The sequence below is a fragment of the Brienomyrus brachyistius genome, chromosome 12 (assembly GCF_023856365.1).
Source record: "Brienomyrus brachyistius isolate T26 chromosome 12, BBRACH_0.4, whole genome shotgun sequence".
NCBI classification, from domain to species: Eukaryota; Metazoa; Chordata; class Actinopteri; order Osteoglossiformes; family Mormyridae; genus Brienomyrus; species Brienomyrus brachyistius.
This window is the reverse complement of record NC_064544.1, coordinates 6124318-6186521: the sequence shown is the minus strand read 5'-3', so window position 1 is coordinate 6186521 and position 62204 is coordinate 6124318. Positions and strand designations below refer to the sequence as shown.

General features: G+C 48.4%; 1 protein-coding gene and 2 long non-coding RNA genes across 5 annotated transcripts; 1 reads left to right on the top strand and 2 right to left on the bottom strand.

The window, feature by feature from the left end:
* Positions 1 to 8223: 8223 nt before the first annotated feature.
* Positions 8224 to 61517, top strand: LOC125705316 (mineralocorticoid receptor-like). Of its 3 annotated transcripts, none has more exons than XM_048971816.1 (9): positions 8224 to 8363; positions 10095 to 11834; positions 43627 to 43757; positions 49487 to 49603; positions 53114 to 53416; positions 53753 to 53897; positions 55804 to 55934; positions 59001 to 59158; positions 59492 to 61517. In XM_048971816.1, exons 1-9 carry the CDS (start codon positions 8350 to 8352, stop codon positions 59645 to 59647), a joined length of 2895 nt encoding a protein of 964 aa, XP_048827773.1. In that variant the 5' UTR covers positions 8224 to 8349; the 3' UTR covers positions 59648 to 61517. The 3 variants fall into 3 exon arrangements, with proteins under 3 accessions (XP_048827773.1, XP_048827772.1, XP_048827774.1); XM_048971815.1 differs by having other exon boundaries at positions 53111 to 53416; XM_048971817.1 differs by lacking the exon at positions 8224 to 8363 and adding an exon at positions 9202 to 9747 and having other exon boundaries at positions 53111 to 53416.
* Positions 35758 to 36634, bottom strand: LOC125705320 (uncharacterized). Its single transcript, XR_007381470.1, has 3 exons — positions 36519 to 36634; positions 36345 to 36431; positions 35758 to 35803 (listed from the first exon to the last, which is right to left on the bottom strand). It is a non-coding gene; the product is annotated as an uncharacterized LOC125705320 (long non-coding RNA).
* On the bottom strand, positions 48599 to 49038 carry LOC125705319 (uncharacterized). The gene is made up of 3 exons (XR_007381469.1): positions 48946 to 49038; positions 48730 to 48837; positions 48599 to 48657 (listed from the first exon to the last, which is right to left on the bottom strand). It is a non-coding gene; the product is annotated as an uncharacterized LOC125705319 (long non-coding RNA).
* Positions 61518 to 62204: the final 687 nt, after the last annotated feature.

Here is a 62204-nt window from a genome sequence, read left to right as displayed (position 1 = left end):
TCCAGTCTGCTAAAGTAGGCAGCGTCTTCTTCATGACATTCATGCTTTGAACCTCCTTTGCTGCTCTGGGCTGCCTAGTCAGTGACTCAGTGTCTCTTTCAGAATCTGCCCCTACTGCCTTCCAGGTCTTTTCACCTTGTGATTTCCAGGTATCTTCTCTAATAGAAGCTCATATGGTGGTTGCAGTCCCACATGTTTCTTACCACCATTCATACCTGGAAGACGCAGGAGAACGTTGAAAGTCACCTCTGTTCCCCGTGTTACACCACACTGCAGGTTCTGCATACTGCATCCTGGGATTGTAATTAAATGTGGTAAAAGTCATGGACACCCATCAACTGAAAAGCTGAAACATATTTTCTCCTAAGAGTCATCCACATTCAGATCACCTAGCGTGGCACTTTAACTGTTTGTGACCCGGAAGGCAGCTCAGCGGGTGACACAGCAGGGCCTGCTGTGATTCAAGACAAACCACGACGTAAATGTGTAAAACACAATCAGGGATCTGAGTGAGTAACAAACGGAACGTTTGTTTACACGCTGATGTGTAAGAAAGGCCAGAGAAAATGAAGAAATCATCCATGGAAACATTACTGCAAAAAAACTAAACGAAAGATAACTGCTCGTTTAGCACAGGGAACAGATTTAATTTATAACAGCAGTTCTTAAGGGTTCATCAGTGGCTCATGAAATGAAAAAAAAAGAGTAATTGATTTCTTCAAGGTTTGGTCTTTAAAGAAAGTAAGTTTAATTTAATCTGAACTGGTGACGCTTTTGCATTTGCTCCTTTGGCAAAATCTTCCTGAATTTATTGAATTATACCAAACCCAAGACAGCAGGCATTCTTCATCTGAAATGGCCCCCGAGCACATTTGAGTTTGGCAAGTTTTGGGATGAACTTTAACTCCAAGATAGTTCTGATTCGTAGTCTCAGTTCTTGGCTTTTATTTGCGTGATGTTATGTAGCGGACGAGTTGAAACCTGCAGAGGAGCCAAACACTTACCAAAAACTGCCGAGATGCTCCGGGCATCTGCTCAGGCACAGAGTCTTGCAGCGTAGCAGCAACAGCACAGGGGGGAGGAACCGTGGCTTTCCATACAGCGCTGGGGGGGGGCTGCCAGGCAGTATAACCATGAGGTACTCAGCCCCCAAACCTGCTGCAGATGCATTGGACAAATGACCGGTCCTGCACTCTTATTGGGAAGCAAGAAGCAAAAAGCAAAGAACGCCAACGTACCTGTCCTTCACAAATAAAGCGACGTCTCGTACTTGGAATGTGAATGCAGTGGTGAGCCTTTGACCTCTGATGTGAACATACTGACACACTGGATCGTGAACAAGAACTTAATGTTCCAGCAAAGCGGGCACCAGTGACCCCCCCCCCCACCCCCAAGAGAGGATGTGTTTAATGAAGTCCACTAACAAAGCTGATCAGTGGAAAGTCCTGTAAGAACAAAGAGACCATCTGCAGCCCCAGGAATCAACTCCAAAGTTCGGGCAGAAATTTCGAATGGGTAGCTCTGAAATATTTCCTAACGTAGCAGCTTTTGAATGATGACTTGCGCTGTGATGCCTTTCGGATGCGGTGAATAGGATGGTCTTTTTTACATAATGACCGCGTTTGGCCGTTGGAGCATTTTCTGTCCTGGGCTTGACCCCCGGTTAACCGCTAATGGCACAAATCGATGGGCGCCCCCATTTCAGAACCATCGATTTCCCTCCCCGCCTAAAAACTGTTTTCTGAGGACCACAACCCGGGCAAGCGAGGGAGCAGCAGCTCCTGGGGCTCACATTTAAAAATATCTATTCCCTGCCTTGAGTAGGGGCCAGGATACAGAGTCACGGGGGGAGGGTCTGATGGAGGAGGGGCCAGCCCGTGAGAGGCCACGCCTCCGTTGGACATGCGCTTCCTAGCGCCTCCTGATGGACCTCATGTGTTCCTGCCGCATCTCCGTCGGCCGGCCTGTTTTCTGGCCAATTCTCCCTTCTTTCGTCGCCCCCCCACGGCACGGTCAGCGGACACCCCTGCAGCCTGTCTGTGGGATCCCGCCGGCCTCCGCCATGCTCACTGCTCCAACGTGGCCACATGTGCAGCGGTGGCTCTCCGGAGCGCCGTAACCGCGCCATTACCATGGAGAACAGGAACGGATGATTAGCTCACTTATGCTAATGCGAGGAATAATGAAAATGGCAAAGAGTCTGTGTGCAAGCTAGGGGAAGAGAGCTGGTGCCTCTGTGCCGGGCCGTACCGGGCCGCACCGTTCCCACATGATGCGGCTAATGCCGGTCCGTACCTCAGGATTACATCACAGGCTAACCGACCCTCTGGTCTGACTGTGCTTCACACAAAAGGAGTTCAACTCAGGACATGGGGATCGGGGCAGATCAGCTGCATCTGTGTGTGTGTGTGTGTGTGTGTGTGTGTGTGCACGCACGCACGTACGTATGGGTGTGTCTGCCATCACAATGATCTGTTTTCATATCTGCGCCTACATGTGAAAATGAAGGCATTGGTGGGGCGGGGGGCAGGCGGGACTACAAAGACAGACCTCTGTGCTGTGCCTCAGAGCCAAAGTGCCATGAATATACCCTAATATACTCTAATATACTCTAATTTAAATACCAGTTTCCAGTGTTCATGTTTCAGGATTTCGTTACGCATGCATATTCCAGCTTGGTATTGCGGTATCTGCATTATACGATGTTGCATGCAGCTAACAACATGTAATGTGTGTGTATATTAAAATAATACTATTAGCCTAGAATTTTTACTCTCAAACATAAAATGCCTATTACAGTATCTCCTAAACTGTACCGATCACTGTGTTGAGCTGCAGGTTAACATTTCAAATGAAAACAAAACCCCTTTTTTTTTTTACAGACATCCAAAGTGAGCTACAGGGGTATTAGCATGACAGAGATAAAGGGAATAGCAGATTATACCCTGCAGCTGGCCAGCGTTTATGTGACGTACAGATCTCTGTTTGTGTCCCGTAAACTCGAGCCCAGGGGAAGTGAGAGAGCAGGCCGGACTGGAGCGGCAGCGTCACGGGGAAATCGGTGCCGATGTGGAGAACTCATCTGGGGGGGGCTGTGGGGGGGGGCTGTGGGGGGCGCTGTGGTGGCTGAGGACCAAGTAAGAGTTTGCAACAAACCAGTCAAACTGAAAAACATTTCGCTGCCACTGGTTGGAGGGGCGTTCCCCCCCCCCCCCCCCAAATCTCAGTTTGCTTAGTATTGAGTTTTAAAGCATATAATGTGTTTCAGTGTCCCATCCACTTCAGATTTTTGCTAAATATCTATAATCTGTGCATAGCTAAAAATGAATAAACATATTCAAAACATATAATACACCCAACAGCTCCCAGTGTGCAGAATTATCCGTATTAACAGTGTTCAAAATATTTCTCAAGACACCTCGATCATTCCATAACAAATATGATTATTGAAGGAACCTGTTTAAGCAAATAAGTGGACCATGACATAAATAATGAATATGCATCACAGACGTAATACATTTTTGAATTATTGCTACCATTTTACCATAAACAAATCTCTAAGGAAAGATCAATATAGGCCATGAGTCCTAACCCATGATCAAGTTAATCTGTCATTTAATTGTATTCCCACCATAAAATGTAATCCTCCAGGCTGGACACCTCGGTGCTGAGCGAAACGTTTATACACATTTTTCTTGTTTTGTTTTTTGATGGTTAGGCTTAGGCGTGTTACTGGTTTACCCCATAATTTGTGTTATTGGGTAATCGCCGCAGCTAAAGATCTTTTGGAATTGCTGAAGTTCAGTTATTGAAACTTCCGCCTTGGTGAATTTTAATGTTACTTCAGAAACAAGAATGTTCATTAGTGCTCATTAGTTATATCCGTCTGCAAGAGGTACAATGGTGCGTATACTCCACGGTTACGTTTAAGTGAACAAAATATAATCGACTGTATTTTTTTATTTAATTTACTGGAAAAATCAAGCCGCCTAATCATTTGGCTTCTTAACTGCACGGAATGTCGGGCTCATTCTTAAGGGGAGTAAATCATTTCAGAAAAAAAACAGAAGGCATGCGAGACAACATACACTCCCTTTAAATCATATAATCACGGAAATTAATGCAGATAAGGATATTTTTACATTCCTGGCTGTTGGAAAGAAATAAATGACATTTCTCTATTAATCACATACTTTGAAATAGTATTACATTACATATATATATATATATAAATTACACACACACACACACACACACACACACACACACACACACAATATGAATTCCACGATCACCAGAACTCGGCGGCTTTCTGCTCGGATAATATCAACCCCACCAAAAACTAATATTTATACACTTAAACCGGCATGTTCGCCTGAAGCTCTGCTTATTTCTCCAGTCACTGCACACCTGCCGTGCCTCGGACAGGTTAACGACCCCTCTGTCGGGAGTCAGCGCTTTGTCTAGCCTAAGGCGGCACATAAGGACCGTTTGTCTTCACACCCGGACAGATCCTGGAGAAGGGAATTAGGGAACCGACTAGTACCACATAATAAAAGATACCACCACTACTGCTGCTAATAATAATAATAATTATTATTATTATAAAAATAATAATCAATAAATAAATAATTGCTTGATTTTCCCATGGTATTCCTTGACATTTCAGAAAATCTGTTTTAAATTAAAAAAAAAAATAAAATCCGTCTGAGCAAAAGCGTGGGAATGTACTTGTGAGCACATAGCGCCGCAGCGCTGTAATGTTCACACAGGAGGTGAAAAAGGAAGCGATATCATGTTATCCTGCCATTATACTCCGATGGTGTCTGTGTGTCAGCCGAGATCACAATTACACAGCAGGAGGAGCAGGGGCCGCGACTTAAAAGGCCTTATAATTTCAGCCCGATAATACTGCACTCTGTAACAGCTGGCCGCGGATTATGTAAACTTGGAAATATTTGGTGAATGACATAAAAAGGTCTTTTGTCTCTGGAGTAATTTTACAAAAATGTATTTTGAATAAGAATGAATCTGGCCTGGAACGCAGTAGTGGAGGCTGAGAGAGGCCAGGTTCACGGAGCGGAGTGACCGTTGCTGAAGGAAGAAGGAGCGGCAGGAGTCCTGCAGAGACGGCTTGATGGCTGTCCCTCAGGTGTCTGGGTGACGATGCTTGACGGCATCGCTCAAAATCTGGAGACGGCTGTCCCACAGCAATAAAACCGGAGCAAGATTACAGATTCCTAAGACAACATTTCTGGACAGGCGTATATGCTGCTGAATTGGTTATGACGCACACCGGGGAAAATATCTTATTTAAAAAATATATAATAAACGATTAACGCATGCAATCCATGCAAATGCACGCGAGTTTAAATTTGAATTACTATGCAGCATATTAACCCGGCAACACGGTGCAGCTCCGACTGTGGACAGATTTCATCACCTACTCCTGCAGTTACCAAGCAACTCATAAGGCAGCCCAGGAGAACAGAATGGTCAATCAAAAACGCATTTTTAATCTCTATTAATGAAATCAAAACCCCGGGCTATATTTTCACAGAAATACAGTGGCCGAGATGTCCATAGTTAATTCAATATACAGCGACGTAATTCGGTTGTTTAAAGTAGGCCACCAACAAAGGCAATTTAACGGTTATCGGAAAACAAAATAAGAAAATACAAAGATGATACTTAGAAATCTCCCAAACCGACGTCACAAACTAAAAGACTTTTACATTATTGTGCATGTAAAGGGAGCTGAGAACATGCGTTTGGTTCACACCTGAATCTGCACGTAAGGATGCGCTTCATTCTGCGCGCTAAGAAGCGGGAGTCACCGCTACAGGCGGGGAGGCTGCAGCAGCTACGCTTCCTGTTTTGCATGAACTGAACCGTTTTCATGTTCTCGCCCTGACCCACTTGCTTCACAGGAGTAATCTTTACACATGAGTAATCTGACAGACGTGTGAGTCTTGCCTTGAAAAGATCAAGGGCTAAGTCAAGTTAACCTGGGCCTTTTTCTGAAGGAAGATTGGCATCAGGACTGAAATACACGGAGTTTATCCCCGAGTGATCGGACCTAAGGACGCCCATGGGCTAAACCTACTTTCAACTCAAGTTGATCCCCCAAAATAAACTTTCCGATGCATCAATTCTCCTGACAATAAAGTATAATGGGTCCTGTGTAATGATTTTTCAAGAATGACTGAGCTGAAACACACTAATAATGGAAAAATAACACTCTGAAAACAAAATGCAGAAAGCTGTCAGCCTGCTATAATGGTATTTTCAGAACAGGACACTTCGCTGCAGTCCAGCAGATTTAAATGCACGCATTTCCACTTCATCTAGGGATCTTTGCGTGCATGTATGAAATGACGATAAAGTTAACCAACATTAAAATTGCTCTGTCATTACGATCCAGCTACAGAATGAGCCTAACGGTAATGTGCAGAAGTCGAAAACGTCACATGCATGTTACCCTGTATTTTTTATGTTCTGTGACAAATTCATTTTGATGACAACGTGCGTGTAACAAAACATGTTTGTTTATGTGGGCTTAAGAAAAGCTTTACGCTTGGAGGTCCAGGCTTCAGCAGACGTATATTGCGCACGTCCTCATAAGTCTGTTCAATTTGTAAAAATAAATTAACTATATATTACAGATCTAAACAAGACGTGTTGCAAATAAGAATAGTTCGTAATTATAAAATATCAATGATGCAATTAAGTTTAGGTTACCCCTCCTCCATCGAAAAATCAGCGTCACAAATATTATCACCTACTTCCTCTTTTAGCTGAAAGGTGACTGACTTCGCCGACGGAGCTTAACTTTAAAGTTAAAGTGATGCCGCGCAGAAAGCCGAGGGTGCGGCCGCACTAATCTCCCACAGCCACTTCTGTAGTTCACTAAAACATCTGGGAATGTCAAAATAGACGTGGCATTCGTGTCATGGGACTTCAGAGGTAAAGTTACATGGTCGCTTCGGTTCACACGACATTAAAACATTTAACATAAAGTTAATATTCGCTGGGAATTAAGGCATCAAACCTGAATAAACTCGCAAACTACACACAGTCTCAGAGTCTGATTTCATATGCCAGGATCAGCATAAGATCGGCGCACGATTCGCGTCTTTTATCCAAAGTACAGTGTAGAACGTACGTTTGGTTATTGTTTATAAGCAGTTATGTCAAAATCTTACAAGACATATTAATATGGCACTTTAAACATAAACGACGGCTCCCATACTTGCAAAAACCCTCATGGAACAAGTGACACTTATCTTTTGTTTAATATGCAAACCTTCCCGTATTACTAGTTCAGTCGCTTTTTTATTATAGAGCAGAATAAACCGGTCCTTCGGTTATCTAAATCGCATAACCTATACAAGTTTTCCTTAAGGCAAGCGACGGGTTCAGTCAGTGCCCAACATTTGAGAGTCACATAAGGACAGCGCAGAAGCCGCCACCGATAATGAAAGATAAACATATATTACACCTTATGTTTAGGTGCCTATAGCATTAGCAGTTAGCCGAAGTGCTCCCACTGTCAATTAATACGTTTACAGCCCTATGAAACACATGCATGAACAAAACAAAATTGCAAAGAGAGCAGCTGCGAATGTAGTTCGAAGTATCCAAACGTGTTGGGTTAAATCCAACATGGCAAAGCAGCTAAAGTACTTCAGAGTCTAACCGCTGAAGTCGCGCACTTTATTGTAAATGAGCAGCGTGGGCTGAGCTGCACAGAAGGGCGATTGCTCTCTGCTGCCGACTTGACAGTATGTAGTGACAGTCCTCCAGTGTCACTTTAAAGGGCACCGCGCTTTCCGGCCAGCCGGGCTTTCCTGTCCCCGAGTTTGCTGCGCTTTCCCCCCTTTTACTGCATGCAGCCCAGGGGGTTAATCTGTGTCCCACCCGGAGGACTCCGCGGCGCGTCTCTGGAGCCTCGGCTCAACGACTTCATTTCCCCGGGTTTGTAGGGTTCCCGTCGCAGTAGGAGGATCCGTGTGCGCGGCATGACGTCGCCGGGCGAGTCGGCTCACTCCTCCGCCGTTTAGGCGACTTTCCCTTCGGGGGTTTTCAAAGGCATCGACAGTCATTCGCACTAGGGCGAAATGGAAAACAGCCGAGGAAGTCGCTCTGGTCTGTGGGGTCATTGGCGCTGGTAGGTCGGCGTGCATAGCTAGGTGTCCGGCCGACTGTGCGCTCCGAGCTGTCACAAGGCAAACTGCTGTGTGCATGGTGAGGCTAGACAGCGCTGGAAAAACTGCAAGGCAAGAGAATTAAAATCACTTATTCCTGGCTTATCGCTTTCCCGGCAAGACAGACACCTGACGAAGTTGGATGTCGGTAATAAGGTAAGGATGCAAAATACTAAACTAAGGTTAACAGTTTTTTTTTATTTTTTACTTTAAACTGTGACTAAAGGAGGTTTGAGTTGCCTGCAAACTGAAATGCATCGATCTGCCTTCAAAATTACTGTTCTTTTACAGTAATCTTTTATTATTTTTACTTTGAGTAGAAACGGCGTAACCTATATGGAAGTGAGAAATTGTTGGCATTTCGCATAAACCATCGTTATCTCAAAATTTTGCATTATTTCTCAGGGATGATAAGTGGAGTTTAAATTACAGCGAAAGAAAGAAAACACGAATGCTTGTTTTGTATTTGTAATCCTTTTTATGTTTTCGACGCACCTTTTCTGGTTCATATTCATAAAAAATGTAGTGGCTTCATTTAACGCTGATGTCGTGCTCTCGATCCCGTCTGTGCGTTTGAAATTAAAACACCGTATATATACCCTCCCGTTTTAGGTCAGTAGTCCTACATTTCCAGCGGACTAACTCATACCAAGTGTATTCAATGTTGCGATGTCCAACAACTTAGTTTTCTGTTTCCCTCCTGACAGCAATCGACGCCGAAAAAAAGCTCGTCTTCGACTTATGTCTGTAAATACAGTAAATACACTTCTAGTTCACCGACACTGATTTACTCACACTGCTCCCTAATTCCCTCACTTGTTTTCATGTTACATTTGTGGAAAACGATCATTTCTGTTCGAGTTATATTGATTTTTGCTAAGTTGGGGCATAAGCATAGGTTCCGAAAGAGACGGAAAGTTTGCGATCATTTAACATATTTATTATCATATAGTTGCTGTTTCTCTATGTAGATTGCAAAAGAGATTGTGATTTTAAAATGCTAGTGAGCCAAATTACGCAAATGTCCACGTCAATTATATATAGACGCTACGCTCATACTTAAAATAACCTACACTAATTATAAAATTCAAGTGTGTAATATGATTATTAAAATACTAATAAGAAGATATCTCATAATACGAATGATTGTGTCAAATCGATCGTGCTTGTTGTGGTACTCGGGTTTTAAAAAACTTAACTCTTCTGTCCCGTATCGCCTTAAAAACGTAAGAATTTTCTAGGCAATGTCGCAGCAATGTTGTGGCTCTAAAGACGGTTGATTGACAGACTGCTACAACCAATCCGCGTCCGGAATGACTGTTTTCTTCGCGCAAGATTCATCTCTTGTCCAATGGTTGTGCACTAAAGGCGTGGCTGGGAAGGAACGGTACAAAAACACGTGATGAGCTTTAAGGCTACAGCGCCGTTTTAGGCAAGGCTTTACATAATGAGAGCGAAAGCAAGTGTTGCGCATTTATTAATGTAAAATGACCGGCGATCGCACAGCCTGAATTAACTAAAACAAAAACTAATCAAAGATGTAAGTTTTTTTCAGAAATCGAGTCTAGGTGGAAAACCGCATTGTTTTCACACTACTGATGATCTCATACATAGTCATTAATCGCTACTAATCAGTCTGGGGCCCAGTTTTGCAGCACCGTTTTGGTGTAGGTTTGTTATTAATTTCTGCTTAGAATTCCCGCATTCTCACTTCTGTTAGAGAGTATATCATTTTTTTTTATCATGTAAGGAATATATAAATTGTACATCTCTACAGTCTTGAGAAGTCTGTGGTATCCTTGAATTATGCGTTGTTTAATATAGCGGGCTGTTAATAGTTCAGGGTTTTGGTTTCCTTTAACAATTGCAGTCTCTGTCTTTCGTTAGGCGTATCACTGATCTAGCCATGGAGACCAAAAGATACCAAGGATTCTTTGAAGGAGCCGACAGCGCAAACAGATGGGATCGGAGGTCTAGTGCAGCTGAGTACTGCTGCGCCGTGCAGGAGGAGATCGGGACCAGCGGCGCTTTACTTATGGATGTGGTGAACATCAGCCCTGCTCCCAGCTCATTGGCAGCTGGCTACCTGGAGAACGAGGAGGAAAAGAGGGACCTGTCCTCTCTCTGTCTGGATCAGCAGCACTGTGCTTACCCACAGTCAGACAGCACGTCCAGCAGTGTGAAGCTGGAGATGGATGCTAAAGAACTTTCCAGAACTGTCGCGGACTCTATGGGCTTGTATATGGATGTGGCAAGGGAGCTAGACTATGGCTTTGGTCAGCAGGGTCCGCAGGGGGGTGGGGTCGATGGTGCAGGGAAGCTGTTTTCCAGCAGCCGTCAAAGCCCAGCAGGAAGCCAGGGGAGTCCAAAGCTGAAGGCCGCAGATTTGTTGTGTTCCACATCCTACCCCTCTGCATCACACCCCTGTAGCATGCTGACTGCAGTTGACTGTTCCTCCGATGAGGCTTTGGCCTCAACCCTCGGTGGCAGCCCACAAACCTTTAACAGTTCCATTTCTAGTCCTACCAATAACAGCTTAATGTCTTCAAATGCTAGCTGTACTACTTCAGCAAATCCTGCCTCAGCTCTCAGTAGTCCCATACGCCAAGCCTCGTCAACACCCAGTCTTGCCCTCATTAATCGGCAGAGAATTTCCACATCTGGCAGCCCTGCTAGTACGATAAATATGGGATCCCCCCTTGGAAGTCCTGGTAGCCTAATGAGGTCGCCTCTTTCCAGTCCGCAAAGCATGAGATCTTCTGTTTCGAGCCCGATTGGTGGCAGCAGCAATATGCAGACCTCGATCTCGAGCCCGAAAAGCATCGGTACTGCAGCTGTTTCAAGCCCTCCCATCTCTACAGGGTTCTCCATTGCGGGCTCTGCCAGCGGGTGCCCGCTAATACAGACTGACATTCACAGCCCGGGAAGGACAGACCAAGACTTCAAAGGTTTTGATTTCCCAAAAGTGGAACCGGTTGATGGAGAACAATACAGTGTTGCCCTGGATCAGCTAGGTATGGTGAAGTATATAAAGAATGAGCCGAACACTGACTCAAGGGCAATTTGTCAGAGGGGCAACACAATAAACATGGCTAGCCCGCCTTTTTCCATGCAAATAAAGACTGAACTGAAGAGAGACGCCTCTGTGACTCCTAACTACAATGGGCATCACCATTCTTCAGGTGGTTTCCCAGCCTCAGATACCACTTATTTGTCGTTGAGGGATAATATTGATGCATATAGCCTTTCTGGAATATTAGGACCACCTGTTCCCTCACTCAACAGCGACTATGAAGCTGAAGTGTTTTCTAATGACATGTTGCCCAAGGGAATTAAACAGGAGTCTAAGGAGGACAGCTACCTCCAGGGGAATAGCGACTCACAGACGGCGGCCGTCGTTGGTGTTAATTCAGGTGGACATTCATTTCATTACCAGATCGGAGCGCAAGGAACAATGTCGTTTCCTGGACACGACGCGGGGGACCAGACAGGTCCCCTGCTGAATCTCATTTCTCCTGTTGCTGCGTTGATGGAGAGCTGGAAATCTCGTTCCATCATGGCCCAGGACTCTCTGTCGTCCCGAGGAGAGATTTTCCTGGGTCAGCAGTGCATCACAGACGTGTCGAGGTAAGTGTGATTTGTGCATGCAGATTTCCGAAGGCTCTGCCTTGATTTGTTCTGACTCTCACTGATGGGCCACTGGTCCCGTGGAGTTGCATGGGTAATTGTGTGCGGAGGTTGACCAATGTATAAATGAATAAGTACGTACTGTACATGTATTTACTTATATGCACATGTGTAAATATAGAGATGAGTTACTGAATGTAATTTGAATGTAAAATATCACATAACTAAACTGAGCAGCTCTTGCTCAGCTATAAATGATTTTCAGATGCCAGCCTTATCATTTTTCAGATATCAAATAAACATGCTGTAAGAAAGACCCTTAAGGCCTTTTCAGTGTCCCGACATTTCAGTAAAAGCCGCTCAGGCATCATGTGATTTGCCCAGATGGTGTTTTTTGTCAGCGTGTTGCAGAGTGTCCAGGGGGTTTCGAATAGGGGTCCACATCGAAATGTCGATATTATGATCCAGTTTACACCCAAGTTCGGCACAAAAAATATTAGATGGGGAACCCCCTCCCCCTGGAAGAGAGAATTATTAAAAACATTAGCGGTGGGGCCCTAGCTCTGATCTGTTTTCATTTGGGGGTCTCCCGTTAGTAAGGTTGAAATCCCTCGTTGTAGACCACGGAAATGTAACCATGGCAAAACATAAACGCAAATGTACATTGTGAGCCTGTTTCCTTCTGACAATGGCTGAAGCGGTGAAGTAGCAGACAGAAGGTCTGGATTGTTTCTTTGTTTAGCGGAGTGAGCGCACAACAAACAAATAGGAAGCAGAAACTCTCTGCTGTGCCTTCTTTTGAACCCGGACAGTAGTGATTGATCTCTGATTCGTGAACGAATCGTTCATTCGAATCAGATCTTTTCAGTGAATTGGTCGAGCCGTTTTTCAGATTTAAAAGAATCAAACTTCTTGTTGATCTTTTACAGGTACAGGTCTTAGAATCTAAAAATCTGAATCATGTTTGACAAATTGACATAGAAAAAAAGTAGACGGCAACCTTTTTAAATTCACATGCATTTATTTTCCTTAGACTCTCCGTAGCCGTGTTGCATTCAGTGCCCCTCCACATACTGTTATCGTTTGTCTTTGTATCGTGTTGGTGTCCGGCCGCATGGTGGCTGCGGCTCACTGACTCCTGACTCGGCAGTCGACACGTTATGGGGTTCGGCACGTTCGGCGATTCACTTTGACTCTGTGTAGTTCGGCATTTTGGCGATTTCGGTTCAAGGGATTTCTCAGCAAATCTCATGAGACCGAAAACTCACCGAGCGACCTGTTCTGATTGTGTCGGAAGGTTGCTTGAGAGTTAAGAGTTTCGGTTAGTTAATGTGCTGACCCCAATAGCTCTTGCCAACAGCGTTTGTTGTTTTCTGTATGCTGTGTGTCTGTATATTTTAATAAAATGAGAGATTTTAATAAACATGCAGTTTCAATAAAAGTAATTTAAGAAAGTGCAGCAGCATGTACTACACCCCACCACCCGATTCTTTGAATCAAACGTTAGATTCGTTTAAACGAGCGTTTTGGTGGAATCGGCTCTGTTGATCGAACCAAATTTCTCATCACTGCTGGGCAGGGACATGCCTGAGGAATGAGGGAATCCTGTCTCGAATCAAGTGTTCAGACAATAAATAGCCTTTCTGAATGAAAAAAATGGCTTCGGCTGCATTTCCAAGGTTTGGCAGCGTGAATGCGGATTAACTTCCTTTTTGATTCAGTTTTGGCACAAGTGTAACCCTTTACCAAGATTGTTAACGTGTATAAGAATATAACCCTTTTGCAGAACCAGTACCTAACTTAAAAACAACATCATGTTTTGTTTTAGGGGCATATGAGTCCACTTACAACTTTATTGTCGATTCACATGTATCACAGTCTCAAGAAGAAACATCATCGATTTGAGAAAAAAATTCTCAGTTTATTGTATTTTTTTGCTGCTTTGTCTGTGCACTGGCGTCATTAAGCTCTTCTCTCTTCAGATTAGCAGGATGCTGGATCAGGTAACAATGCTGTAGGCTATTAGCTGCCTCCTATGTGTTGCTTTCTCATTAATTTGGGCTCAGTGCTGTCCTGCAGACCTTTTGTGTGCCGAAACGGTTTCCCTGATCATTCTCAGATCGACACGGACCCTCCTGGAACTTTTTAGCATTTAGTTTTTAATTTGCTCTATGATTTTCACTATCGTTCTTTCACTAACATTAATAACATTTGAAATCTCAATGAAAGCAAATGAATGTGTGTTTATTTGACATACTGGTTAAATTGCTTTCCATCCCTTTATCAGGTGTTCTGCCCTTATCAACCCGCCAAAAATTTCTTCCAGACACTGCAGCGAATGCGTCAATCAACATTACATCACGCGGCTACAGTGTCTGAAAATGCTTGCATGTTAACGTGGTTTATCATAAACGTTATTTATATTTTGTTGATATTTGTGTTTATTAAAAGCAACTGAGATGTTAATATATTGTCTGTATTCTGACAGACTGCAAACTCCAAAATATGGCACCAGATTTTACCATTAAACTCTATGGTGCACGTGTATTTGATTTCCATTTTGAGACTACTGTAAATTGTAGTCTTTATTTTAATTAAAGTAAAATATTTAATTTACATAATAACTAATATGATTTATGTTTGTTTTACCTGGAACTAAACTTGTTTGACATTACATTCTGGTATTACAAGTACAAGTACAAGATGGTTATTTTGATATCATAAATCTTAAAAACTATGGGTAAGATATTCATGCAAAATAGCAGAAACCGACAGATAAAACTGAAAATTTCTACTACGGTAGCAAATTCTTGCAAAGGCAGCGAAAAATGGCAGAACACTGGCTGTGCTGCTGAAGCTCAGTATACATGCGTGTGTATTTGTGGTGGGGTTTTTTACTGGGATTGCTTGTAGGAATGGCTGTGCTGAACGCCTGGAGCAGGCGCCGCGTTAGGGCTGCCGGTTACTCTGGAGCGGCCGTGCTGAACGCCTGGAGCAGGCGGCGCGTTAGGGCTGCCGGTTACTCTGGAGCGGCCGTGCTGAACGCCCCGAGCAGGCGGCGCGTTAGGGCTGCCGGTTACTGTGGAGCGACCGCGCTGAACGTCCCGAGCTGGCGGCGCGTTAGGGCTGCCGGTTACTCTGGAGCGGCCGCGCTGAACGTCCCGAGCGGGCGGCGCGTTAGGGCTGCCGGTTACTCTGGAGCGGCCGCGCTGAACGCCTCGAGCGGGCGGCGCGTTAGGGCTGCCGGTTACTCTGGAGCGGCCGCGCTGAACGCCCCGAGCTGGCGGCGCGTTAGGGCTGCCGGTTACTCTGGAGCGGCCGCGCTGAACGCCCCGAGCGGGCGGCGCGTTAGGGCTGCCGGTTACTCTGGAGCGGCCGCGCTGAACGCCCCGAGCTGGCGGCGCGTTAGGGCTGCCGGTTACTCTGGAGCGGCCGCGCTGAACGCCCCGAGCTGGCGCCGCGTTAGGGCTGCCGGTTACTCTGGAGCGGCCGCGCTGAACGCCCCGAGCGGGCGGCGCGTTAGGGCTGCCGGTTACTCTGGAGCGGCCGCGCTGAACGCCCCGAGCGGGCGGCGCGTTAGGGCTGCCGGTTACTCTGGAGCGGCCGCGCTGAACGCCCCGAGCTGGCGGCGCGTTAGGGCTGCCGGTTACTCTGGAGCGGCCGAGCTGAACGCCCCGAGCTGGCGGCGCGTTAGGGCTGCCGGTTACTCTGGAGCGGCCGCGCTGAACGCCCCGAGCGGGCGGCGCGTTAGGGCTGCCGGTTACTCTGGAGCGGCCGCGCTGAACGCCCCGAGCGGGCGGCGCGTTAGGGCTGCCGGTTACTCTGGAGCGGCCGCGCTGAACGCCCCGAGCGGGCGGCGCGTTAGGGCTGCCGGTTACTCTGGAGCGGCCGCGCTGAACGCCCCGAGCGGGCGGCGCGTTAGGGCTGCCGGTTACTGTGGAGCGGCCGCGCTGAACGCCCCGAGCGGGCGGCGCGTTAGGGCTGCCGGTTACTGTGGAGCGGCCGCGCTGAACGCCCCGAGCGGGCGGCGCGTTAGGGCTGCCGGTTACTCTGGAGCGGCCGCGCTGAACGCCCCGAGCGGGCGGCGCGTTAGGGCTGCCGGTTACTCTGGAGCGGCCGCGCTGAACGCCCCGAGCGGGCGGCGCGTTAGGGCTGCCGGTTACTCTGGAGCGGCCGCGCTGAACGCCCCGAGCGGGCGGCGCGTTAGGGCTGCCGGTTACTCTGGAGCGGCCGCGCTGAACGCCCCGAGCAGGCGGCGCGTTAGGGCTGAATAATGGAGCGGCGCCATAAATAAATGAAGTTGAACATTTATGTATATTACTGAAATATTCATGCTGTGCTTCAAGCCCGCTGCCTCGTTTACCCGCACGCAGATACAATAGCTGATAAAGTGACCCATATATATCTTAATTGTCTGAAAAGCCTTGATTTTATATTTAAAATCTGGCTTGTGGGCTGATATGTAACTCATAGTCTGTTACTCGTAGGTTATAATAGGCCACGAACAGATTTTCATAGCATTATAATTAGCACATGGCACAGTGGCTCAGTGGGTAGCACTGTTGCTTCACACCCCCAGGGTTGGGGGTTCAGATCTCAGCCCTGCTCTGTGTCTCTGTGTCCCTGCATGTGTGTGTGTGGACTTTACTCTCTCCATACTGGGTTCCTCCTCAGGTCTGAAACCATACTGCTAGGTGAATTAGCATCCACACACTGCCTTCTGGGCTCGCCTCAACCCCGTCCTGGAAATGGATATAATTAGTACACGATCAGCTGATATCGTTAAGGTTGGTACGTGGGTGTGTCGGATGGAGGTGGGGGTGGGGGCTCCGTGTGGCACCTGTAGGTCCGGCTGCTGAGTCACGCGGCTGGACCATGCGCCGGATTCGTACATACTCTCAGTTACATGCGCTGGCTCCAGGCCCGTTGCTCTGGTGATGAACTATAATTACTGAGGGAAGAAAACACCAACCAGCTTAACCTGGAGCAGCGCTCCGGGCCTTCTGCACCTCGCGGGAGTCAACCTGCCCTATCGGGAGGTGCTGGAGGTTTGACAGGGAGCTCCAGGCCTTCTGCACCTCGCGGGAGTCAACCTGCCCTATCGGGAGGTGCTGGAGGTTTGACAGGGAGCTCCAGGCCTTTTGCATCTTGCAGGAGTCAACCTGCCCTATCGGGAGGTGCTGGAGGTTTGACAGGGAGCTCCGGGCCTTTTGCACCTCCTGGGAGTCAACCTGCCCTATCGGGAGGTGCTGGAGGTTTGACAGGGAGCTCCGGGCCTTCTGCACCTTGCAGGAGTCAAGCTGCCCTATCGGGAGGTGCTAGAGGTTTGACAGGGAGCTCCGGGCCTTTTGCACCTCCTGGGAGTCAGCGTGCCCTATCGGGAGGTGCTGGAGGTTTGACAGGGAGCTCCGGGCCTTTTGCACCTCCTGGGAGTCAACGTGCCCTATCGGGAGGTGCTGGAGGTTTGACAGGGAGCTCCGGGCCTTCTGTACCTCACTGGAGTCAGACTGCCCTATCGGGAGGTGCTGGAGGTCTGACACAGAGTTCCAAGCCTTCTGCACCTCATGGGAGTCGGCCTGCCCTATCAGGAGGCGCTGGAGATCTGACGGGGCGCTCTGGGTCTTCTGTGCCTTACGGCAGTCTCGCTAGTCAGCCTGGACACCTGCCAGGGCGCTCTGGGCCCTCTGTGTCTCATAGCAGTCATGGCAGTCGGCCCAGAGGCCTGCCAGGGAATTTTCGGCCTTCTGCGCCTCATGGGAATCAACCTGGAGGCCTGCTGTGGCGCTCTGGCCTTCTATGCCTCATGGGAGTCAGCCCGGAGGCCTGCCGGCACCTTACAGCAATCATGGAAGCCGGCCCAGAGGCCTGCCTGGAGACCTGCTGGGACGCTCTGGCCTTCTGCGCCTAATGGGAGTAAGCCCGGAGGCCTGCCGGCACCTTACAGCAATCATGGAAGCCGGCCCAGAGGCCTGCCTGGAGACCTGCTGAGGCGTCCTGTGCTTCATAGCAGTCACGGCAGTCGGCCCAGGGGTCTGCCAGGGCAAGAGCAGAATGCTCTCAGTTCTCAGCTACAGCTTCGCCATTTGAACCACAATGTATAAGCAAGCAGTGAGCGAGGAGATCATCCTGCAGGAGATTAGCAGTTAGCATCAGAAACACACTTCTGGCTTCTGGTTGGGCAGATCCAGGGGCCGCTTGCTGCCTCTCGTCTCTAGGTTCCTGAAGGGTCACACAGAACTATCGGTGGTTCCTCTAGGTGCCACAGAGCAACTGCCTCAGCATGTGTGCTTTTCTGTGGCTGTAATGCCAGGTGGGGTTGGCCTCCTTATGAACAATAGCTGAAGTTATGAGATATGGTGCTGTGAGACCAGCATGGTTTGAGTCCCTCGCCCCCCAAGGCCCGACGTTGTGTCATTATCCACGCTGTCTCTAACATCCCGACGCTGCTAACCCTGTCGTACCTCGTGTCGGGTTCTGGGTGCTGACTTGGTGTTGGGTTCTGTGTAACAGGCATCCCCTGAATGTGTGAAATGATCTCTGGCGGGGAGCATTTACACTGCTGCCTAAATCTCAGAAGTGCATTTTGTTTGATTGGTTTGTGTTATAAATCATGTCCTCTTACCTACTTTGGATGGTTTCCTCAAGAATGATACTGGATCCGTTCATGAAAACACGCCCCTTCCCCCCGTCCCAGATCCCGTTCCTCTTCCTGTTCGCCTCGCGTATGTCCTCCTTTGCCTTCGCCGTCCTCGAGTCTGCAGGCTGTTTCCCGCAGGTTGACAGTATCCAGACCCCCTGCAGCTCTCTGGCAGTGATCCTGCCCATCTGGACATGTCACGTGCGGATGACACGGATCCAAGAGCTGGGACCGCAGGACAGCTCAAACCGATGGGGGGAGGGCTGTTATTTAAATAAGACCAGGGGCGGGGAGTAGACGCCGCCTGGAAGCGGCCCGGGGGCCTCGGGCCCTGAACTCGGCGCAGGGACCCGTGTTTCCTGTTGACAGAGCTGCTTACTGTACATGTGGCCCTCAGCCAGGCAGGCTGTGTTAGGGTGCCCAGCCACGTGTGCGAGGCAGCAGCCTCGCTCTCCTGTTCAGTGCCTCCTTACAGGTCGCTCTTTCCGTGTCCCGAGGCCCCTCCCTGCATTTTTGCCTTTGTTGAGATAAAAGTGGAGAAGTTATTCACCTCAGGGAGCGATTGCAGAAGGACCATGCTGGGTCCCTTATGGTAATCATGGGTAACAAAGTGAGAGACATACATATTAATCAATAAATTGCAAAATATGTACAGTAAATCTATTATTATTAACATAAAAAGTATATATTTTATCTCTTTTCTCAACAGATTACACAGATGAATGTGAACAAAACTCAAATAGGGTGTTTTTGTTTTTGAGTGATTAATCGCAGAGCGATTTCCTCGCCTCCCACAAGTCTCTCAATCGTATATCTGAACGGACATCAGCCACTGAAGCTTGGGGTCGGTGAGGCGGAGCGAGGGGCCATTTCAGTGTGTGTTTATATTCGAAGACCCCTGGATCTGTCTGAACGGCTTTGTGTAAGTGTGTCACATCCGCTGCAAAAGGGCCTCAGAGCTGTTTCGGCCGGAGCAATCACCGGAGTAATTCCCCGCTACGCCGCATCCACGCGGGAGCGGCCCGCTGCCAGATCACTGCCTATATTTAGATGCACTTCCTGTGAGGGAGCAGGAGAGATGCTACTGCACGTGGAGATGGGAAGCGGCACAGCGAGCCAGGCAAGCTGTTCTCGGCGTCGCCACTCAGCCGTACTGTGCCCTTTTCAGCACCCAGTCCCGGGCTGGAATGTACTCTGGGCCTGCAGACTGCTGTTTGCCAGTCTTTAGGCATGTTGATATATTAGAAAAATATCCATCAATAAGGGGTGAAGCGCACAAGGCTCTGAAAACAGCCTTTAATTTAACAGGTCAGGGAGTTTGTATTTTTTTGCGTCTTTATTGACACAAAGTCTTTATTGATTTTCTTTGGAAGGCCTGGTACATGACATACATCCAAAAAAATATACATGTATGTATATATGCCCTCTTATTCTCATATATACATTATAGGCATGAATGTCAAATTAATTATTGGGGGGGAACCTACACAGCACAAGCTGTTGTTTTCATACGAGTCCAACATCTAACCGATAGCGAGGCTGTAGCATCTTCATTTTTATCTCCTTTCAATCCAAAGAGCTTCACTCAGAAGACAGTGTCTCCACCACAGCCCTCATCCAGTGTCCCACATCTGGGACCCTGGTTGTTTTCCAGTGCCTCAGAATCATTGGGGATGCAGTAAGGCAGTAATAATAGGTGAGGCAGTTTCATTATGGACAGCCTCTCTGTGCATCTGAGTATGTTAATCAGCGTGCAGTGACATCAGAGATTTTACACGACCTCGTAGGGCGCTGTAGTATTTGTAACGAAAAACTACTAAGTCGCTGTGGCATTTCAACTGGAGTGAAACCGCATCAGCCAAAATGATGTGGAATTTGCCGCGATGGTTGGACTGGAAACTGTACTGAAGGAAGTGAAAATCAGTCATATTTTTTGGAATTGCATTCCGTTAGAAGCACAAAACCGTTTCTCTTAAGATTTCTCACTGTGTTCGCAACTGCTGCATTGCGCTTTTGGTGGAAGGGCTGCGGTGTAAATCTTTGTGTGTTTAGCTGGTGCATTGATTTGAATAAAAAGAAAAAAAATAGACCTTTGTTACATTGTACTTCTCATTTTTTGAGAAAGCAGCGGCAGCCATTAGGGTTAAGGGCCCCGCTCAGGGGCCCGAAGGTCACTCACTGGGATTTGATCTGGGGACCCTCTCATCCTCAACCACTGAACTGCACGGCGCCTCCCTGTGGTTGATTGGTAGTTGGGTTTGTGACTGTGTCTCACTTGCTTAAGGCCTGACAACAGCAGTCAGATGCCACAGCGCCGCTCAGAGACGCTGCTGCACAGAGACGCTGTCGCACAGAGACGCCGCCGCACAGAGAAGCTTCTGCACAGAGACGCTGCCGCACAGAGACGCTGCCGCACAGAGAAGCTTCTGCACAGAGACGCACAGAGATGCCGCCGCTCAGAGACGCCGCTGCACAGAGACGCCGCCGCACAGAGACGCTTCTGCACAGAGACGCACAGAGATGCCGCCGCACAGAGACGCCGCTGCACAGAGACGCCGCCACACAGAGACGCTTCTGCACAGAGACGCCGCCGCTCAGAGACGCCGCCGCACAGAGACGCCGCCGCACAGAGACGCCGCTGCACAGAGACGCCGCCGCACAGAGACGCTTCTGCACAGAGACGCACAGAAATGCCGCCGCACAGAGACGCCGCTGCACAGAGACGCCGCCACACAGAGACGCTTCTGCACAGAGACGCCGCCGCTCAGAGACGCCGCCGCACAGAGACGCTTCTGCACAGAGACGCCGCCGCTCAGAGACGCCGCCGCTCAGAGACGCCGCCACACAGAGACGCTTCTGCACAGAGACGCCGCCGCTCAGAGACGCCGCCACACAGAGACGCTTCTGCACAGAGACGCCGCCGCTCAGAGACGCCGCCGCACAGAGACGCCGCCGCACAGAGACGCCGCCGCACAGAGATGCTTCTGCACAGAGACGCTGCCGCACAGAGACGTTGCCGCACAGAGATGCTGCCGCTCAGAGACGCTGCCGCACAGAGACGCTGCCGCTCAGAGGCCCCCCAGCAGGACGGCTCCTTGCCTTGTTTTCCAGCCATTCTCACTACTACTTTACTTTCACTCCTGTTTTTTTTTCCACCTCCTTTGGCTACAGAGGAAATCCACCCCCCCCCCCCCGTCAGGATTCCACGTGAGGCATGATGTCAGCTGTGACTCTGCCCTCTGCTTGTCATGCCTGCTTCGTGGTGCAGTGGCGGGTGTTTGCCCGCTCCTGCTTCTCCTCTGGTGATTCTTGGGAACCCCTTTTCTCAGTAGCAGACGATCGAACTCAGCGGATGTCCTGGTCGAGACAGTTAGCTCGCTCTGCCTTAGGGCCACAAGCACTTGGTCAAGTGTGCCTGTACACTTTAAATTCTTTATAATATGTATTTGCGCGATTCAGAGGTCATTAGCATCTGTGCTTTGCTGTAATTTGCATTGGTTTCATTTAGCTATTTTAAATTATGTTTCAAAAGGAACTAAACACAAAATGGGAGCCTAGAGTTAGTGCAATATTGACTGAAAAACTCCTTCGCACAAAACTACACGGACATTTACAGTAAATGCAGCCTCCGTATTTGGTCACCTGTCAGACCGTCGTGATTTCTGCAATCTGCATGTATCTGCAGTATTTCTGGTACAGCAGATTAACCCTAAGACATCCTGTGTGAGCTGCGGGGCTCTGTGATGGGTCTCGAGATTCGGCAAGCTGGAGTCAGAGCTCCAGCCAACTGTAAATACGGCCGAAACAGTGCGCTCATTTTTTTATCCAACACAAACATTTAACAATCTGCTTTTTGAGGTATCTCCAGAGTTCAGTGGAGGATTCAGTGGATTGTTCACTTCAAAGACGTCGGTTGCGCTGCGCTGACCAGCGTGTGACAGGGTCATTTCTTACGGAGCTTGCGGCGTGTCCGAATTTTAGCCACTGCCTGTATCTTCCGGTTGACAGTTAAGGTGATTACAGCAAGGGCACGCAGTCATGTTTACTCTGCAAATAACAGGCAGGAGGCAGGCCAGCTACGCCAGCACTAAAGCCTCAATTCCACATGCATGGTAGGTCCCCTCCTCAGCTTCTCCATATGGCCGAAGCATCAGAGGGTGGATTCATAGATGGAGGTTTATCACCGAAGCAGAGTCTGGCTGGGTTTTAACAAGAACCGTTTCCCAAAAGTGACTTACCTGAAAGAGATGTTTATATCGTGTGGTTGACATACTAACGGCAGAAAATAGGTCTTTAATTTGTACTCCAGTTTCCATCTCCCAGTTGCTACTGGCAGCACTAGACCCGCTATGCTTCAGTACCCAGTGCAAACCAAGATTTCATAACATTTCAACCAGTCTCTCCTCTCATGAATGTCTCAACTTATCCGAGCTTAAGCAACAAGTTTCCAGTGACTCTTGTGTTTCTCCCCTGCCAGGATTTCGGACCTTAAGGAGACACCGTATGCACTGTTATTTAATAAGCTCGGTGCTCTGCATGCGTGCCACGGGTTGAAATGCATTTCTGAGGATTCCACTGCATGCTGGAGCATCGTGTGCTGGAGGAGATGGGCTGCACCCTGCAGATGTGATGCACTGCAGATTACCGTCATTTTCCATGCGCTTGCAGTCCTCCTCCTCCTCCTCCTGCGTGGCTGAGAAACGGCCACAGATAGCGGGTATTTATAGAGGTGCTTAATGGGGCTCGAAGAGTGACCTGTCGTCAGTCAATGAGGATTCAACATGCTTTTGCACACCGGGCGTCATTAGGTGCCATTGTCATCTGATGGATTAGCTCTCCGCTAAGGCTAATCTGGGGTAACTAATAGTAGCTAAAAGGGGTCGTCGGGGATTGTGGTTACGTGCTTATTCAGACAGAGTGGAACCACCGGAGAGATGACCGTCGACAGGCTCTGGAGCCAATCGGAACCCTGCTGATGCTGTGACGTAACTGCAGAGAAGCTAAGGCTTTATCGGATGTCCCGTAAACCTGTTCAGCCATATTGACGTAGACGACAGTGAGTATGGCCTGCAAGTCAGAGCTAAGTATCACTGACAGAGCAGGAGTTACAGGAAACGGAGCCCTGAGCCACCTCACACAGCTGGGCACGTCAGCTTCACCGGACCACGAGGTTCTGATGGGAAACTGAGAAACGCAGTAGAATTAGGATCATGGAGGTAGAGGGCGCCCTGCTGTGGGGGTCACCATGTTGACATGTTCCCCGGTTCTGGATTAGACCGCATTGAAATCGAGGACCTTTTTCCCTCCCTTGCTTTGGTTGGCTGCCCCATGAGCCCCCCCTGCAGGCCGGATCAGGCGGGTATCCAGTTGCTTATAGTGTTTCTCCAGCTGGTGTTGCTTTACTTCTTCAGTCTGCGTGACATGAAAGGCAGAGGGAAGGTGTGTGGGCTGGCAGGGGTGCGAACTGGAGACATTCAGCCACTTGCCTTCTGCTGGGTCTGGGGGGTGGGAGGACTCTGTCCATCTGTAGCTCAGGGGAACAACTGGAGAAATTAATGCAAATAGCAGGGCGTCCATGCTATTGATAAAGTGCACAGAACAACTGCATTTCACAAGATTCATGAGCTAATTAGATACAGAACTAGAGTTCTGCAACTCATTTTTAAGTACGGATTTCACCTAAAGACGGTCCATTCATCACCATTCAGATTCACGTAGATACTTCAAATTCCTGGTGTTATTCTCCTCTAGCTTAAGACTGCAAGGCTTCTCTAGATCAATGTGCTCTTCCTTTTGAAGCAACATTCTTATATCCTGATACTTTCCGTGCACCAGTAAATCAGGTTCTGGTGCCAAGAGGCATCTGCATGTTGGGGAAATGTTCATCTGTAACGTGCAGCCTGCCACCCACATTCCAGGAAACCAAGTGGAAAACGTGCCTTTTATTAATTAAGACGACTAAATCTATATTTGGTGAACAGTTTTGCTGCAGTAAACATGAGGAACAACAAATGTAAATGCCAAATTCACGGACTTTAAAGGCAGAATACTAAGGGTGCCAACTGAAACATCTGCATCATCGATCATAGCATTTTTCCTTTTCATTATCCATGAAATGTTGCTTTTTAAGTTGTTGACATTATTCAGAACAAAGTAGCACAGTTAAAACTTCAGAGAAGCCAGTAATTGATATATAACAGCATGTCATCTGTGAGTCACTATTGGCAGATGTAAGTTAAAGCCTGTCTGGTTTGACGTTGTACTTGTCGTGGTTTTGCCACCAGCTGTGTACATGCAGGAGCTGAGTCATGTTAATGCGCTCTGGCATGTCCACTGTACATCTGCTGGAGCTGCATGCATCCAGTGGCCTCCACTGAGCTCTAAGGAGATTCGCATTGTTTTGTCGGCCGACTGTCAAACTCTTCAGCTCACCTCCTTAACTGCGTACTGAAAAGCAGCCGCTGTTTGCCCAAAAAAGTCTGCCAGCTGTTTGTTTCGGACTATAGCGGAATTTGGGTTTTTCGGAGATGTCTCTCAGCACATTGACAGGGTGGGGAGAGATAGATGAGTAGAGGTGGACTCCATAACCTCAGGTCTGTCATTTCTAAGCACTGGAATTGGTGAACGTGTCTGTTTATCCTGGGATGTCAGTTAATAGCAGAACATGAATCGCCTCGGAAGCATGTGTCCCGCATCCCTTTGATGCGTTGACACTTCTTCGCGATCTCTCTTGCGACCTGCTTTCAGCCACCGTCCCGCTTACAGCCCGTGTTTGACCTTCTTTTGGTGTCTGTGGCAGCGGAGGAGGTGTAGAGTTACGGTGGTCCAGATTGACTTCCCTCGACACAGTGAATACATGGAGGCTAGCCATGAGTCAGAACTGTAGCGTGGGCTGAGACGACATGAACACCATGCTGACCCAGTTCTAGTAGACGGGAAAGAAAGAGGGAGGGAGTGCCAGAGAACATGCCCCAGGCCACCCACGCTAGCATCCAGGTTAGTGTTCGTGGTAGCATTTGGGTTAGCAACCCTAACAGCATTTGGGTTAGCATCACTGTTAGCATTTTGGTTAGCATCTATGTTAGCATCCGGGTTAGCAACCCGTAATAGCATTTGGGTTAGCATCAGTGTTAGCATTTTGGTTAGCATCTATGTTAGCATCCGGGTTAGCAACCGTAATAGCATTTGGGTTAGCATCAGTGTTAGCATTTTGGTTAGCATCTATGGTAGTATCTGGGTTTGCAACCCTAATAGCATTTGGCTTAGCATCAGCGTTAGCATTTGGATTAGCCTCCATGTTAGCATTTAAGTTAGCATCTGTGTTAGCATTTGGCTTAGCATCAGCGTTAGCATTCTGGCTAGCATTTTGGTTAACATCCGGGTTAGCGTCCACTCCTGCAATCTGACGGCTTCTCTCTCTACTTATAATTCCCCTTCGCATGAAATAACTGTCCAGTGTCATTTTGTTTTTGGGACCCTACTCAAAAAGCAATTTTGGGACCTCCTAGTGTAGTAACTTTTGTGGAATCTGTACTAACAGGGCGCTCCCAGACCTCAGGGACCCCATGCGAGTGTGTGGTTTCAGAATCAGCATCAGAATCAGAAAAAACTTTATTGATCCCAAGAGGGAAATTGCTTTTGATGATGGTAAACACTGGTACTGTGTGCCAGTGTGCAAACACTGCGTACTTTCCCGTCAAGGCAGCGAAAAATATCTATAGCGTCATAAACAGGCGTGTATTGGCCTGGGATCAACAAGCCTTGGGGCTGTTTGGTTTTGTTTGGCATCCGCTTGGTCTGCAAACACTGTTGAGAAAATGCTGAGCTCCCGGCTGCCAGCCTGCGTATGGTAAGGTACCCGACTGCCTGGCACTGCCCACAGCACCGCTCATATCTCCTCTGCGGAAAAACGTTGCAAGCTTTGCCCTAATTATTATGATGCATGTCGAGATCTTCTCGGGTTTCTCGTGTCCTGCTCTGATACAGCTGCATCGGCGAGTGGAGGGTTCAGACAGGTTCAGTGGTGACCTTGAGCCTTTCCACGGCTTCTTCTTATAACAGCCTGGGTTGCAGTGGTTGTTTACCAGCGTGCTGAAAAGGTTAAACTGATAGTGCTGGTCACCGTGGTGAGGGAAATAACCTCGGCTGCGCTCTGCAGAGGAACAGCGCTGTCACATGTGCTCGCTTCGATCCTGTCTCAGATACCGGCTGCGGGAATGCAAAGCAGTCTAGACATCTGCAGGGGTCCTCCTTTATGAGCATCCAGAGGTCACTTTAGCAAGGCAGAAGGTTGGCTCTTAAAGGGATTTCTAATGCTGCTTTGAGAAATCACCATTAAGCAAGTCCTCAGGCAGGATCCCTGGACAGGGTCCTCAGGCAGAGTCCTCGGGCAGAGTCCTCAGGCAGGGTCCTCGGGCAGGATCCCTGGACAGGGTCCTCAGGCAGAGTCCTCGGGCAGAGTCCTCAGGCAGGGTCCTCAGGCAGGATCCCTGGACAGGGTCCTTAGGCAGGGTCCTCGGGCAGGATCCCTGGACAGGGTCCTCAGGCAGGGTCCTCAGGCAGGGTCCTCAGGCAGGATCCCTGGACAGGGTCCTCGGGCAGAGTCCTCAGGCAGGGTCCTCGGGCAGAGTCCTCAGCTAGGATCCTTGGGCAAGAGTCCTCAGGTAGGGTACTCAGGCAGAGTCTGACTCTACATGTTACTTACAGCAAATTGTCATTCAGGAGTTTACAGTTCTCTGCTGCTGATCTTGGGTCTTAGAAAAAAAAAAAAAATAAAAAATATATATCCATCCATCCATCCATTTTCCAAACCGCTTATCCTACTGGGTCGCGGGGGGTCCGGAGCCTATCCCGGAAGCAATGGGCACGAGGCAGGGAACAACCCAGGATGGGGGGCCAGCCCATCGCAGGGCACATATATATATATATAATATTATAATAATATATTATATAATATATAATAATATTAATATAGTGCGGCTTTTGATGTAACTGACGCAGACATGAAGCTTACAGATCTCTTGTTTTTCAACAAATCTTTTTTAAAAGTATAATTTACCAAGTATGTGAAGGAAAAAAACGAGAAAAAAGTACCTTGCAGGCCTCCCTGATCATTTGATTACCGGTGATGGTGTTTCTGCCCCACGGGGGGCACAGTCATCCTGGCACTTTTATGGATGAGGCGGGATTATGGGGGCTTTCTGGGCATCGCAACTGCATGTTTAAAGGCACGTGAGAGTGTGAGACACACAAACACAGGAAGTCTTTCAGAATGAGCTCGTGATTCAGCCACACCTGCCTGTCAGCCTGCGGTTTTATGGTCTTTATGTTGTAATGCTGTAGTGCTGTAGTCAGTGTTAGTAGAGTAAACTTCCAGATCTGGGATTCGGGCGGTCGCCTCAAGGATGCTGCTAGCTGCCACCGGACTCACTTTTTCAGTTGTGCTGCCCAAACATCATACTGCCATCACATCCACACACTGATGTCCCCTTACTGGCCGCTTCCCTAAGCCGTCATTTTGTGTGGGGTGTGATTTATTCCTGAGTGGCCTGGAACTGCAACGGTAATAGAAAAGAATGACGTAGCGAATGTCTGCATTTACTGTGAATCATATCTAAATGCAGTTGTTCACGCGGTGATTTCTGAAGCTCCTTGCCATTTATTACTAGGTCTGTACAAGTCTGGCAGTGCGTTGAAATTTCTGTGTAAGTTGCCATTTTCCGCTCATGATATGCTCAGGCCACGTTCTGTTTATTTTCCTTCCCTCTCCCCACCTGATCCTTGGTACCCCATGGTCTGATGCTCAGCTCAGCCCCTGTCATGTTCCTTTTTACGAGCCGTCGCTCTAAGCCTAATCCTAAACCTAACCTAAGCCTAACCCTAAGCCTAATCCTAAACCTAACCTAAGCCTAACCCTAAGCCTAATCCTAAACCTAACCTAAGCCTAACCCTAAGCCTAATCCTAAACCTAACCTAAGCCTAACCCTAAGCCTAATCCTAAACCTAACCTAAGCCTAACCCTAAGCCTAATCCTAAACCTAACCTAAGCCTAACCCTAAGCCTAGCCCAAACCTTAGCCCTAAATATTCTGGCTTTTGTGCATCTCTTTCCCCCCCCATAAAGGAGTCTTTCGCTTTCATTTCTTTTTGCTACTTCCGTCAAACCCAACTTCACATCAATCCTGGTACCTACCTGCCATCCCGTTTCCTGTCCAGACAGGAAGTCCCAGGTACCTGTCGCACTGCACTGGAATGTGGAATGGCTTTGCAGTGTGGCTGCCAGCCTTGTGGGGGACCTGCTTAGGGGTGGGACACATTTCGGCCTTTATGATACAGGGTTTCTGCTGGGTTTAAGACAGCACGGACTGTAGGAGCTTTTAGGGGATATGCTTTGTGAGTGTGGATGGTGGGGTGGCTGGGATACAGTATCTGTCCTTCCTTTGCCAGATCAGGGCCCCCAGCGACCATGTTCACCTTTAGTCACGTTTGACACGCTCAGACCGGCTTGGCGGCAGCAGCAGCCTTTGGTAAACATGTTTATCACCTCATCACAGGTCGCAGTTAGATTAGCTGTTTCCAAGCCTACAGTAGATTAAGGCTATTTTTAGCCAGAATACATAGCATTCTCACCACTATCTAAAGGAAACCTTTTTAGTACTGTAATCATGAATTCATTAACAAATGCAGTTAGAATAACGATTCTGGGTTGTCCTCTGAATGGATTTCTGTTATATTTTGCTGCACTCTGTAAATTGACATTTATTTGACTGTAAATACCTAACCTGGTGTGTGGTCCAGAGGTGGGCACTGCTGAAACAGTTGGTATATTATGGCGTATATCAAGTTACATGATTATGAGGGATTGTTGTGTTATGTTAATGAGCTGGAGGGAGTGTTGTGTTAATGAGCAGGAGGGAGTGTTGATTTCTGTTAATGAGCACAAAGGAGAGTTGTATTATGTTAATGAGCTGGAGGGAGTGTTGTGTTAATGAGCTGGAGGGAGCATTGTGTTATGTTAATGAGCTGGAGGGAGCATTGTGTTATGTTAATGAGCTGGAGGGAGCATTGTGTTATGTTAATGAGCTGGAGGGAGCGTTATATCATCTTAATGAGTCTGAGGCAGTGCTGTATTATATTACTGCATACAGAGGATTTAGCATTATGTGTTTGGGTGTCATACGATGTTAAATGTGTTGAGTGTACTATTTGTATGGAGGCCCTTTAGTGTGAATAAGGAGATCTTGTCATGTTTATGGAGGACGTTTAGTGTGTATGGAGACTCTTTAGTGTATATGGAGGCCCTTTAGTGTGTATGGAGGACCTTTAATGTGTATGGGGGTCCTTTAGTGTGTATGGAGGACCTTTAATGTGTATGGGGGTCCTTTAGTGTGTATGGAGGACCTTTAATGTGTATGGGGGTCCTTTAGTGTGTATGGAGGACCTTTAATGTGTATGGGGGTCCTTTAGTGAGTATGGAGGACCTTTGGTGTATATGGAGGCCCTTTAGTATGAATGGGTGAGCACCCATCATGCCTGACTCCTGATATGTACAGGCCTACTTGCTGTATTTCCTAATGCCTCTGAAGGCTGAGCTAAGGGTAATTGCAGACGCTGGCTGTGTAATAAAAGTGTATGTCTTTAGGAAGGTGTGCAGGAGCGTTCATGGCTGCTGTGTGATCAGACTCGGCTGGCTGACGCGCGCTGGCATCTTCTTTCCGGCCTTTCGTCTGCTGACGGCGACAGGATGAAACCGTGACTGTGCTGCCACTTCCTGTGGAAACCGCAGACAAGCACCGGGGCATTTCCACGCCGCGCCCGCGCCCCGCCCCATCGCGCAGTGCCCGCCCCGCAGCGCCGCCCCGCAGCGCCGCCCCGCAGCACCACCCCCGCCCCACCATGGCACGCCCTACCCAGGGACTTGATCACCTTGCTTTCTACAAAGTACATTACTGGAGCTTCTGCTATATTGAATAAAAATGTGGCTATACAATATACTTGGGCAGGATATGTCCCTGTATGTACAAAGTTATTACTCTATGCACTGGGAACTCAACTTTGGACAAATGATTAAAAATATTAAATTACCAGCACTGGAAAGTTTAAAAGTTACTGCAAGAAATGTGAGAATGTACATTCACAGAGACGGCTAACACTTGAAGCGAAGCTGGTTTCCATTAAAAAGATTTGTGGGGTTCCTAAGCCAGGGCTTTTAATATTAATAATATATCATACACTCATATGCTAAATATCACAAATTTTGATATATGAATCTATGTGATACAAATCATTTTCAGTATTGTTTTTGGTTTATGCCCCATCTGCAAGTTTCTGTGATCTTTTGGCATACTTCAAAAATATACCTTTTTAACAACTAATTCACGAAAACTGAAACCATGAATCTCAAGTCCACGAACATGAAGGGGTTACTGCACAGTATATGCATACACAGAAAGCTTCTTCATACTGTTTCATTCCAAACCTTAGCGCTGAAACCGAAGATGGCGTATTTGTTGATGCTGGCTTGAGAGAGAGAGAAAAGACAAGCCTGTTGTTTACATAGATAGACAGAACTGACGGCAGATTTGCAGGACTCACCTTTGACGGCAGTTTGCCTGCTTGGTAGGAGTGACATGTTCTTCACGCCTCCTTTTTGTGTCCCGTCTGCTAACGTTGCATTCAGATTTAGGTCATTTTTTCGCAGATCTGCTAAATATTTTTATGGTTGCTTCCTGTTTCCTATTTCCACCTTAACATGACAGCAATGGTGTGATGTGACAGTAACACAGTACCTTTAACTGCTTAAACGTGCCTTTTCAGTTGCCTGTTATCGAAAAAGGCTGCAAACTCTCTGGAACTTTGAACATGTATTTGAAAGCAGCCAACTTTCCCTGCTGTAAAAAAAAAAATCTTCTGTGTCTTTCAAGCAAACAGAAGAAATGAGCTGCAGCGTCATTATTATTCCTGTGAGAAACGGAAGATTCCCAAGGAGAGCAAAGGCAGGCGAAGCCGAGCAGGTAGCGCTCAGCTTCTCATTGGGGTCAGGCTGGGCGCGCGGTGCTATTTTATTAAAACAGCCCGTGTCTCGGGCAGAGGGGGGTTCAGCCCTAATCAGACTTACTGCGGTATGAAATCCGTGGTCTCTGCTGGTGATTTTTACCATTTTAATGCGGTAAGCATGGGCATGAGTATCCCGTATGGGCATCGGTATCCTGTGAGGGCTTGGGTATCCCGTACGGGCATGGGTATCCCGTAGGGGCATGGGTATCCCGTAGGGGCATGGGTATCCCGTACAGGCATGGGTATCCCGTAGAGACATGGGTATCCCGTAGGGGCATCGGTATCCTGTAGGGGCATCAGTATCCTGTAGGGGCATCAGTATTTAGCTTCAAGTGTGCTTTTTGCTGGCAAGGGGCTGTGTTGTTGCCATCTGACAGGTGGGGTCTCGCTCATTCGACAGCCATACGGCCGAATCCGCAGATACACTCAGAACAAAATGAAGCAAAGGTCAGCAGTAAGGACGCCTCTAGACGGGAGGTGTGTCCTGTAAGCCTGTGCTCCACACTGCCCTTTAAGCTTTAAGTAAATGAACCCCCCCACCACTGGTGCCATGGTTACGCCCTGTGTGTGGAGGGAATAAGTACGAGTTTGATGATGGTGGGGGGGGGGGGGGGTGCTGCTGCACAACAGGGGTTCCCACAGTACACCAGCGTTCACTGTGTAACTACCGGGCTGCGGGGGCCCTCAAGTGAGTGCTGCCAGGCTACCCCTAGGAGGCACTGTGCTCCACTTCCAGACCCCCCCCCCCCCCCCATCCCACCACTTCCTTTGGTTGCGGTTTCAGCCAGTGACGTTTCACAGCCTTACTTCACTGCACACAGTAAATATGCGTGCATTGTAATCTATTCGTACACATAATTCATACACCTGTCATACGTCCTATCAGTGCGGCAGGGGGAGCCTTAAATGTGCTGTATTTAAGCAAACTCCCCTTCCAAAGGGCAACATAGTCAGAGAATTCAAGACGTTTTATCTGTCGTGTGCAACTAGAGAACTGGGATGTTTCATCACGGTGTACGGAAGATTAACTAACTGTAGATAGATGTGCAATAATGCAGTGAAAACAGACACTGCATAGAGGATTTTATGGTTAATTTACATGATTGCGGATGGCAATTACAGTGGGTTACAGTTTTAGATTAATGTCGTTAAAGGAACTTGTTATTAGTATGTTTTTTTCGAGTCATCCATCCGTAACTTTTCATCGCTGAACAGTTTATTCCCCCCCCACCCCAGAAACATCACAATGGCCCTCATTACTAACTGTGATTTTTCAGCTGGGTAAATGCAGCAACACGTACAAATATATCCCCTGTGTTTGACTATTTAATTTCATCTTCTTACTTAAATGACTCACAGACCCTATTTTTCTGAGATACTTATGTACATTTTGTTTTGCTGTGAAAATGATGTATATGTTTTGAAAGCAATTTGTTAGCAGTAAAATACTAATAATGTTATTTTAGTCAAAGAAAATGACACAGTAGACGTAATATTTACAAAATGTCATAATTTCCCCGAGATCTGCGTGTCCCTCGCATTTGCCGACTATTTATGTTCCCTTTATTGGGCCCCATGTTTTCATCCAGCAAATGATTCACAGTAACGCATCTATGCATTGGAAGAAAGTAAAGCTGCTTGACTTTTTGATGAGAATACGAACCCAACAATCCATCCATCCATTTTCCAAACCGCTTGTCAACTGGGTCGCGGGGGGTCCGGAGCCTATCCCGGAAGCAATGGGCACGAGGCAGGGAACAACCCAGGATGGGGGGCCAGCCCATCGCAGGGCACACTCACACACCAGTCACTCACACATTCACACCTATGGGCAATTTAGCAACTCCAATTAGCCTCAGCATGTTTTTGGACTGTGGGGGGAAACCGGAGTACCCGGAGGAAACCCCACGACGACATGGGGAGAACATGCAAACTCCACACACGTGACCCAGGCGGAGACTCGAACCCGGGTCCCAGAGGTGTGAGGCAACAGTGCTAACCACTGCACCACCATGCCGCCCCCGAACCCAACAATCATCAATCAAAATTCTTTACTAGGGATTAAATAAACTGTCTGAGAAGCTCTAGAAGAATCTGATTTGATGTGAAGCATGAACCGCCTTCAGCACACGATACAGGGTCCTGCTGGAACGTTTGCTCAGGCCTTGTTCCCCCCTCTCCCCGAACGCTTGCCTCTTATTTGTGTGTGTGTGTGTGTGTGTGGGGATTAGGGTTACATTACATTGTTGGGACCAACTGTCTCCCACAGTGTAATTACAACCCGTTTAGCTATGGTTTTGACGATGTGGGGACCATTTTCCTGGTCCCCACAAACATTTATCAATGCAATCAAAACACTAAAATAGGCTCATATTTAGCTTGGTTACTTATGGTTAAGGTTAGGGCTGAGTCTCACTGCCCGCAAGCTGGTGACAAAAAAACGCGTGAGATGTACTGAGAAAGCACTAGTACGTTTCCAGTGAAGGGATTCAAGTGGGTGGAGAATGGTGAACATCACATTAAGCATAAAATAAATTAGCCTCCATTAATGAGCAGCGTCACAATACTTGCATAATCCATGCATTATCATAATCCTCAGGGACAGGTTTGTGCACTTTCCCCCTGAACTGTAAAACGCTGCATCTACATTTGACGGTAAAATAAAATGCTGATTTTTGTAGACGTTTGCTTTTTAAACTCTGGACTGTTATACAATTTAAATGAAGTTTTCTTAAATTATGTTTCTGACTGAATTGCTTTTTTGGGTAGGTAAGTGGATGCTAATAACTTAGTGGAGTTTTTTGGGAAGGTTTGAGATCCACGGAGCGGGTTGGTGCTAATTCAGGAGCCGGCTGGGGGTCACATTCCCCCCCGGTGCTCAGAGGGTAATCAGAGACCCCTGGAGTAGGTGGTATTATCAGCCCCTGTCTGTGTCCATGGCGGTTTGGGGCAGCTTCATGCTGCCGCACAGCTTCCTGCTGCCAGACAGCTTCATGCTGCCGCACAGCTTCATGCTGCCAGACAGCTTCATGCTGCCGCACAGCTTCATGCTGCCGCACAGCTTCATGCTGCTAGACAGCTTCATGTTGCCGCACAGCTTCATGATACCGCACAGCTTCATGCTGCCAGACAGCTTCATGCTGCCAGACAGCTTCATGTTGCCGCACAGCTTCATGCTGCCGCACAGCTTCATGCTGCCGCACAGGTTCATGCTGCCAGACAGCTTCATGCTGCCGCACAGCTTCATGCTGCCAGACAGCTTCATGCTGCTGCACGCACTGACAGTGTCTTAACATGTTTATAAATGGTGCGGGTAATCGGCTCCGTGTCAGTGGCGCAGTCGAGCGCAGCCCAGCTTCCCCTGCCATCCCGAATGAACGTGTCATGGATTCCGCGAGCACAGTAGCTCTGGGCTGATGGCTGTTTACTGCCAGCCCCTTCCTCCCTGACATTATTCTCTTATTTTGCACTTGCTGCTAGGAAGCATGAGTCATTCCAGTGCTCATCTGCTTTTTTTATTGTGTCTTTTTTACTGTGCTTTCTGAAAACAGCGTTGAGAGATAAGGAAGGGTGACTGGGTAGCATGCAGTTAGTTGAGCAGTGGGTCCTTTTCTCTATGTACGTGATGAGGCTGTCACTTTATTTCCATTTTGTTTATCCGAAGCCATTTACATGATTTTTATTTTTGCAAATGCAGGGTCAGACAGTCTTGGGGAGCAATTGGAGATTAAGGGCCTTGCTCAGGGGCCTGATGGTGAAAACATTCTGCCCAGTCTGGGATTTCAGATGCTGATCTTCCAATCAGAGGCACAGTGTGCTAAGCCACTGCGCCACACACCACCACTGCATGGCTTATGATATCTTCAATATCCTCTATAAACCTTTATAGCATATTGAATGGGGACTGTATGTTCAGAATGGAGGGCCTCACTGGGGCATTTTGATGCTGCACTGAGAAACCCACATTAGCTCTCGTTAGCACATTACGAATGTCTTAGCTCTCGGTACCACATTAGCTATGCCTTAGCTCTCGGTAGCACGTTACCTATGCCTTAGCTCTCGGTAGCACATTACCTATGCCTTAGCTCTCGTTAGCACATTGGCTATGCCTTAGCTCTCGGTAGCACATTGGCTACGCCTTAGCTCTCACTAGCACATTAGCTACGCCTTAGCTCTCGGTACCACTTTACCAATGCCTTAGCTCTCGGTACCACATTAGCTATGCCTTAGCTCTCGGTAGCACATTACCTATGCCTTAGCTCTCGGTAGCACATTACCTATGCCTTAGCTCTCGGTACCACATTACCAATGCCTTAGCTCTCGTTAGCACGTTAGCTATGCCTTAGCTCTCGGTAGCACGTTATCTATGCCTTAGCTCTCGGTAGCACGTTAGCTATGCCTTAGCTCTCGGTAGCACGTTAGCTATGCCTTAGCACATTGGCTATGCCTTAGCTCTCGTTAGCACATTGGCTATGCCTTAGCTCTCGTTAGCACATTGGCTATGCCTTAGCTCTCGTTAGCACATTGGCTATGCCTTAGCTCTCGTTAGCACATTGGCTATGACTTAGCTCTCGTTAGCACATTGGCTATGCCTTAGCTCTCGTTAGCACATTGGCTATGCCTTCGCTCTCGGTAGCACATTGGCTATGCCTTCGCTCTCGGTAGCACATTGGCTATGCCTTCGCTCTCGGTAGCACGTTGGCTATGCCTTCGCTCTCGGTAGCACGTTGGCTATGCCTTAGCTCTCGTTAGCACGTTAGCTATGCCTTAGCTCTCGTTAGCACGTTACCTATGCATTAGCTCTCGTTAGCACGTTACCTATGCCTTAGCTCTCGGTAGCACATTACCTATGCCTTAGCTCTCGGTAGCACATTACCTATGCCTTAGCTCTCGTTAGCACATTAGCTATGCCTTAGCTCTCGGTACCACATTACCTATGCCTTAGCTCTCGGTAGCACATTACCTATGCCTTAGCTCTCGGTAGCACATTACCTATGCCTTAGCTCTCGGTAGCACATTACCTATGCCTTAGCTCTCGGTAGCACATTACCTATGCCTTAGCTCTCGGTAGCACATTACCTATGCCCTAGCTCTCCCCAGAACCATGTATCTGGCCTGTATTTAAACAGCAGTGTGAAGCCTGTGCAGTATCTGGTTCCACATGTTCAAATCTTAGTATCGGCAGAGTGATTTTGCTGCTGGGCCCTTCAGCAAGGCCCTCACCCCGCCATCGTTCCAGGGACTGGCTGACCCTTCTATCTCAGTAAGGCTCCAAAAACAGAAGCCTCTGCTGAATGAAAAAACAGGGTCACTGGTTCTATGGGTCAGAATTCACCTGAACACCGTGTGTGTGCAGTACAGACCACTAACTCGCACCTTGGCTCCACATCAGGCTGTTGACTTTCCACTTATAAAAAAACTTAATATGACTCTACCTAAATACCAAGTCATTAAACACCGACGAGCACCTGGGATGCGGAGCAGTGATCCTGCTCGAATACAAATTCACTTTCTGCAGTTCACCTGTGGGGTTCATTGCTATAGGAGGCGTCTTTATTTTCAACTGTGTTAAGATGTGCAGCAGCTTTCCAGGTAAATCTACCGGAGAGCTAAATATAGTGCGCAGACGAGAGCAGTCAAGGCGGTCAGTGACTTACTGGTGAACACCAGCGTTCCTGTGAGCTCAGGGCAGCTCTGGCTGCAGTGTGTCAGTGTTTCCCCGGTGTTGTTTTGGAGAAGGCCTTTGCCGGCAGTGGCATTGGATCTGCTCCCGTTTACCAGCTCTCAGCCAACACATTGTCTGCACTGGAGTTTCAGAAGCAGACCTCGGGGCCTGGCACCAGATGTTCTGCTACGAGAAAGACGACCCAGCCTTTTAAACACTTGCCAGTCTCCAGTGATGTTTCTCAAGTGCTGTGAAGCTTTATCAGCATTTCTTGAAAACACACCACAGGTGTTTTTCATGTGAATCTTGGGATTCTGAACAAGGCAATGCAGGTAAACCTGAGCATCTTTGATCATAATTGTCATCCTTATTAAAATAGGGGAATATTACTCAGAACCTTAATTGTTGGCACAGCCAATTAAGCTTTTCTTCATATCTCTGCCATGCCCCTGTTGGTCCATTTTAACAATTTATCCTGCGTGTTATGAATCTGGCCGGGTTTGGAGCAAGGGCGTGGCATGATACAGGCAGAAATGGTGGGCGACCCACTTGCGGCTCAATAGACAGGGATTTATGTAACGAAACAGAAAACACTAAGAACACCACAAAAGCCAAAAGGACCACGAGGGGACAAAAACAAAAGGGGATGAACAAAGACTAAATTTACAAAAGGGCCAAGACCAGCAGGCTACAAGCAGAATAGTCAAAACTTCACTAACATCCAGCAAACACAAACAATGAACCACTAGGGACTAAAACTCAGGCAGGAACTTAAATACAAAAACTGAACGGAGTAATGACAAGCAGGAGTGAAACAGACAATTAACCAATCAGGGAGGATGCAGGACAACGATCTTTCAGGTTAACACACAAGGGCAGGCAACAGGTGAAGCTCATAGACTAAAACATGAAACTCAAACTAGAAACAGAATCTAACAATAGGGTGACTGACAGGTAAAAACACAATCAAGGGCAAAAACTAAAACTGAATACAAATGCAAAGACTGATACAATTTAAACACAAGGGAACATAATCTACAAAAAACGAGGTGGGATTCAAACACAAGACAGAGGGGAATTATAGGCAGTCGCATGTTCAATGCATTGAGCCATGTGGCCAACAGGGAGCATGGGAAAATACAACAGACTAGAACATGGGGAAAAGGACACAGACTGGGACAAAAGGAGCTCACCCTGACACTGCACAGTTTACTGAATATACCTGTGCAGTTTTCTGAGTATACAGGTACCTGTACTGTTTGGTGATTGTACAGGGACCCGTGCTGTTTGCTGATTGTACAGGTACCCGTGCTGATTGCTGATTGTACAGGAACCTGTGCTGTTTGCTGAGTGTACAGGTACCTGTGCTGTTTGCTGATTGTACAGGTACCCATGCTGTTTGCTGACTGTACAGGAACCTGTACTGTTTGGTGATTGTACAGGTACCTGAGCTGATTTCTGACTGTACAGGTACCTGTACTGTTTGGTGAATGTACAGGTACCTGTACTGTTTGGTGAATGTACAGGTACCTGTACTGTTTGGTGATTGTACAGGTACCCGTGCTGTTTGCTGATTGTACAGGTACCCGTGCTGTTTGCTGACTGTACAGGTACCTGTACTGTTTGGTGATTGTACCTGTTTCTGTTTGAACAGAGCGTTGTGCTGGAATTTCTTCTTTCTACACATTAAGGATTTCTTGTCCAGCCTGCGACAACAATAATAGTTTCTAATTCTGCCTTTATAGTTTCTGGGTCTGTGTTTCTAACACTTCTGTCTCCCGTATGTCTCCTACTTGTTGGTTTTATGCTGATTTCAGTGTCATGCACATAACATTCAAAGTGTGAATTTTAGTTAAATATCTGACCTCGGACATCTGCCACAATTTCTGTAAAATATTTCTGCAGCTTAACAAATGCCCTTACAGTTTAGCTTTCTATTTTAACTCTCTACCAAGAGTCATCCATTTCCCATGAATCCCTTAAATAGCTCTGCCGAGTGTTCATTGTAGGAATATAGATATTCTCCATTAGACTGATTATGGGCTTATTTTATACTGTTTTTAAAGGTATATTTGCATTTTCAGTGTGGTCATTTGCATGCACATGATATAATAAACTTCAAATGATGTTCCCACCTATGGCTAAGTATCTTATGTGAAAGAAAAAAAAACACACACACACACACACACACACACAATACACTGTCTGTGTATTTTGGAACTCTGCCCCTTTAAGTTGATAACAGATGGGAGGATGCAGTGGCAGCTGTTTAGCAGCTGGTCTTTGATGAAGACCTCTGATTACAGGTCTGGACGCCTCCTCAAGTCCTGACTGAAGCAGGAGCTTGAGGAACAGTGCTTATGCTCAAAAACGCCGGCCTGCGAGGCCTTTTTACTGAAGCAGTGCTTATGCTCACAAACGCCGGCCGGCGAGGCCTTTTTACTGAAGCAGTGCTTATGCTCACAAACACTTGCCGGCGAGGCCTTTTTACTGAAGCAGTGCTTATGGCCACAAACGCCGGCCGGCGAGGCCTTTTTACTGAAGCAGTGCTTATGCTCACAAACGCCGGCCCGCGAGGCCTTTTTACTGAAGCAGTGCTTATGCTCACAAACGCCGGCCCGCGAGGCCTTTTTACTGAAGCAGTGCTTATGGCCACAAACGCCGGCCGGCGAGGCCTTTTTACTGAAGCAGTGCTTATGCTCACAAACGCCAGCCCGCGAGGCCTTTTTACTGAAGCAGTGCTTATGCTCACAAACGCCGGCCCGCGAGGCCTTTTTACCGAAGCAGTGCTTATGTTCACAAACGCCGTCCGGCGAGGCCTTTTGACTGAAGCAGTGCTTATGGTCACAAACGCCAGCCCGCGAGGCCTTTTTACTGAAGCAGTGCTTATGCTCACAAACGCCGGCCCGGGAGGCCTTTTTACTGAAGCAGTGCTTATGTTCACAAACGCCGGCCGGCGAGGCCTTTTTACTGAAGCAGTGCTTATGCTCACAAACGTCGGCCGGCGAGGCCTTTTTACTGAAGCAGTGCTTATGCTCACAAACGTCGGCTGGCGAGGCCTTTTTACTGAAGCAGTGCTTATGCTCACAAACGATGTTCTACGAGGCCTTTTCACTGATGCAGCGCTTCACTTTAGCTGGGCAGCAGCAGCTGGAGTGCCTGACCATTTACTGTGTTAACGTAAATAGACGCCATTTTGAAGTTTGATTCTGAGGATGCAGACATGCTGTCTGGTACCCCAGGCCTCTGCCCATCTGTCACCAGGGACCGTCACGCTGCCAAGGTGTGAGAGCAGAGGGAGATGTGTTTGCTGGCATGTGGGCCATGCCCCCACTGCTCCCACTGCCACTCAAGCAGCAGATGCCCACACTACCCTGCATTTGTCTGTAGATGTGCCTGAAGATGGCAGTTCCAACTTTGGTCAACTGACTGGCGTGAGATTTTCAATTCGAGACAGTCTGCACATGCATGCACACGCATTTTCATGTATGTAAGAGTTTTATCACCTTCTACATAGTCTGCCGGTTTGCAGACTACCACCAACGCTTCTGATGTAGCTAAGTTTGGGTTTATATTGCTATAATATATATTTTCCATAAGCTTTTTTGCGTGACGTGAGAGTCTGGAAGTGTGAGCGTCACTCCAGATGCGTGAGTCTTGGCAGCCCTGCATCCTGCACACAGCTATTCTGAACCGGCCCCTCCTGTCGCATTGCATTGTGGGATATAGGTCTCTTGGCAGTTGTGCCATACAAGATCTCACTGCCACTACCATTAAAAACTACGAATATGTTAACATTGAACTTAAACCTAGAACCTTAAAAGAAAACCTAAATGTGAAGTTATTTAGCATGATAATTAAATGCAAAAGTAATTACATGTAAAATGAAGTCTAATAACTTGACTGGTGTGTGGCTCAGTGGTTAGGGTGCAGTACATATGTGAGCAGTTCAAATCCCAAAGGAACGTCGTTCATTCCTGCTTGCTGTTGCTGGTCTTTTTAAAAATAAATAAATAAATGGACACTGCAAGCAGGTTACTATGGTGACCATAATCATTCAGTGAAGGTTTGCGAAAATCAATAAATCTAACACAGGAAGCATAACATTTTTGCGTGAGATTTCTGTTGAGTGTTGGTGGTCGCCATGGATATTGTGTTTTAACACCGAGAAGCTAATTAGGTGATGTAAAACAAGTGTAAAGGTCAACACAAATATTTTAAGCTTTTCGGGATTCAATTGTCGGGTTTACATCTTTGTGCAAGAGATAAAAAATAATAAATGAATCCAACTGAAGGAAGCAGTATGAGAGAATAAATTAGAAACGTTTAGACTTGTGTGATTTCAGAGTGTAATTTCTTGCCAAAAAGCTTCTGTTTTAAGGTAGAGTCTTGAATTTAATCTACAGTAAATCTGTGAAGTCTGGAGTTCTGGTGGGTTTAACGTCAGGATGGTTTTCAGGTTGCGAGGGTCAGTCCTAATATCCCTGCACATGTAATAATGTTGTAAATAATATTGTCATAATCCTGTCACTGGTTTCTTGCAAGGATTAGTGGGGATTGGGGGGGGCACCCTTTCTTTCATTTAACATCAGTAAAGTTTATCGATAGAGAAAAGTCAGTCAAGTTTGGGGGAGTGGAGGTCGCCGGAAGGCGACTGTCAGCAGTGAAATGTTGCCTGGTGATGTAAGCGAGTGACCGGCTGGGACGCGGCGCAGGCACCTGCACGGCGGGAGACGCGCCATAAGGAGCGTGTGCTGGGGGGGCTCTGGGCTAAACGGCGGCCTGGACACACGTCTGTTTGGGAAGAACAAACAGCGCCTCTGCTGGTAAACGCAGGAAGTTCAGACCCGCGTGAAGTACGATTGGCGCCATCAGGGATGCTTTGAAGGTTGCTCTTTCGGCTCATAACACACATTTCTGCAGACATACCAGGTCCACAGAGACTATTTCTGCTGATTTAGTAAAGAACATGATTTATTTCGTATTTTTGATATTCTGTGTGTGGGGAACAAACTCTCATTCTGCTTTGTATCCTTACTGTGGTGGGGGGGGGGGGGGGGGTGCCAAAAGGCCTCGCTTTGTTCACTGATATATCCATTCAAGTGTCTCTGCTGTGGCACAACGGCAGTTCACATGTTCAACAGCAGGTCTTCTGAAGCATAGGCGGATTCTGGTGCCCATCCACACATGGGATGCTACTCATTTGAAGGCCCCCAGCCTTCAAACACCTGTCTCAGTTATTACCCCACACCTGTCTCAGTTATTGCCCCACACCTGCTTCAGTTATTACCCCACACCTGTCTCAGTTATTGCCCACACATGTCTCAGTTATTGCCATGCAACTGGCTCAGTTATTACCCCACTTCTGCCCCAGTTATTACCCCACACCTGTCTCAGTTATTACCCCACACCTGCCTCAGTTATTACCCCACATCTGTCTCAGTTATTGCCCCACACCTGCCTCAGTTATTACCCCACACCTGTCTCAGTTATTGCCCACACATGTCTCAGTTATTGCCATGCAACTGGCTCAGTTATTACCCCACTTCTGCCCCAGTTATTACCCCACACCTGTCTCAGTTATTGCCCCTCACCTGTCTCAGTTATTGCCCCACACCTGCTTCAGTTATTACCCCACATCTGTCTCAGTTATTGCCCCACACCTGTCTCAGTTATTGTCCCACACCTGCTTCAGTTATTACCCCACACCTGTCTCAGTTATTGCCCCACACCTGCCTCAGTTATTACCCCACACCTGTCTCAGTTATTACCCCACACCTGTCTCAGTTATTGCCCCACACCTGTCTCAGTTATTGTCCCACACCTGTCTCAGTTATTGTCCCATACCTGTCTCAGTTATTGCCCACACCTGTCTCAGTTATTGCCATGCAACTGGCTCAGTTATTACCCCACTTCTGCCCCAGTTATTACCCCACACCTGTCTCAGTTATTGCCCACAACTGTCTCAGTTATTGCCATGCAACTGGCTCAGTTATTACCCCACTTCTGCCCCAGTTATTACCCCACACCTGTCTCAGTTATTGCCCCTCACCTGTCTCAGTTATTGCCCCTCACCTGTCTCAGTTATTGCCCCTCACCTGCCTCAGTTATTACACCCCCCCACACACACACACACACACACACACTCACATATAGAAACACTCCGCTTTGCTCTTTGACCTTTGGTAATCGATTTAATCTCACTGCCTCCCTGGAGGGGAGTGCTGGGGCTGTAATATACAAAAAACATCAAAGTGAGCGTGACAACATGCGTTTTTAAGCTGCTGATATCTGCTGTGAGCTCTTTAGTGAGTCACGGTGAACAGATATGGTGTCTGCTTCAGCGGCGGGAGGCAAACGCTGCTGTTTACCGTGTATTTACTGTGATCCGTGTTCGAGGTCTGAATGCTGAAACTCCCTTTGCTGTGTTTCCAGCCCCCTGAGAACCTCATCTTCCGGCACCACAGCCAAAGTGTGCCTGGTCTGCGGGGATGAGGCCTCCGGCTGCCATTACGGGGTCATCACCTGTGGCAGCTGCAAGGTCTTCTTCAAGAGAGCCGTGGAGGGTAAGTCACCCCTGTTTCACCCTGCATGCACTGCTTCTCACAAACCCTGCCTATGAGGTAACCAGTAATGATCAGACTAAACAGTTTTTGTGAACTATAAAAAAAAATAGGAGGAGCCTCGGCTAGTCCTTGGCCAATAAGTAGATTAGAAATGACATAGGTAAGAACCGAATAGACTAGAATAGAATAGAATAGAATAGAATAGAATAGAATAGAATAGAATAGAGGGGTAGATGTGTGACCTAGTGGGTTACGGCTGTGCCTTTGATTGGAAGGTTGCCAGTTGAAATCAAGGCAGATTGATGTGGCCGTTGGGCCCCTGAATGAGGCCCTTACCCCTTGCTTGCTCCAGGGTCGCTGCTTGCTGTTCCCCTGCACTGTGACCCCCAAGTTTGCTATCGTATGTATGGGGGGGAATATAGTGAGTACATTATTTTTGTGATGTACTGTGTCTATATTAGTATTAGTATTATACTAGACCAGGGTTCTTCAAATCTGGCCCTTCACTCCAAATCCAGGCCTTGTTTTCAGTTCTCCCAGGTAGTTAGTTTAATTACTGTTCCTGATTGTTCAGAGGCTTCACACCTGGCTCACAGGTAGAGGAAGCCTGGAAAATCAGCAGTGCTCGGACCTTGAGGACCACAAATTGAACAGCCCTGGATTAGGCCATCTACCCAGAAGCAGCCTGCTTGTTCTGCAGAGGAGTTTATTTAGTGCCTTAAAAAGAATCCAAAAGGTGACTGATCCTCAAAATGAACAGCATTACTGGATAGCAGGTCTGATGGGGGGGGGGGGGGGGATGACAAGCAGGATGGCAGTAAATAAGCCCTGTCTGATTCGCCGAGGCGGGAGAGGCTGTGCTGCTAAGCAGATAAATGGAAGGAGCTGCATTTTGACGGGGTGACGCTTTTGTTATTCCCAGTGTACGATAAAGCTGATGATCCTTCTTCAGAACTCTTATGCAAAGTAAATTCAAATGTTGTCTTCAATTACTTTAACTTAGCCAGAGAGCTCACTGTGTCATAAGAGATTAGTTAATGTCACATAATAATTTATATTACTAATGATGATAATACTAACAGGCCTAATTTTTGGTTGAACTCACAGTGTTTTTCTAATGAACATTGCCTAGGACATTCCTTTGAAAAAGTTCAACCAATCCAGTGCCAGTGTGTTCCACAGGAGTGTGTCACTGCTCGCCAGTGTGTTACTTTGTGTGACACTGCTTGCCAGTTTGTTACGCAGAGTTTGTCACTGCTTGCCAGTGTGTCACAGAGGACAGTGTCAGTGCTTGCCAGTGTGTTACAGAGAAGTGTGTGACTGCTGGCCAGTGTGTTGATGTTTGCCAGAGAAGCGTGTACCTCCTGTGAAAATCCCATCTGATTCCTTCTCCAGGGAGGTCCTAATGAGATGTAAATGGAACCAGGTGCTTGTTAAAGTGTAACTTTCTTAAGGGAATGAGGAGAAATTGGTGTTTGAAGAGGGTAAAACGACAGACGGTGCGTGTGGACAGCACTGCTACACCCAAGGCAGGCGATGTACAGCTGGAAAGGGTTTTCAAACTAAATGGCATTCCGTACTGTAATAAGAAAACTATGTACAGTCTAATGTATCCTAATTTGTTCATTAAGAATGCATTTAAAGCGTCTGTGTGATGATCCTTGGTAGAGTAGGTTTGTGTAGGATCCGACGTGCCTGATGGAGTGGTCACACTCTCCCTCCGTTTAGCCCTCACTGAGTATGCCTTTGGTCTGAGTGGCGTTCCCACTCGGATTTACACTTTCCCAGCCCCTGCCAGCGGGAAGCGAGCAGCACGGCGCCTCCCTCAGGATCCTATTTATATTCAGCAGGTCGTACAGTAACAGTGATTTGTGCTGCGGGCAGGTTACCTCATCTAACCTCAGTGCAGCAGCTGTGAGAGGGAGGGAGAGAGGGAGAGAGGGAGGGGGAGAGGGAGGGGGAGAGAGCTCTGCTTTTCACGGAGATGAGTCAGCACAGAGATCCAGAACACAAGTAGGCATTAGCAGCGCCTCTGATCCCGACAGCAGCTGTTAAGATCTTTGGATCAGATAGGTGGTAGCTAGGATTATGGCAGGAAATGTCCACAGGGGGTGCTGTCTTGCAGCTGCTGTAGAGGTTAGGCCATCCATCTTCCAGACACTTATTTGGAGCAGGGTCATCCGCGGGCACATTATAATCAGTCATTAAGATAACGTCATAAAGGCATGAAGGTTCATCTGACTCCATTTTGCTCTCGCTGTCACTGGTCACCACCCATTATGGCTGCTTCTGATTGGCTGGTGTCTGCACAGCCAATCAGGCCTGGTCGCCTGTTTTTTTTTCACTCTGGCCTCTCATGACTTAGGATATATCTTCCTTCCCATTATGCAAGTGTTATCAGCCATCTTTTCCACCCACCACTTGATAACTTTGTTCTTTGACATCAATGCAAAATGTCAGAAAGAAAGTCAGGGTTTGTGTTCTTTTGTATAACCAAATGAGACTGTCGGCGTGGCCTGTGATATTCCTGTTGCTGTATAGATTCCTTTTTGCACGTTGGCATCATGCACATGGTCATGATTCAGCTCAGTGTGCCTGTCCCCAGATAGGTCTGAGCGGATCCTTACAGCCTGTTTGGCTGCTGATGACTTTATGCAGAAACATTTTGCTGTCGACGTTGGTACCAGCGTTACACTGACGCAGGTGATGTCAGACACTGGTGCTGCAACAGTGCCCGGGGTTGGCCTGTGATAGGGCTGACATCGCAGGCTTGGTGATGTTTAAGGTGGTACAATAGTGCGAGACCCCAGCTGGGTTGAATCAGTGTAAGTGCAGAGGCCCGGGCTAAAGAAGGGGTGGCTGCAGTTTGGTTGATGGAGCGCAATGGAATGCTGGAAACAGTACTATGCCACTGTGTAGAGAAATGCCCCCAGACACACTGGGAAGAAGCGCGCTGACCTGCGTAAAGAACCTCATGTATATCCAGTTGGAATTAAATCAGTCTTAGTCGTTTGTGCTTCGTTTGTGCTGTTGGAATTTTCGTTTGTGCTGCTTTAGTTTCTGAGATATGATCACGTGACTCACTGTGACGTTGGCCCACCATTCGCATCTGCCATGTTTGTGCCAGTTTGTTTCAGTGAAATTATTGAAACTGGCAGAAACGACTGAGACCGGTTCGGTTGAAATTGGAAACACATGGGCGGCCACATTTCACGCAGGTATCGGGCCTGGTACTTGGGTCTGTGGAGTTAGTGGACATATACCTGTAGAGTTGGCAGCTGCAAGATCTGGCTGCATTCTATTTTCCAGTTGGGTACTCGGGGGTACCTACAACCCAAACGCCTCCGACCGAGCTCTCTCTGACACGTATCTGTTTTTGGGCCCAGTGCCTGGGGGTACCTACACCTGACACACTGAGCTATCACTGACATGCATCTAATTTGTTCAGGTTTCCGATTTCTCTCAGTTTCTCGGAATGAGAGCAGTGGCTCCCATACCTAACTGGCCTCTCTCCACTCTCCCATCTCTGTGTTCTCCTGTCTCTGTGTTTCCATCATGCGTTCTCTCTTCCCGATGAGCCCGGGGAGGAAAGGATAGCAATAACACACTCAGTTTACAGCTGGACGTCTGGGCTAGCTAAAGGAGATCAAAGGCCCACAGTGAATCACATGTGCGTCCCACAGTCACAGGACAATGAGGAAACCCGAAGCATTTTCCACAAATAGCAGACACCTCCGAGAGGTTTTCCTCTGATTCTGACATGGAGTTATAAAGAGAAGAGACACCAGTTTGAAGTAAGATGTCAGTGTTGGTAAGATCAGGGGGGGCGGCACTTCCTGTGGGAAGCTGGCCTGCCCCCCCACACACCTTAATAGATCTGAGGTGACTTATGTGAGCATGTTTTCCGCGTCTCCATCGACTGTTTTTCAGAGCAAGAAGAAAACGCTTATGTAATAGTCATGTGACTATGCCAAAAATAGTGGCTCGGATTACAGCTGCCGTGCCTCCTTGTGCAGAGATTTGGCTCCTGGCTCCCAGACAAACATAGTAGGCGGGACGCAGTAAATCTCCTTCCGCTGTTTCTAGGCTCTGTCTGCTGGGATCTGCATGAGATCATTTACAGTGCTGTACATTAGTGGGCTGCCTCAGCTATCTGGCATAGCGTACATTAGCAGACTGCCTTAGCCAACCTGTGTAGCGTACATTACGGGGCCTCCTTAGCAAAACTGCATAGTGTACATTAGTGAGCTGCCTTACCAAACCCAAGTGGTGTACATTAGCGGGCCGCCTTAGCCAATCCGCATAGTGTACATTAGCGGGCCGCCTTAGCCAATCCGCATAGTGTACATTAGCGGGCTGCCTTAGCCAATCTGCATAGCGTACATTAGCGGGCCGCCTTAGCCAATCTGCATAGCGTACATTAGCGGGCCGCCTTAGCCAATCTGCATAGCGTACATTAGCGGGCCGCCTTAGCCAATCTGCATAGCGTACATTAGCGGGCCGCCTTAGCCAATCTGCATAGCGTACATTAGCGGGCCGCCTTAGCCAATCTGCATAGCGTACATTAGCGGGCCACCTTAGCCAATCTGCATAGCGTACATTAGCGGGCCGCCTTAGCAATCCTGCATAGCGTACATTAGCGGGCCACCTTAGCCAATCCGCATAGTGTACATTAGCGGGCTGCCTTAGCAATCCTGCATAGTGTACATTAGCGGGCTACCTTAGCAATCCCAGGCAGTGTACATTAGCAGGCTGCCTTAGCAATCCCAGGCAGTGTACATTAGCAGGCTGCCTTAGCAATCCCAGGCAGTGTAGATTAGCAGGCTGCCTTAGCAATCCCAGGCAGTGTACATTAGCAGGCTGCCTTACCAATCCCAGGCAGTGTACATTAGCAGGCTGCCTTAGCAATCCCAGGCAGTGTACATTAGCAGGCTGCCTTACCAATCCCAGGCAGCGTACATTAGCGGGCTACTTTACCAATCCCAGGCAGTGTACATTAGCAGGCTGCCTTAGCAATCCCAGGCAGTGTACATTAGCAGGCTGCCTTACCAATCCCAGGCAGTGTACATTAGCAGGCTGCCTTACCAATCCCAGGCAGTGTAGATTAGCAGGCTGCCTTAGCAATCCCAGGCAGTGTACATTAGCAGGCTGCCTTACCAATCCCAGGCAGCGTACATTAGCGGGCTACCTTAGCAATCCCAGGCAGTGTACATTAGCAGGCTGCCTTACCAATCCCAGGCAGTGTACATTAGCGGGCTGCTTTAGCAAACCTGCATGGTGTACATTAGCGAGCTGTCTTACGGCTTGATGCATCTGTAGGTTCATAGAAACACTCCACATGATGTGGTCCTGTCGTCATCGTCACCTAAGATGGAATCAGGCGGCAGCCGCCCCCCCCCCCCCCTGCAGCTTCTCACAGGCCTTATAACTGTAGCTCAGGAGTGGGGGTGGGGGACAGCGTCAGCTTTTCAGTGTCATTCCCAGAATGTTCCTGTGTTCAAGTGTGTATTTTCACATCACGTTCTGTGTCATTAGTAAATCAAGTAATCGTAAGATGTTTTTACAGGTTAAGTGATTTAAATTTTTAACTAAATAATCACTAATAAATGTACCACTTGATTTTATTTCTCACTTTTAAATATGCAGAGTGGATTTGAGTGTGACTTCTCTATGAGATGCAGGTTGTTAGCTTGACCTCCTAATCACTTCACTTATGCTGCCCCCTGCAGGTCAGCACAACTACCTATGTGCCGGGCGAAACGACTGCATTATTGACAAGATCCGGCGCAAGAACTGCCCGGCATGCCGCGTCAGAAAGTGTCTGCAGGCAGGAATGAATCTGGGAGGTCAGTAACAACGCGGTGTCCTCGTCACAACCTGTTTATCATGCAAACAAGCCACGGCCAGTCTTTACCACGCCCCATATGACATTTGGTGTTTTTACTTTTGGGTACAGCTCACTGCCAGCCTGATAGCCAGGTCAAGTGATCTGTATCAGCACAGTGAACTCTCCACATGCTTACTGAAATATAGGATGCAGGCCAGAGATGGGGCAGAGGGGCAGAGAAGAGATGAGGCAGGGTGACATAGAGACGATGCAGGATTAGAGTCAAGATGAAGAAGGGTGACAGAGATGACATAGAGATGACAAAGTAGGGTGATACAGACAGCAGAGCAATGGAAATGACAAGAGGCAGGGTAATGAAGGCGAGAGAAAATGACAGCGATTAAGCAGGGTAACAGAGATAAGGCAAGCTGACAGAGACGAGATAAGAAAGGTCGACTGCGACGAGGCAGGGTGACAGGAATGAGACACGGCAGGGCAATGGAGCTGAGGCGAGGCAGGGTGACAGGGATGAGTCACGGCAGGGCAATGGAGCGGAGGAGAGGCAGGGTGACAGGGATGAGACACGGCAGGGCAATGGAGCAGAGGAGAGGCAGGGTGACAGGGATGAGACACGGCAGGGCAATGGAGCGGAGGAGAGGCAGGGTGACAGGGATGAGACACGGCATGCCAATGGAGCGGAGGAGAGGCAGGGTGACAGGAATGAGACACGGCAGGGCAATGGAACGGAGGAGAGGCAGGGTGACAGGGATGAGACACGGCAGGGCAATGGAGCGGAGGAGAGGCAGGGTGACAGGGATGAGACACGGCAGGGCAATGGAGCGGAGGAGAGGCAGGGTGACAGGGATGAGACACGGCAGGGCAATGGAGCGGAGGAGAGGCAGGGTGACAGGGATGAGACACGGCAGGGCAATGGAGCCGAGGAGAGGCAGGGTGACAGGGATGAGACACGGCAGGGCAATGGAGCGGAGGAGAGGCAGGGTGACAGGGATGAGACACGGCAGGGCAATGGAGCGGAGGAGAGGCAGGGTGACAGGGATGAGACACGGCAGGGCAATGGAGCGGAGGAGAGGCAGGGTGACAGGGATGAGACACGGCAGGGCAATGGAGCGGAGGAGAGGCAGGGTGACAGGGATGAGACACGGCAGGGCAATGGAGCGGAGGAGAGGCAGGGTGACAGGGATGAGACACGGCAGGGCAATGGAGCGGAGGAGAGGCAGGGTGACAGGGATGAGACACGGCAGGCCAATGGAGCGGAGGAGAGGCAGGGTGACAGGGATGAGACACGGCAGGGCAATGGAGCGGAGGAGAGGCAGGGTGACAGGGATGAGACACGGCAGGGCAATGGAGCGGAGGAGAGGCAGGGTGACAGGGATGAGACACGGCAGGGCAATGGAGCGGAGGAGAGGCAGGGTGACAGGGATGAGACACGGCAGGCCAATGGAGCCGAGGAGAGGCAGGGTGACAGGGATGAGACACGGCAGGCCAATGGAGCGGAGGAGAGGCAGGGTGACAGGGATGAGACACGGCAGGGCAATGGAGCCGAGGAGAGGCAGGGTGACAGGGATGAGACACGGCAGGGCAATGGAGCGGAGGAGAGGCAGGGTGACAGGGATGAGACACGGCAGGGCAATGGAGCGGAGGAGAGGCAGGGTGACAGGGATGAGACACGGCAGGGCAATGGAGCGGAGGAGAGGCAGGGTGACAGGGATGAGACACGGCAGGGCAATGGAGCGGAGGAGAGGCAGGGTGACAGGGATGAGACACGGCAGGGCAATGGAGCGGAGGAGAGGCAGGGTGACAGGGATGAGACACGGCAGGGCAATGGAGCGGAGGAGAAGCAGGGTGACAGGGATGAGACACGGCAGGGCAATGGAGCCGAGGAGAGGCAGGGTGACAGGGATGAGACACGGCAGGGCAATGGAGCGGAGGAGAGGCAGGGTGACAGGGATGAGACACGGCAGGGCAATGGAGCGGAGGAGAGGCAGGGTGACAGGGATGAGACACGGCAGGGCAATGGAGCGGAGGAGAGGCAGGGTGACAGGGATGAGACACGGCAGGGCAATGGAGCGGAGGAGAGGCAGGGTGACAGGGATGAGACACGGCAGGGCAATGGAGCGGAGGAGAGGCAGGGTGACAGGGATGAGACACGGCAGGGCAATGGAGCGGAGGAGAGGCAGGGTGACAGGGATGAGACACGGCAGGGCAATGGAGCGGAGGAGAGGCAGGGTGACAGGGATGAGACACGGCAGGGCAATGGAGCGGAGGAGAGGCAGGGTGACAGGGATGAGACACGGCAGGGCAATGGAGCGGAGGAGAGGCAGGGTGACAGGGATGAGACACGGCAGGGCAATGGAGCGGAGGAGAGGCAGGGTGACAGGAATGAGACACGGCAGGGCAATGGAGCGGAGGAGAGGCAGGGTGACAGGGATGAGACACGGCAGGGCAATGGATCGGAGGAGAGGCAGGGTGACAGGAATGAGACACGGCAGGGCAATGGAGCGGAGGAGAGGCAGGGTGACAGGGATGAGACACGGCAGGGCAATGGAGCGGAGGAGAGGCAGGGTGACAGGGATGAGACACGGCAGGGCAATGGAGCGGAGGAGAGGCAGGGTGACAGGGATGAGACACGGCAGGGCAATGGAGCGGAGGAGAGGCAGGGTGACAGGAATGAGTCACGGCAGGGCAATGGAGCGGAGGAGAGGCAGGGTGCGAAAGACATGGTAGGGTGACAGAGACGAGATGGAGCAGGCCGACAGAGCCAAGGCAAGGTGATGGAGATGAACCATTTACGATTCAGTTCATTTTTAGCACCGAAACCTACATCTAGCTTGTAATTTACTTTGTCTCTTTGTAATTCCATCAGTGGTCCAAGGTCTGTCTTCAGCACTATCAGGGAAAAGTCACAGCATCAAAGTTGGACTGACTGACTGACTTATTGACTGACTGACTTACTGACTGACTTACTGACTGAATCGGCTGAAATCAGTTTTAGTCTGTGGTACTTAACATATGCCAATAAAGTGAGTAATTAGCACCCGATTCTAACAGTCAACCAGCAGGTAATTTTATACAGCTGATATGAATGTAGGCCTTAAAAATTAGCAGCTGCAAAAAAAATAGCTGACATCCATCCCTGTACCGTTACCCGAAGGATATTAAATGAAAAAGCCCAGTAATTTCTGATTAATATAATTTCCCCAAAGTTTACCAGTCTGTTATTGTTTAATGCAAAACCATATTTTAAATTCAGAAAAAAAAATCACACACCACAGCTTTCAGCTAGGTAGGTAAGATACTTGGGTATTTTCTTATTGGCCAGACACGACACTGCATTGTGTCTCCAGGGAAACCGGGTTGATAATAGCACTTCATGCTTGTCCAGCTTCTACCCTGCACTGCAGCTGGCAGTGTTTAGAGCTTCTTTCCTGACTGGTTATCCAAAATTTGGAACCAGGGAATAATTGTGTTGCTTTGAGTGACCGTTCGTTTTGTGCTGCTCTGCCAGCAGCCAGGAAGTCCAAGAAGCTGGGGAAGCTGAAAGGGGGTGGCGACCCCCCGCCGCCGGATCCCAAGGAGGGCCTGGAGCCCGAGACAGAGCTCAGCGGCGCCGCCCTGGTGCCACTCTCACCGGGGGTGACGGCACACCTGTCGCCCACCATCTGCAGTGTGCTGGAGCTCATCGAGCCGGAGGTGGTGTACGCAGGTTACGACAACACCCAGCCGGACACCACCGACCACCTGCTGTCCAGCCTCAACCAGCTGGCCGGGAAGCAGATGATCCGGGTGGTCAAGTGGGCCAAAGTGCTTCCAGGTCCGAGTCCTGTCAGCATGGACTGCACCACGTTCTTCACATCATACATTAGAAGAGCACTCTCCTAAAACATTAGTTTTTTAGTGTATTAGTTCATTAGGTTGATACCTGTATATGACAGTATTTGTCTGTGAAATTAGTTTATAACAACTTGAGTAATGACTAAGCTCCAGTTCCTGCTGTGATACTCTACGCAGTCCCTTTAGGCATTAGTCCCTTCTGCTTTATGGCAGGAAGCCTTTAAATCGTGGCATTGTCTGGTCTGGACAGTTTATCGTGCTGCCTGGTCACTCTCCTTCACCATGTCCTCAGTCGGTTCCTCCTGTGCTCTTGCAGGCTTTAGGGTTCTGCCCATCGAGGATCAGATCACGCTCATCCAGTACTCCTGGATGTGCCTCTCCTCCTTCGCCCTCAGCTGGAGATCCTACAAACACACCAACGGACAGATGCTTTACTTCGCGCCCGATTTGGTTTTCAACGAGTGAGTGAGACGCCAAGCATGCCTCTCCCGCCGCGTCTGACCCGGCCCGCTCTGCTCAGGCCACCCACAGGAGACAAAGACAGAGACTGACTGAGTGTAACAGTCAGCGTCTACACGAGGGAGTATGGAGATCACCCAGAGAGTGCTTACGGAGCAGGATAAACACTGCAGGGCACACACTGCAGGGCACACACGCAGGATGCCACACACCTGGCCAGTTATCATACGGCGGCCATGCTAATGATGTCATTTAACAGGTGTAGCAAGAAAATACTGTAGATGGAAAAATTCCCCCTAGTACTCAGCGCCTTTCACAAACATTCAGGGATCTGTGAGTCAGCACCACAGTGCAGGAATTTGCATGTGTCAGTTGTGAACACTGAAGAAGGAACAAAACATAAACTTGCATAAATGTCCGTTAAACTGCACGAGCAAAATTGCACTGACCCCTGCAGGTCACTTTCAGAATGAACTAAAGCTGATGTCACCAAATGGTACATCTGTCACCTTGTGTTGGGGGTTTAACTTAATATTGGATCTTGCCAAGGCCTCAAAAGCGTTACGGCCTGTTCCTTTCAGCAGAGCTTTCCTTTCTTTCTTTCTCCTACGTCAGCAGTCAAAGGCAGGCAGCTAAGGACGTGTTACTGCGGTGGTGACATTACTATCCCCATGTGACTCACATGGACTCTGACCCGATTCTAGCTTCCCAAAGGAAACTCTAAGCCATGGGCTCGGTCCACACTTACACTCCGATGGTTCTGGGTGATTCTTAACTCCTTTTATGATGTTACACCAGCAGCAACAAAAAGTAATATTATTATAATGAAAAGAACATTTTTAGGCATGAACCAAAGACACATTTGAAGGTGCTTGTAGGAAGGGTCTTAGAATTCAGCCTGTCGCCTCGACATCTGTTCTGCCAGTGTTAAGTTGCTCTCAGCCTGGTGTCAGTCCTGCTTCCTCCCGTGCCTTTGTGGCTCTCATTAGCTGAAGAGGTTATTTTGTAGTAATTATTCAGCGGTTCTCCCATAGCAACCAGGAGCTTGCTTGTTGGGGGAGGCGAGTGCTTGGAAGTGAAGGCAGCGAGGCCCATTGCGTTGGGGGCCTGTCCAAGGTGCCGATTCGCTCTGTGTCTGTGCCGAAAGGCACCCATCCTGCTGCAGCAATGGCAGGGATCCCCGACATGCAGAGGATCAGCCGTGATCTGGTGTGATCTGGCATGATCTGTCTCTGTCATGCGTTTTACTGCCTGTTAGTCAGACGGATCCCTAATCAAGGTGCCGGTAACCAGCCAGTCTGCTGGTCATAGCTACAGAATGCACACCTACTTAGCATTCGCAATAACCAGTTGTTTCGCTTATTCCAAATTATCATAATATACTCTGGATTGAATGTTCCCTTAAATATTTTCGAACAGCTGAAGGACTAAGAGCACAGCAGACATGCGGAGTTTCAAAGAGACAGCCTCCCCCGAGATGTAATGGGTTTAGTGGACCAGGAGATGTTTTGGCAATTTCGCGAACTCGTGTGTGAGAGGATCCAGATTCCCATTAGTGGGTGACATATGCGAAGTGCATCTCCCACCCTCTCAGGGCTGGCTCCGCCCCCTCGCTGTTTCCTGGAGAGGATGCCATCCTGTCGTGTTATGTCTTCCTTGTTAATTTCTCTGCTGTGAACGCGAATGCTTGTCGCACCGAGGTGAGATCTGGTGACTGTGTGAATGTAGTTCTGCAGCGAGATTTCAGGCTTACACCTATTAAAGCACAGATAGCAGACAGGTGATGTTGATAGATCACCCTGCCGCTAGAGTTGGGGGTTTTACCGATGATTCCTCGTGCAGTGTGGTGCCGGACGGTCCAGGCTGATGTGTCCTCACCGCTTATGTCCTTCCCTCTCCCACCACCAGGGAGCGCATGCAGCAGTCAGCCATGTACGACCTGTGTGTGGGCATGAGGCAGGTCAGCCAGGAGTTCGTGCGGCTGCAGCTGACCCATGAGGAGTTCCTTGCCATGAAGGTTCTGCTGCTTCTCAGCACAGGTGAGGGCGCCATCGAGGGGAGGGGGGTCACACTACTGTACTGGCCCTCCCTGTACCCGCCTCTGATAATCTGATCCGAGTCACATGCATGCATACAAAGACTTCGGTATGGGATGCGATGTTCCAGGTACTTCCTGGTTCCTGACCTTATCTTAATTCGCCGAGTGCTCTGTTCACACCCTGCTGAGTGCTTACGTGAACATTAGGACTCAGAGTCAAACCGGCCCCGACTGCCTCAGAGGTGCCGCAGAAGCTTCTTTGCGTAAGGAAGCACGGGGTTAGACTTTAAGGGGTCCTGCAGCGCCTGCTAAGTCAGACTCTGGGCCGTCGTCCAGCAGTGGCTGCGTTCCTCGATTCCCTTCAAACGTGAGCCTGAATATGAAAGGAAGTGTGGGGGGGGGGGCTGCTTCTCCTCAGGGCAGCCTGGCAGGAGAAGGGAATCTCATGATGATCTCGGCAGAGAACCTTCTGCTGTATCTGCTGGACAGTCAACAAAGAAAAATGCCAGTTTCAGGTGAAACTCGTACTTGCGCGAATCCCCATGTTCAGCTGCCTGCGTTTAAGCTCTGGGGTTTTATCGATGCCTTACGCGTTGGAGTCTTTTCTTCTGTACTGACATGTCATTCAGGGTGACTATGCAGGGCTACCGCCATTCACAGGCAATTAGCGACATGCTAAGCGATAAATGCTAAGTGTACGCTAACTTGGAGGATTTATGTGGAGCGGCACCGTATATAAAATCTGCAGGTATCCAAGGCTGGGATGCGAATTTTGGGGGGTTTTAATTTCACCGCATGAATTCTTGTGAGCAACTCCTGACTGAATGAGTTATAATGTGCTGCAACTAGGTGGCTTCGCAGAGCTTTGTGTAAACTGTGACCAAGTACTTACTTATAATCAAAAATGTGTAGAACATAAACTTTTATAATTGACTGTTAATTGCACAAGGTTTGAGGCTGAAGCCGAACGACCAGAAATGTTAGATCGGCCTGCTAATGTAATAAAGGCATGCTGCTTTTATTGACTGAAAGCTGTTTCCATGGCAATGCAGGAACAGAGAATTAACCTGTTAAGCTCTTCGTTTTTACTTCTGCTGTTCTTCTTAAATCTTTTAGTACCTTTAGATCTTTTAGCCTATTAAAGCTCACACATAATACCCATAATTCTGTCGTCTGTGCTTCCTATTCAGAATTTCATTTCATAGTATTTTTTTTACTCTGTTTATTCTCATCGTTAGTTGAGTATTTCATGTCTCGGGGTTTTCTGCTGAGGAATATGACAGCGCTGATGCCAGGGGAATCCGGGTGCCGCCTCCTCGGGGCTGCTGTTCCATGTGGCATATTGTAGATAATTAGTGACGCCATAAATGCAGGCTGCCCTTGGCCTTCCGGGGTGATGAGCCCTTGTCCTGAGTTATTCCGCCAGCTGTGGCTGTGGTGGACATTTGGTCTGTCGACACCAGAGGGGAGTCGTAATCGGAGCTGGGGCCGTAGACCAGTGCTTTTCTGACCGGATCAGCAGCCGGGATCACCTTCCCGATTCAGCACCACTTTCAGGCCGAATGGCATGGACTCGAATCACAAAAAACCGCATATGAAAAATCTCGCAGTGGTGAAGCTGAGCAAGAGGGTGTAAATGGTTAATAAGCATTTCTCTGAGTAAACTCCCTAATTAGTGCCGCTTCAGCAATGAAACGCACATTGGACGGGACAGCAGTACTCTGGCATAACTGGCAGACACCGTGTGGGTCAGCGAGTATGTGTGGGTGGGGGGAACATCATGTCGAGATCCTCCCAAGCAGCCTAATGACAACCCGAGGGCCCCCCCGCCATGCCGAAGACACGCCAGGAGGAATCCCGGGAACGCCGGTCGGCGTCTTGGGCCGGTGTTCCCCCATCCGTCCTTTTCTGCTTCGTGTTGAAGTTTGTTGGTCTTTGGCTGAATGTCAGTTAAACCCTCTGGCTGTTTGCGATTCTGGGCTCGACTTTCCGGTTAGTCAGACCTGCAGTCATTAAACAGGATGGCTTCATTATTCACTGCCTGAACTTCTAATTTATATCGTCTGATTTTAAAATGTTTTATCTCTTTCCCCATTTCATTTGTTTGCTATTCAGCATTTCAGCTGATTGACCCTTGACGCTCTGTTAAGGACAGGAACAGACACCCATTGGTCCTGGCTTAGGGGACCGTGGGCTGAGTCATCCAGTGACAGCTCAGATTTCAACTTAAGCGCTGAAGGAATCTTGTGACCTGGCAGTGTAGGTTCCCAAACCAGAAAACATCATTCCATTTGATACCAGCCACCTTGTTTACCTCCACATGCTTGCCCACAAACCGGTGGCTAAAGCTGTGAGCCGCTGCCGGGAATCCGTGATGGGTGTTGGGCGTGAGAGCCGCCCTCTGCCAAGCCAGCTACCTCTGCCAACTCTGTAATCTAAAACCCTTCCGGGGTTTTGTCAGGTCGGCTCTTATGAAATGCCATCTTTGTAAATGTATTTTTAGCTTGTCATTTGTAAATGATGCTTGTCGACTAGAAGGCCCAGGTATCAACAAGCATCTCCGTCCATCGTCACCTTCCGTCTTCCACCTTTGTGATGCGGCCCGTCTGAGCCAAACCCTGCTCCTGGTCTCTCGAATCCCCTTCTCTTCATCTAACTCCAAATGACCTTCTGGTGCCACTTCACAATAAGGCTCCCTTTTGCCACTTGTAAATGGTAGTAACTGATGGTGCTGGGCTGACTAACCTCTTCTGTATGACCCCCATTCTGCTGCCATTGTTCGATGCTGCAGGCTGCATGACTGTGTGCTTAATTATATACCTGTATGTCAGAAAGGGGTGTGGCTTGTGCGGCCAAATCCTGTAATTACTAGGGGTGCCCCAATATTTGTCCATCTAGTGCACAATCCCTTGATGTGGTTATAGGCAGTGCACAGTGTCCCATTACTAGAGTGTCTTCAGAGCTGTGGATCGTGTGGTATAAACACTGATATCCAGTGGATGGTCCTAGGTGGTGTCGAGTACGTGATGAGCTGTTTGTGACCTCACGTGCTTCTCGTACCCGACAGTTCCTAAAGATGGCCTGAAGAACCAGGCCACTTTCGAAGAGATGCGGATGAACTACATCAAGGAGCTGCGGAGATCCATAGCCAAGAGCACGGGGCCTGCGGGCCAGACGTGGCCACGCTTCTACCAGCTCACGAGGCTCCTGGATGCCATGCATGATGTGAGTACACAGCAGGGGGCTCCCAACACGTGGTGGGACAGCGGGAGGCTGGGGGGTCTGATGTGCTCCTCACGCAGCAAAATCCTAACGTGGGTCCCAGGAAGGAGGGCGCTGGGTCTCTGAGCAGATCTGCTGATGGTTAACCGACCCTTAGACGACTCCCCCAGGGCTGGGAGGAAACGTGGCGATTACGATAACAAACGGAATTGGTACTACGATTGGGGCTTGTTATTCGCTGGAAGTCAGGAAGGGGATATGGGCACAGATGGGGGAGTTCTGGAATTCGGCAGTGCAAGTGTAATCACTGAGACTGCAATCTGTTCATCTCTCCAGCTGGTGGGGAATCTTCTGGACTTCTGCTTCTACACCTTCCGGGAATCCCAGGCGCTGAAGGTGGAATTTCCTGAGATGCTGGTGGAGATCATTAGTGACCAGATACCAAAGGTAGAATCAGGTCTGACCCACACACTCTACTTTCACAAAAAATGACTCCGGAGGGAAACGTTGCAGAAGAGGAGGAGCTGCCTTAAATTAGCCCGAGCCGGTCAGCCCCCGTCAGATTCCAGAGAGCCGGGAGCTTGGCGTACCACCAGCTCTGGTCAGCTGGACCATCCAGGAGGAGAACAGCGGTGGACGACACTGAAAAGGACCGAACGTCTGCCCCCCCAAAGACCACTGCTTCAGTGGACATGAAGCCATAGGTCGCACCTCGGTATAACCTCGGTATAACACTCTCAGTCACTTGAACCTTAACTTGCAAGTCCTTTAATCACGCCTGATAAAAGATGCAGGATGCCAATACCTGTATCTAATGATGATTTCAGCAGAGACTGTTCTGTTTTAAAGGAGCCATCACACACACACACACACACACACACACACACACTTATACCCTATAGACATCCCTGAGGAAATTTAGGACATCTATAAGGGCAAATGCAGGTGTAAATGTGATGTAATTTAAGGGCTTAACCAACGAAACCATGCTGTAAATTTAAAGAGATACGATTCAGCTTATCTGAATAACAGATACACGTGACCTCAGCGGCATGGAGCGGAAGAGGAGGGGAAGAGGATGACGTCACGTTCCAACGGCACATCCCAGTGACCGTAGGCGAGAGGTGACATGCACACAAGTTTGGGGGCTACTATGTGGTTTCTAGCTTCAAAGGAGTATGCGAGTTTCCGCACCAGCCTAAAGTTCTTTTCATATTGAATTAATGTGAGTTACATGGAGAAAAGACGTGAATCTCACCTCATCTCCTTACTATGTGCGGTGGGCCGACAATAACATTCCCTGGATTTTTTAAACCGGTCTCCCAGTGTCTATAGTTAAAAACTAGCGCTCTGTGCAAAACCCCAAAAATTCCAGGAGCCAGAATACGGATTTCACATTCTTATAAGTAGGCCTATGTTTTAGTCTGCTCAGATTGACGATAATTTGTAACAAGGTCCATGTAGCACAGCATTAAAAATATATATCTAAACACGTAGGCTGAAAAGACGTCCTCATAAAGGACAATGAAAAACTGAAGATTGGCAAAAACTTAAATTACATCTGGGACCTGAAATTGAACTTATAAATCGCCCTTCAAAAGTGCCCGAAAAAAATTTGTACTTGACAAAAGCCTGTAAATTTCATCCCTTCCAACCAAACCAAACCATCATCTTAAAGCTTAAATTTATACTCCACAAAGTAGCGTAACAAATGCATTAATGCTAGTAGTCCATATCACAGCTGCCTACGCATTAAACGATATTATGGAACTGTCTGTCGTCACCGGGTGAGTTCTGGAGGGGCTTGTCTTGTATGTGATGCACCAGAAACACCCGATGAGAGCTGAAAAGCAGCGATCAGCAAGACTGCAAGTGAGTCTAATTTGGGAGGAGAATCGGGAGGGTCAGTAGTGATCTGCCTTTCCGGTTGTCATCCCTCCTTTAGGAATGTCTGCCGCCTACTTCACACACAAGTTATCGGGCATTAGTATTCTTTAATTTTTCTTAGTCGAAAGAAAATGTGTGTATATATATATCTTCTTACATTGAACCTGCAAAGATTTTATAATATGGTCTTGCATTTGACCTGCAATGGAAGGAGGACGGAAACTACACAAGGATGACATTAATATGATAAAATGAAGAGCGAGTTCGTAGTTTACCCACAAACGATTCCTGCTCTCTTTGCAGCCCTGTATATTGCTGTCTATAAATTGAGGATTCTGAGATAAGCTACAAAGATGTACGATACTATGTGATAATGGGCTGTAGGAAGGACGAGAAAGTATTTTTTGGAAGAATTATATTTTGTCGGAAAACATGTAAGTCCATTTTTTTTAAATATATTTTTTGTAAAGTAAAATGTTTATGCATGCTTACTGAAGAGATGTTTACAGTGTATTTTACAATGGGAACGTGGTGCCTTTATCTTGTATGATTTTCATCCTGTTGTAAATATTTGGAGCCGATCCGCGGATGAGTAACACGTTTCTACTTCAGCTTTTTTTCTGCGCCTCCCGCTTCTGCAGTGTCCTCGTCGTGTCTGAAGCTCAGCCGGAAAGGCGGCGTGAGCCTGAAAAACGTGAGAAATAGGTGGCTAAGCGTCTTTTAGGTGCTTGTTTATAAGTTCACTTAAGCAATATGGTCGCTACGGTCTTTCGCTCATTTACTTGAATCGATCTGCTAACATGTTTCTCACTTTTCAGTAATTACTCCGAGCAACTGATCTTTTCCCTCCTTTTTTGTGACGGACACACGTTCGTTAGTTTCAGAGGTCGCCAAACTCAAATGTTATTTTATCTGATGATGTGTCATTTCTTTACCTTGTTTTTTACACTCCGCATTGGTTTTGAATACAATTATTAAAACAGCTTGAGTAGAATAAGGGATTAATTCTGAGTTTTTTTTTGAGACGGCCCTCTCCACGCTTTGGATGAAAAGGCATCTTGCATATCATCTTCTGCTTTAATGTCAGATGCAGATGTGTGCAGGCTGCCCCATCGCCACAAACCCACCTTGACAGGGACACTATTGAAGCCAGAGCCCCGAG

Bases quoted from the DNA above. Each gene is read 5' to 3' on its own strand.
- LOC125705316 (XM_048971815.1), top strand. The intron at 43,758-49,486 runs GTAAGTCACCCC...TGCCCCCTGCAG, and splicing joins CTTCAAGAGAGCCGTGGAGG to GTCAGCACAACTACCTATGT. The intron at 55,935-59,000 runs GTGAGGGCGCCA...CGTACCCGACAG, and splicing joins TCTGCTGCTTCTCAGCACAG to TTCCTAAAGATGGCCTGAAG.